Source organism: Arachis hypogaea, chromosome 14 (genome assembly GCF_003086295.3).
Source record: "Arachis hypogaea cultivar Tifrunner chromosome 14, arahy.Tifrunner.gnm2.J5K5, whole genome shotgun sequence".
NCBI classification, from domain to species: domain Eukaryota; kingdom Viridiplantae; phylum Streptophyta; class Magnoliopsida; order Fabales; family Fabaceae; genus Arachis; species Arachis hypogaea.
The window spans coordinates 30,806,272-30,878,360 of record NC_092049.1 but is presented as its reverse complement, the minus strand read 5'-3'; the positions used below and the strand labels follow the sequence as shown (position 1 = coordinate 30,878,360).

At 36.3% G+C, this 72,089-nt stretch overlaps 1 protein-coding gene and 3 non-coding genes across 4 annotated transcripts; 1 reads left to right on the top strand and 3 right to left on the bottom strand.

Annotated features, from left to right (window-relative positions):
* Nucleotides 1-23,746: 23,746 nt before the first annotated feature.
* LOC112746561 (small nucleolar RNA R71) lies at nucleotides 23,747-23,854 on the bottom strand. The gene has a single exon (XR_003174440.1). It is a non-coding gene; the product is annotated as a small nucleolar RNA R71 (small nucleolar RNA).
* Nucleotides 23,855-34,022: 10,168 nt separating this feature from the next.
* On the bottom strand, nucleotides 34,023-34,130 carry LOC112746566 (small nucleolar RNA R71). The gene has a single exon (XR_003174444.1). It is a non-coding gene; the product is annotated as a small nucleolar RNA R71 (small nucleolar RNA).
* An 8,863-nt stretch (nucleotides 34,131-42,993) lies between these two features.
* On the bottom strand, nucleotides 42,994-43,101 carry LOC112745402 (small nucleolar RNA R71). The gene has a single exon (XR_003173333.1). It is a non-coding gene; the product is annotated as a small nucleolar RNA R71 (small nucleolar RNA).
* Nucleotides 43,102-61,911: 18,810 nt separating this feature from the next.
* LOC112741916 (L-ascorbate oxidase homolog) lies at nucleotides 61,912-64,058 on the top strand. Its single transcript, XM_025791100.3, has 2 exons — nucleotides 61,912-63,429; nucleotides 63,527-64,058. Exons 1-2 carry the CDS (start codon nucleotides 62,075-62,077, stop codon nucleotides 63,825-63,827), a joined length of 1,656 nt encoding a protein of 551 aa, XP_025646885.1. The 5' UTR covers nucleotides 61,912-62,074; the 3' UTR covers nucleotides 63,828-64,058.
* The last annotated feature ends 8,031 nt before the right edge of the window (nucleotides 64,059-72,089 follow it).

Sequence of the window (72,089 nt, the reverse complement as noted above, 5' to 3'; positions counted from 1 at the left end):
ATTTCTCCATATATTATTCTCATCAATTTTCTGCTTGCTGTTTTAATTTTTGAATTACTATTTAATGCTTTTGAATACCAAAACACTCTTTTCTGTTTGCCCAACTAGGTGAATTAATCAACCAATGTTGCTTAGTCCATCAATCCTCGTGGGATCGACCCTCACTCACCTGAGGTATTACTTGGTACGACCCGGTGCACTTGCCGGTTAGTTTGTGGTTTTAAATTCTGCACCAGATGGCCACCAAGAGAGGGAAAGAGAAGGCTTCTGACAAGACACCAGCAAGGAAAGGCACTAAAAGAGCATCGGCTAAGGCGCAACCATCTACAAATGTCAAGCCGCCTACTAAGTGGGTGAAGAGGACCATAAAAGTTGATGAAACGGAGAAGGCATTTCCCGCACAGGACTCCGCACAGTTCACTAACCGTTACTGTCAACAGATGTTCCCTGTCTTGGCAGAAAGATACTACAATAATGAGCATCTACTCATCCTTCCAACACATTTCGTTGACTTTTTGGAGGCTTGCATTGAAAGGAGACAGTGGTGATTCTTAAGGAGGCAGCCGCAGGAGGCCAATCTATCTTGGGTAGTCAAATTCTACTCCATCTTCCACTCGCCTACCCTGCAGTCTGTCTATGTTCACCAAAAGCAAATTCCTGTCTCCGAAGGTGCCATTCAGACAGTCCTAGATCTTCCACCTAGCCCAGAGGGGTTGGATGCCTATCAAGAGGCCCAGCTTAAGCGCTAGACATATCAGTTTGACTGGGGCAATGTCCTTGGAGTTATAGCCCAACCAGGCAGCAACTGAATTTATGGACAACACCGGGCAAAACTCAAGAGCATCTCCGCCCAAGCACTTACCTTAGAGGCTCGTGTGTGGGCACAGATTATGTCTCACTACATCTTTTCGAGCACCCATGAGTCCACATTCACTGGTAACATGGCTGTTCTCATCTGGTGCATTCTTACAGAGCAACCTCTCAACTTACCCTGACTCATCCGGCAGGCTATAAGAAACGTGCAGATCGCGGGCAACCTACCTTTTCCCGCGTTGGTTACAGATTTAGTCTCTGCGGTGGGAGTCTCCTATTAGACTAGGGATACGAAGGCTATGATCCCTGGAAATGATCAGTATGTCCCGAATGGGAAGTATACCAGACCCCCAGTACCTTCTGCGAGCCGGTATGTAGGCCCGTCTTTAGACACTCCTTCTTCTTTCGCTCCACCATCATCTACACCTCAGGCACCACCACCATCCAACAATCAGTTGCTGCTTGAGATCCTTGAGAGGCTAGACTGGCAAGCTCGGCAGATTGAGCAAATAGAGCACCGTAACAAGGGCCGATACACTTATCTGAAGGAACTCATTGTCAGTACTCACCCACCTTCGGAAGAGAAAGATACTCCGGTCTCCACTTTACATCCCAGCATGGAGAGCCATGACGAGCCGGACAGTGGAAGTGATGCTCCCAACCTCACCTTGCTCCTTACTGATGGCACGGAGGATCGTGCCAAGCCTTAAGTGTGGGGAGGTCAGTACCTGACTTCCGGAGGTAACATCTCTCTCATCACTAATATTTTATTTTTCTTTCGTTAGATACAATAGATTTTATGGTAGTAGTTGCTTGCATGTATGTACCGCTTGGTTGAAGTAATGATTTTCTTTTCAGGACCCTATTTTATAGCATTTCACTGATTCGAATTAAAATTTGTGTTAAACTTGTTTGAAGATTTTAATTTGGAACATGGTTTTAAGAGCTAAGAACACACAATCTATGAGATTTTGAGCTTAATTATATGGTTACATTATTTAACCATGATTTTGATTCTTGTGTGTTTTTTTCTCTATGATTGCAATCTTTGGTTTGTTCCATTCTATATGTCCATTATTTCATGTATATTCATGCATATATGTGATTGAGGCCATCATTTGATATTAGCTCACTTATCCCAAATAACCTACCATTTTATTTGCCTTTGTTTGCCACGTTGACCCTTTTTAACCCCCATTTGTTCTTTATATTACCACATCACTAGCCTTAAGCAGAAAAATAATTAATTACCTTATTTGAATTTTTGGTTAGCTTAAGATAGTATGTGTCAACTAAGTGTGGGGAAATGTGGAAACTATGGTTTATGAGAATGTGTTTTATTTTTATTGACAAATATTGGAAATTTGGGTGCTTACTCGTGTAAAATTAGAGAAACCATTATGCATTAATATATTATGCTTTCAATTATATTAAAAAAAAAGAGAAGAAATAAATGATTAGGGGATAAAATCACCCCAATATTAAGTCCAATAAAAAGATCAATGCATATGTGATGGAATTAAACTTGATACATGAGTGTGTGAAAATATGCAAAAGTGAGATTTTGGGTGGCTAAGAATGATTTTAGAATTATATAGAGTGTGTGTGTGTGTTAGGTGAGAACTTAGGATAGTCAAAGATTCAAATTATAGCTCACTTGGCCATACATATATCCTCACCCTTACCTTAGCCCCATTACAACCTTGAAAAGCCCTCATGATGTTTGCATTTGTACACTAAATATTTGTTGATTGGTTAGATGAAGAACAAAGTTTTAGAAAGCATGAATAGAAGAGATTAGAGTGGATTAACCCTAGACACTTGAGCGATTAGAGTGCATATACACTTCCAGTGAGGGTTCAATGCTTAATTCTGTGTTCCCGGCTTTCATGAACTCTCTTCTCACAAGTTTACTTGTACCTTAGTGTGTGATTTAATTAGTGGAATATGATTTATGTTTGTCTTGGAGAACTTGTTTGCTTTTAACCAAATGGGTAGAAGCATTTGAGCATATAGTTGCATTCATATGCATAAGTTGCATTGCATAAGTCTTACTTTTCTCCCTTCATTCTTTTGGTTTCCTTGAGCTTAGCATGAAGACATGCTAATGTTTAAGTGTGGGGAGATTGATAAACCACTATTTTATGGTTTATCTTGTGCTAAATTGAGTGGATTTTATCAGTTCTTCGCACACTTATTCATACAAACTGCATGATTTTACAAATCCTTCCTAATTTTGTTCCATGATTGAAAACTAGCTTCTTAAACCTTTAAATTGTCAATTTTCAATCCCTCTTTATATCATTCAATGCCGTGATCTGTTTGTTAAGTGTTTTTAGGCTGTATAGGACATGAATGGCTTAGAGGATGGAAAGGAAGCATGCAAAAGTGGAAGGAACACAAGAAACTAAGGAGCTGAGCAGGGAGGATCGACACGCATGCATGCTTAACGCGTGCGCGTGAATTGGCGCATCGTACATCGACGCGTACGCGTGACTGACGCGTACGCGTGACAAGCACAGAAGTCCAGCAACGCGTACGCGTGGCTGACGCGTACGCGTGACGTGCATCACATGCTGCAATTACAGAAGACGCTGGGGGCAATTTTTAGGCTGTTTTGGACCCAGTTTTCACCCCAAAAACACAGACTAGAGCCAGGGGGCAAGCGGAGACTCAACACATTCAGTTTCACTTAGTTTACTTTTTTTAGTTTTGAATTTTTAGAGAGAAAAACACTACTTCCTCTAGTGTTCTTAGATTTCTTAGTTTTGTGCTTTGGATTGGATATTGAGAGAGCTACTACCTTCGATTGAAGTTTTCATCTTTATAGTTTGCCTTTCTATTACTCTACTCTTTTGTCTTCCATTTAATTGCTCGTGATCATATATGGATATTGTTAATTTTGAATTTTATTAATGCAATGAACCATTTTTACATTTAATCCCATTACTTGTTTGATTTCCTTCAATTAATTATCATCTCCAAATATGCTTTTATTAATTTATTTTTAATTAACATGTCTCCTATTTATTCTTATTTCATGTTGTTGAAAAATGGCATTCATGTTATGATTTAAAGCTTTCAACTTGGCTTGGGAGCTAATTAATTGGAACCTCTTGAATTGGAATACTCAAGTATTAATTTATAATTGGGGATTGCTGGCTAACTCACTTTTCACTAACTCTAATCCTTCCCTAGAAAGGGATTAGGATTTGTGAATCAGAGTTAGTATTACCCACTTAACCTTCCTTCGCAACTGCAAGAGGATAACTGAGTGGAAGCAACAACCTTTTACTATTATACTTGGGAGAGTCAACAAGGATAGAAACTCCAATTAATCTTCTCTTAGCCAAGGCCATTTTATTTCAAATACATAACACCTCTTGCTATCATTCACTGCTTTGATTTTTAGTTATTTATTTTTCCGTTCTCAAACTTTAAAAGTTTCTCAGAAAATTTCTGGCCAATAAATTGCACCTTGAGTCAACTCTTTAGGAAACAACCTGGGAATTCTACTCCCAGTTATTTAATTTTAATTGTGACACAAAACTAAATTGATAGTGAAAATTTCGTCGATTAAGACTGTACTGACAACGCTTCTTTTATTAATATTTCTTAACCGGCATTATTTCACCCGTCAACACTCAATTTAGTTTGTCTGACTAGTCTAATCATTCAATTATTGTTGCTCATTCCATTAATCCTCGTTGGATCGACACTTACTCACCATTGGTACGACCCAGTACACTTGTCGATAAGTTTGTGTTATTCGAAATCCGCACCAGTGTCCTACCACCTTTCCCACTCCAAACCAACAATCAAAAGAGTATGTGAGAGAATGCCCTACCACCTTCCTCACTTCCAACCAAAATCTCATTTCAATCAATAACAATCATTATCATCATAAAAAAATCATCATTAATATAATCGTAATAATCACTAATCAACCTCAATATTCCTCAATTTCAATCATTTTCACAATCAAACATTAATCAGGATCAATTAAGTTTCCTTTTCCTTTAACCAAGTTCATAAAACAATTTCAACTTTATTCTTGAATTCCGGATCTTTCCAAAGTCTCAAAAATCATTCCATTTCACCAATCAAATCTAAATACTCCAAATTCACTAAATCTTTTCAAAATATAACCTCTTTAATTAGCATTAATCAAACAAAACGCATTTCCAAATTTACTAAGTTCCCCAAAACTAATTTCACTTCATTTTCAAGCTTAAAACTTTTTCTCAAAGACTCGAAAAATTATTTATTCTTAAATACACACTTGCATTACTTTATTTTTCATTAAAATCCTCAAAATATTATTTTTTAATTCATATTAATTCAATAAAACTCATTTCAGTTAAATTAAATACCTAAATCATAATTCTTTTTATAATTAACCAAACCAAAGTAAGTTAAATCTTTAATTCACTTCTATTACTTTAGTTTTCTCTAATACTTCTAAAAAACACATTCCTTAAACCAAAATTAATCAAACAAAACTCATTTTCATTCAACCAAGTATCCAAAACTAATTTTAACTTCATTTCTTTAGTTCAATACTTCCCCCAAAAGAGACTAACAAATCATTTCATTTTACTAAATCAAATTCCAATGATTTAAATTCACTCAAATACTTATAAAAATTTTGGCAGCTTCTCCTCTAAAACTCGGACTTTACCACCTTTCAAGGGTTCCAACCAAACCAACTTCTCTCATCAACCGCCTCAATATCAAACAGTTTTTCAAACATACATATAAATAAGATCATCTAGAACACTTTAACAATTTTCAATACAAACCAATCAAACAAATTAAGAATCCAAACAATTAGAAAATCATGTCAATCACAAGCAACCTAATGTTTCATTTACTTTTTAATCCAAACTTAGTTAACCAGTTCCATTCATCCAAATAGCTCAAGGTAATCCATAAGATTCACATAATCATAAAAATATATTTTTCATATCAATATCGATTTATAACAATTCTTGGAAATAAAAAGGGTTTAAGAAAAAGTCTCTACCTCGAATAGTCGAAACTCCTAAGCCACAAAATGCATCAAGACCCTTATTCTTCCGACCTGCAATAGCGCCAGCTGCAACCACAACACCATACTACTTATGCAGCAACAGCAGCAACTTTAATCGTGACATGCAATAACCGAAACTTAACCCTACGTGACCAAAATCTCAGAATTTTTAACAAACTTATAACGAAACACTCTTATACTATTGGTGAAGGTTTCAAGGCAAGAATGACTTACTGTCGCTAAAGAGAAATAAGATAATAGAGCGGCAGTTGTTCTGGATATGTTTTTCGATGACCAAAACGGCAGCAAGGAGCCCTGACAGTGACAAAGCAACAACAACAACGGCATAACAACTCCTTTCACAGCTCTTTCACACATGCAGTAGTGACAACTTTCTCCGATGATGGCCCAAGCAGTGATGACGGCGACGGAAACAACAGCAACAATGGCAACTAGCGTGACGAGGAACAGCGACGACAACTTGGTGATGAGTGGATAATTTATACCCTTTTTGGCATTGGTTTTACATAGTTTTTAGTATGTTTTCCTTACTTTTTATTATATTTTTATTATTTTTTATGCAAAAATCATATTTCTGGACTTTACTATGAGTTTGTGTATTTTTCTATAATTTCAGGTATTTTCTGGCTGAAATTGAGGGACCTGAGCAAAAATCTGATTCAGAGGCTGAGAAAGGACTGCAGATGCTGTTGGATTCTTACCCTCCTACACGCGAAGTGGATTTTCTAGAGCTACAGAAGCCCAATTGGCGCTCTCTCAATTGCGTTGGAAGGTAGACATCTTGGGCTTTCAATCAATGTATAATAGTCCATACTTTACTCGAGATTTGATGGCCAAAACTGGCGTCTAAACGCCCACCAGAGACCCTTTCTGGAGTAAAATGCCAGAACTAGCACCAGAACTGGAGTTAAACGCCCAAACTGGCACCCAAGCTGGCGTTTAACTCCAAGAATGGCCAATGCACGTGTAAAGCTCAATGCTCAGCCCAAGCACACACCAAGTGGACCCCGGAAGTGGATTTCTGCACTATCTGCACTTAGTTACTCAATTTCTGTAAACCTATGTTACTAGTTTAGTATAAATAGCACTTTTTACTATTGTATTCGGACGACTTTATACTTTATCAGCTTATTCCATTTTTCACATTTGGAGAACGGCCATGCCTAGACCTTTTTCTCTTATGTATTTTCTACGGTGGAGTTTCTACACCTCATAGATTAAGGTACAGAGCTTTGCTGTTCTTCATGAATTAATGCAAGTACTATTGTTTCTCTTTCAATTCACACTTACGTCTTCTCCAAGATATACTCTCGTACTTAATTCAGTTAACTCAGAATGAAGGGGTGACCCGTGACAATCACCACTATCTTCGTTACTCGCTTAGCCAAGATCCGCGTGCCTGACAACCACAAGCGGTCTACATGATGTTCAACGTAGTCATTGGATGACAGCCGGAGTATATTCTCTTGGGTCTCTAAGCCATGATTCGCATCATCTCTCCTGACAACAGAGCATCCGAATCCGTGATTAGAACCTTTGTGGTATACGCTAGAACCAATTAGCAGCATTCCTGAGATCTGGAAAGTCTAAACCTTATCCCGGATATTCCGAGTAGGATCTGGGAAGGGATGACTGTGACGTGCTTCAAACTTGCGAATGTTGGGCGTAGTGACAGTGTGCAAAAGGATAGAGAGATATTTCTATTCCGACGCTAGTGAGAACCGACAGATGATTAGCCGTGCGGTAGCTGTACCTGGTATTTTTCATCCGAGACGAGAAATCCGACAGTTGATTAGCCGTGCAGAAACCGTACCTGGTATTTTTCATCCGAGAAGATCCTACAGCTTGCCATGGAAGGGAGCACGCATGATTGGAAGAAGGCAATAGGAAAGTAGAGGTTCAAAAGCAACAAAGCATCTCCAAACGCTTATCTGAAATTCCCACCAATGAATTACATAAGTATCATTATTTTATTTTATGTTTTATTTATCTTTTAATTATCAAAACCTCATAACCATTTGACTCGGCCTGACTAAGATTTACAGGATGATCATAGCTTGTTTCAAGCCGATAATCTCTGTGGGATCGACCCTTACTCACGTAAGGTATTACTTGGACGACCCAATGCACTTGCTGGTTAGTTGTGCGGAGTTGTGAAAAGTGTGATCACAATTTCGTGCACCAAGTTTTTAGCGCCGTTGCCAGGGATTGTTCGAGTTTGGACAACTGACGATTCATCTTGTTGCTTAGATTAGGTAATTTTATTTTATGTTTAAACTTTTTATTTTTATTTTCGAAAAAAAATATTCTTCAGAATATTTAAGAATGAATTCTAGAGCTTCTTGAGATATGTTGAAGCCTGGCTGGCTGTTAAGCTATGTCTAATCTTTTAGACCGAGGTTTTCACTTTCTATTGTAGAAAGGACATGTTTGTAATTGGTATGCTAAAGCTTGGCTTGCCATTTGGCCATTTCTAATTCCATTGGACCGAAGCTTTAGACTAACATTACACAAATCCTGGAATTCTTATTAAAAATTTTGAATCTCTTTATTTTCTTTTTCCAAAATAATTTTCGAAAAGTATACAAAAAAATTTAATAAAATCATAGAAACCAAAAATTTTTTTTTTCTTGTTTGAGTCTTGTGTCAAATTTTAAGTTTGGTGTCAATCGCATGTTTTTTATTTTTCTTGAATTTTCAAAAATTCATCTTGTGTTCTTCTTTTATCTTCAAGTTATTCTTGATGATTTTCCTTGTTTGATCTTTAACTTTTCTTGTTTTGTGTTTGTTGTTGTTTTTCATATGTTTTTTCGAATTCATAGTGTCTAAACATTAAAAATTTCTAAGTTTGGTGTCTTGCATGTGTTTTGTTTCTTAAAAATTTTCAAAAATATGTTCTTGATGTTCATCATGATCTTCAAAGTGTTCTTGGTGTTCATCTTGATATTCAAAGTGTTCTTGCATGCATTATTTGTTTTGATCTTAAATTTTTATGTCTTGTGTCATTTTGTTGTTTTTCTCTTTCTTCATTAATTCAAAAAAAAAATCAAAAATAATATCTTTCCCTTATTTTACGCATAAATTTCGAAATTTTAGGTTGACTTAGTAAAAAAATTTTAAATTTAGTTGTTTCTTGTTAGTCAAGTCAAAATTTCAATTTAAAAATTCTATCTTTTCAAATCTTTTTCAAAAATCAAATCTTTTTCATTTTTTTCTTAATATTTTCGAATTTCTTAAATAAAATTTCAAAATATTTTTCTTAATTTTATTTCATATTTTCAAAAATCCTTGCTAACAATTAATATTTTGATTCAAAAATTTCAAGTTTGTTACTTTCCTGTTAAGAAAGGTTCAATCTTGTTGCTTAGATTAGGTAATTTTATTTTATGTTTAAGCTTTTTATTTTTATTTTCGAAAAAAAATATTCTTCAGAATATTTAAGAATGAATTCTAGAGCTTCTTGAGATATGTTGAAGCCTAGCTGGCTGTTAAGCTATGTCTAATCTTTTAGACCGAGGTTTTCACTTTCTATTGTAGAAAGGACATGTCTGTAATTGGTATGCTAAAGCTTGGCTGGCCATTTGGCCATGTCTAATTCTTTTGGACCGAAGCTTTAGACTAACATTACACAAATCCTGGAATTCTTATTAAAAATTTTGAATCTCTTTATTTTCTTTTTCCAAAATAATTTTTGAAAAATATACAAAAAAATTTAATAAAATCATAAAAACCAAAATTTTTTTTTTATTTTTCTTGTTTGAGTCTTGTGTCAAATTTTAAGTTTGGTGTCAATCACATATTTTTAATTTTTCTTGAATTTTCAAAAATTTATCTTGTGTTCTTCTTTGATCTTCAAGTTATTCTTGATGATTTTCCTTGTTTGATCTTTAACTTTTCTTGTTTTGTGTTTGTTGTTGTTTTTCATATGCATTTTCGAATTCATAGTGTCTAAACATTAAAAATTTCTAAGTTTGGTGTCTTGCATGTGTTTCGTTTCTTAAAAATTTTCAAAAATATATTCTTGATGTTCATCATGATCTTCAAAGTGTTCTTGGTGTTCATCTTGACATTCAAAGTGTTCTTGCATGCATTATTTGTTTTGATCTTAAATTTTTATATCTTGTGTCATTTTGTTGTTTTTCTCTTTCTTCATTAATTCAAAAAAAATAAAAAATAATATCTTTCCCTTATTTTACTCATAAATTTTGAAATTTTGGGTTGACTTAGTCAAAAATTTTTAAATTTAGTTGTTTCTTGTTAGTCAAGTAAAAATTTCAATTTAAAAATTCTATCTTTTCAAATCTTTTTCAAAAATCAAATCTTTTTCATTTTTTTCTTAATATTTTCGAATTTCTTAAATAAATTTTCAAAATCTTTTTCTTAATTTTATTTCATATTTTCGAAAATCCTTGCTAACAATTAATGTTTTGATTCAAAAATTTCCAGTTTATCACTTTCCTGTTAAGAAAGGTTCAATCTTGTTGCTTAGATTAGGTAATTTTATTTTATGTTTAAGCTTTTTATTTTTATTTTTGAAAAAAAATATTCTTCAGAATTTTTAAGAATGAATTCTAGAGCTTCTTGGGATATGTTGAAGCCTGGCTAGCTGTTAAGCTGTGTCTAATCTTTTAGACTGAGGTTTTCACTTTCTATTGTAGAAAGGACATGTTTGTAATTGGTATGCTAAAGCTTGGCTAGCCATTTGGCCATGTCTAATTCCTTTGGACCGAAACTTTAGACTAACATTACACAAATCCTGGAATTCTTATTAAAAATTTTGAATCTCTTTATTTTCTTTTTCCAAAATAATTTTCGAAAAATATACAAAAAAAATTTAATAAAATCATAAAAACTAAATTTTTTTTTATTTTTCTTGTTTGAGTCTTGTGTCAAATTTTAAGTTTGGTGTCAATCGCATGTTTTTAATTTTTCTTGAATTTTCAAAAATTCATCTTGTGTTCTTCTTTGATCTTCAAGTTGTTCTTGATGATTTTCCTTGTTTGATCTTTAACTTTTCTTGTTTTGTGTTTGTTGTTATTTTTCATATGCATTTTCGAATTTATAGTGTCTAAACATTAAATATTTCTAAGTTTGGTGTCTTGCATATGTTTCGTTTCTTAAAAATTTTCAAAAATATGTTCTTGATGTTCATCATGATCTTCAAAGTGTTCTTGGTATTCATCTTGACATTCAAAGTGTTCTTGCATGTATTATTTGTTTTGATCTTAAATTTTTATGTCTTGTGTCATTTTGTTGTTTTTCTCTTTCTTCATTAATTCAAAAAAAATAAAAAATAATATCTTTCCCTTATTTTACTCATAAATTTCGAAATTTTGGGTTGACTTAGTCAAAAAATTTTAAATTTAGTTGTTTCTTGTTAGTCAAGTCAAAATTTCAATTTAAAAATTCTATCTTTTCAAATCTTTTTCAAAAATCAAATCTTTTTCTTTTTTTTCTTAATATTTTCGAATTTCTTAAATAAATTTTCAAAATCTTTTTCTTAATTTTATTTCATATTTTCGAAAATCCTTGCTAACAATTAATGTTTTGATTCAAAAATTTCAAGTTTCTTACTTTCCTGTTAAGAAAGGTTCAATCTTTAAATTCTAAAATCATATGTTTTAGTTTCTTGTTAGTCAAGTCATTAACTTTAATTTTAAGAATAAAATCTTTTTAAATTTCTTTTTCAAATCTTTTTCAAAATAAATTTCAATCATATCTTTTTGAAAATTTAATTTCAAAATCTTTTTCTAACTTCTTATCTTTTCAAAATTTATTTTCAAATCTTTTTCAATTAACCACTTGACTTGTTTGTTTTAATTTTAAAAAGGTTTACTATTTCTTATCTTTTTCAAAACCACCGAACTACTTTTCCACTTCTAATTTTCGAAAACAACTAACCACTTTTTCAAAATTCTTTTTAATTAACTAATTGTTTTAAATTTTAATTTTGTTTTATTTCTTTTCTTAAATTTCGAATTCTAACTTAATTAATTAAATAAAAATAAAAATATTTTTCTTCTCCCTCTTTTTAAAATTTGAATACTCTCTCGCTCTCATCTCTTTCTATTTATTTAATTATTTACTAACACTTCTCTTCTACTCAAAATAAGAACCCTCTCCATCTCTCTGTGTTCGAATTTCTTCTTCTTCCTTCTTCATTCTATTCTTCTTTTCCTCTGACACATAAAGGAATCTCTATACTGTGACATAGAGGATTCTTCTTCTTTTCTGTTCTCTTTTTTTTTCATATGAGTAGGAACAAGGATAAGGACATTCTTGTTGAAGCTGATCCTGAACCTGAAAGGACTCTGAAAAGGAAGCTAAGAGAAGCTAAAGCACAATACTCTGGAGATGACCTTACAGAAATTTTTGAAAAAGAAGAAGACATGGCAGCCGAACCCAATAACAATGGTGGAGATGCAAGGAAGGTGCTTGGTGACTTTACTGCACCAACTTCTGACTTCTATGGAAGAAGCATCTCAATTCCTGCAATTGGAGCAAACAACTTTGAGCTTAAGCCTCAATTAGTTTCTCTAATGCAGCAGAATTGCAAGTTTCATGGACTTCCATTGGAAGATCCTCATCAGTTCTTAGCTGAATTCTTACAGATCTGTGACACTGTTAAGAGCAATGAGGTTAATCCCGAGGTCTACAGACTTATGCTTTTCCCCTTTGTTGTAAGAGATAGAGCTAGGACATGGTTGGACTCACAACCTAAAGAAAGCCTGAACTCTTCGGAAAAGTTGGTCAATGCTTTCTTGGCCAAATTCTTTCCACCTCAAAAGTTGAGAAAGCTTAGAGTGGAAGTCCAAACCTTCAGACAAAAGGAAAGTGAATCCCTCTATGAAGCTTGGGAAAGATACAAGCAATTGATCAGAAGGTGTCCTTCTGACATGCTTTCAGAATGGAGCATCTTATGTATATTCTATGATGGTTTGTTTGAATTGTCCAAGATGTCATTGGACCACTCTGCTGGTGGATCTCTTTTCATCTGAAGAAAACGCCTGCAGAAGCCCAGGAACTCATTGAAATGGTTGCAAATAACCAGTTCATGTATACTTCTGAAAGAAATCCTGTGAATAATGGGATAACTCAGAAGAAAGGAGTTCTTGAGATTGATACTCTAAATGCAATATTGGCTCAGAACAAAATATTAACTCAGCAAGTCAATATGATTTCTCAGAATCTGATTGGAATGCAAGCTGCATCCGGTAGTACTAAAGAAGCTTCCTCTGAAGAAGAAGCTTATGACCCTGAGAATCCTGCAATGGAAGAGGTGAATTACATGGGAGAATCCTATGGAAACACCTATAATCCTTCATGGAGAAATCATCCAAATTTCTCATGGAAGGATCAACAGAAGCCTCAACAAGGCTTCAATAATAATAATGGTGGGAGAAATAGGTTTGGCAATAGCAAGCCTTTCCCATCATCTTCTGAGCAACAGACAGAGAATTCTAAGCAGAGCCTCTCTGACTTAGCAACCATAGTCTCTGATCTATCTAAGACCACTCTCAGTTTCATGACTGAAACAAGGTCCTCCATCAGAAATTTGGAGGCACAAGTGGGTCAGCTAAGTAAAAGAGTTACTAAAATCCCTCCTAGTACTCTCCCAAGCAATACAGAAGAGAATCCAAAGAGAGAGTGCAAGGCCATCAATATACCCAACATGGCCGAACCTATAGAGGAGGAAGAGGCAGTGATTTCTAGTGATGAAGACCTCAATGGACGTCCACTGACCACTAAGGAGTTCCCTATTGAGGAACCAAAGGAATCTAAGGCTCATATAGACACCATAGAGATTCCACTGAACTTACTGTTGCCATTCATGAGCTCTGATGAGTATTCTTCCTCTGAAGAAGATGAAGATATTATTGAAGAGCAAGTTGCTCAGTATCTAGTAGCAATCATGAAACTGAATGCCAAGTTATTTGGTAATGAGACTTGGGAGGATGAACCTCCATTGCTCATCAATGAACTGAATGCTTTAGTTCAACTGAAATTACCTCAGAAGAAACCGGATCCCGAAAAATTCTTAATACCTGTACCATAGGCACCATGACCTTTGAGAAGGCTCTGTGTGACCTGGGGTCAGGTATAAACCTCATGCCACTCTCTGTAATGGAGAAACTAGGGATCTTTGAGGTACAAGCTGCAAGAATCTCACTAGAGATGGCAGACAAATCAATGAAACAGGCTTATAGACTTGTAGAGGATGTCTTAGTGAAGGTTGAAAGCCTGTACATCCCTGGTGACTTCATAATCCTAGACACTGGGAAGGATGAGGATGAATCCATTATCCTTAGAAGACCATTCCTAGCCACAGCAAGAGATGTGATTGATGTGGACAGAGGAGAGTTAGTCCTTCAATTGAATGAAGACTACCTTGTGTTTAAGGCTCAAGGATCTTCTTCTGTAACCATGGAGAGGAAGCATGAAAAGCTTCTCTCAATATAGAGTCAAACAGAGCCCCCACACTCAACTTCTAAGTTTGGTGTTGGGAGGCCACCATTAAGCTCTGAGTCTCTGTGAAGCTCTCTAAGAGCGCACTGTCAAGCTATTGACATTAAAGAAGCGCTTATTGGGAGGCAACCCAATGTTATTTTATTATAGTTAATTCTATAGACATTTGTTTTACATTGTTATTTTATGTTTTCTTTAGGTTGATGATCATGTGAAGTCATTAAAACAGCTGCAGCATTAAAGCAAAATAAAAAATGCACACCCTGGAGGACAGGCTTACTGGCATTTAAACACTAGTAAAGTTAGCAGAATAGGCGTTTAACGCCCAGTTTGGCAGCATTCTGGGCGTTAAACGCCAGAATTGGCAGACAGACTGGCGTTTAACACCAGAAAAGGTAGCAGAGTTGGCGTTAAATGCCAGAAATGGCACACAGAGGGCGTTTAAACACCAGAAATGACACACAGAGGGCGTTTAAACACCAGAAAGGTGCAAGGAGTAGAATTCCTTGACACCTTAGGATCTGTGGACCCACAGGATCTCCACCTACCCCAACTCACTCTCTCTCCTCTTCACACCTCTCTATAACACTCTTCCCCAAATACCCTTGACCAATCACATCAATACCTCTTCCCCAAATACCATTCACCTATCATGTCCTACCCTCTTCCCCATAATCTCTTCACCACTCACATCCATCCATCATAAAACTCCACCTACCTCACCATTCAAATTCAAGATATTTCCCTCTCAAACCCAACCCCTTCATACACGAATTCCCCCTCTCTCTTCCCTATAAATACCCCTCCTTACCACCTTCCATTTCACACATCATAAACACTTCAACCCCCTTGGCCGAAACCAACACACCCCTCCATCTCCTCCGTTTCTTCTTCTTCTCCTCCTTTCTTTCATCTTTTGCTCGAGGACGAGCAAACCTTTTAAGTTTGGTATGGGAAAAAGCTCTGCTTTTTGTTTTTCCATAATTATTAATGGCACCTAAGGCCGGAGAAACCTCTAGAAAGAGGAAAGGGAAGGCAATTGCTTCCACCTCCGAGTCATAGGAGATGGAGAGATTCATCTCAAAGGTCCATCAAGACCACTTCTATGAAGTTGTGGCCAAGAAAAGAGTGATCCGGAGATCCGACGTGAGGTTCGAAGAAGAGGTTGGGAAGTTCTCACCAATCCCATCCAACAAGTCGGAATCTTAATGGTTCAAGAGTTCTATGCTAATGCATGGATCACTAAGAACCATGATCAAAGTGTGAACCCAAAACCAAAGAATTGGCTCACAATGGTTTGGGGAATTTACTTGGATTTCAGTCCGAAAAATGTGAGGTTGGCATTTAACTTGCCAATGATGCAAAGAGATCCTCACCCTTTCACTAGAAGGGTCAACTTTGATCAAAGGTTGGACCAAGTCTTCATGGACATCTGTGTGGAAGGAGCTCAATGGAAGAGAGACTCCAAAGGCAAGACGATTCAACTGGGAAGGCTTGACCTCAAACCCGTGGCTAGGGGATGGTTGGAGTTCATCCAACGCTCTATCATTCCTACTAGCAACCGGTCTGAAGTTACAATAGACCGGGCTATCATGATCCATAGTATCATGATTGGGGAGGAAGTAGAAGTTCATGAGATCATACCTCTAGAACTCTATAAGGTGGCGGACAAGTCCTCCACTTTGGCAAGGTTAGCCTTCCCTCATCTCATCTATAACCTGTGCAATTCAGCTGGAATTATCATAGAGAAAGACATCCTCATTGAAGAGGACAAGCCCATCACTAAGAAGATGATGGAGCAAACAAGAGAGCCCACTCATGGACCTCAACAAGAGCATGAGGAAGTCCCTCATCTAGAAATTCCTGAGATACCTCAAGGGATGCATTTTCCTCCACACAACTATTGGGAACAACTCAACACTTCTTTAGGAGAATTGAGTTCTAACATGGGGCAACTAAGGATGGAGCACCAAGAGCACTCCATTATCCTCAATGAAATCAGAGAGGACCAAAAGGCCACGAGGGAGGAGCAACAAAGGCAAGGAAAAGACATTGAGGAGCTAAAGCACTCCATAAGATCTTCAAGAGGAAGAACTAGCCGCCGTCACTAAGGTGGACCCGTTCTTTAATTTCCTTGTTCTTATTTTTCTATTTTTTGGTTTCTATGCTTTATGTTTTGTCTATGTTTATGTCTTTATTACATGATCATTAGTGTTTAGTGTCTATATCTTAAAGCTATGAATGATTCCATGAATCCTTCACCTTTCTTAAATAAAAAAATATTTTCTAAAAAAGAAAAAGAAGTACATGAATTTCGAATTCTATCTTGAAAATAGTTTAATTATTTTGATGTGGTGGCAATACTTTTTGTTTTCTAAATGAATGCTTGAACAGTGCATATTTTTTATAGTGAAGCTTATGAATGTTAAAATTGTTGGCTTTTGAAAGAATAATGAAAAAAGAGAAATGTTATTGATAATCTGAAAAATCATAAAATTGATTCTTGAAGCAAGAAAAAGCAGTGAAAAACATAAAGCTTGCGAAAAAAATGGTGAAAAATAAAAAAAAAGAAAGAAAAAGAAAAAACAAACAGAAAAAGCCAGTAGCCTTTTAAACTAAAAGGCAAGGGTAAAAAGGATCCAAGGCTTTGAGCATTAATGGATAGGAGGGCCCAAAGGAATAAAATCCTGACCTAAGCAGCTAAATCAAGCTGTCCCTAACCATGTGCCTGTGGCGTGAAGGTGTCAAGTGAAAAGCTTGAGACTGAGCGGTTAAAGTCGTGGTCCAAAGTAAAAAGAGTGTGCTTAAGAGCTCTGGACACCTCTAACTGGGGACTCTAGCAAAGCTGAGTCACAATCTGAAAAGGTTCACCCAGTTATGTGTCTGTGGCATTTATGTATCCGGTGGTAATACTGAAAAACAAAATGCTTATGGTCACAGCCAAGACTCATAAAGTAGCTGTGTTCAAGAATCAACATATTGAACTAGGAGAATTAATAACACTATCTGAATTCTGAGTTCCTATGGATGCCAATCATTCTGAACTTCAAAGGATAAAATGAGATGCCAAAACTGTTCAGAAGCAAAAAGCTACTAGCCCCGCTCATCTAATTAAAACTAATTTTCACTGATAATTTTGGAATTTATTGTATTTTCTCTTCTTTTTATCCTATTTTGTTTTTAGTTACTTGGGGACAAGTAACAATTTAAGTTTGGTGTTGTGATGAGCGGATAATTTATACCCTTTTTGGCATTGTTTTTACATAGTTTTTAGTATGTTTTAGTTACTTTTTATTATATTTTTATTAGTTTTTATGCAAAAATCATATTTCTAGAATTTACTATGAGTTTGTGTGTTTTTCTATAATTTCAGGTATTTTCTGGCTGAAATTGAGGGACCTGAGCAAAAATCTGATTCAGATGCTGAGAAAGGACTGCAGATGCTGTTGGATTCTGACCCTCCTGCACGCGAAGTGGATTTTCTGGAGCTACAGAAGCCCAATTGGCACGCTCTTAATTGCGTTGGAAGGTAGATATCTTGGGATTTCCATCAATATATAATAGTTCATACTTTGCCCGAGATTTCATGGCCCAAACTGGCGTCTAAACTCCCACCAGAGACCCTTTTCTGGAGTAAAACGCCGGAACTGGCACCAGAACTGGAGTTAAACGCCCAAACTGGCACCCAAGCTGGTGTTTAACTCTAAGAATGGCCAATGCACGTGTAAACCTCAATGCTCAGCCCAAGCACACACCAAGTGGGCCCTGGAAGTGGATTTCTGCACTATCTACACTTAGTTACTCAATTTCTATAAACCTAGGTTACTAGTTTAGTATAAATAGCACTTTTTACGATTGTATTCGGATGACTTTATACTTTATCAGCTTATGCCATTTTTCACATTTGGAGAGGCTGGCCATTCGGCCATGCCTAGAGCTTTTTCTCTTATGTATTTTCTACGGTGGAGTTTCTACACCTCATAGATTAAGGTGCGGAGCTCTGCTGTTCTTCATGAATTAATCCAAGTACTATTGTTTCTCTTTCAATTCATGCTTACTTCTTCTCCAAGATATACTCTCGTACTTAATTCAGTTAACTCAGAATGGAGGGGTGACCCGTGACAATCACCCACTATCTTTGTTACTCGCTTAGCCAAGATCTGCGTGCCTGACAACCACAAGCGGTCTACATGATGTTCAACGTAGTCATTGGACGACAGTCGGAGTATATTCTCTTGGGTCTCTAAGCCATAATTTGCATCATCTCTCCTGACAACAGAGCATCCGAATCCGTGATTAGAACCTTCGTGGTATAGGCTAGAACCAATTAGCAGCATTCCTGAGATCCGAAAAGTCTAAACCTTGTCTGTGGTATTCCGAGTAGGATCTGGGAAGGGATGACTGTGACGTGCTTCAAACTTGCAAAAGTTGGGCGCAGTGACAGTGTGCAAAAGGATAGAGAGATCCTATTCCGACGCTAGTGAGAACCGATAGATGATTAGCCGTGCGGTAGCTGTACCTGGTATTTTTCATCTGAGACGAGAAATCTGACAGTTGATTAGCCGTGCAGAAATCGTACCTGGTATTTTTCATCCAAGAGGATCCTATAGCTTGCCATGGAAGGGAGCACGCATGATTGGAAGAAGGCAATAGGAAAGCAGAGGTTTAGAAGCAACAAAGCATCTCCAAACGCTTATTTGAAATTCCCACCAATGAATTACATAAGTATCTTTATTTTATTTTATGTTTTATTTATCTTTTAATTATCAAAACCTCATAACCATTTGAATCTTCCTGACTAAGATTTACAGGATGACCATTGATGAGCGGATAATTTATACGCTTTTTGGCATTGTTTTTAGTATGTTTTTAGTATAATCTAGTTACTTTTAGGGATGTTTTCATTAGTTTTTATGTTAAATTCACATTTCTGGACTTTACTATGAGTTTGTGTGTTTTTCTGTGATTTCAGGTATTTTCTGGCTGAAATTGTGGGACTTGAGCAAAAATCAGATTTAGAGGTTGAAGAAGGATTACTGATGTTGTTGGATTCTGACCTCCCTGCACTCAAAGTGGATTTTCTGGAGCTACAGAACTCAAAATGGCACGCTTCCAATTGCGTTGGAAAGTAGACATCCAGAGCTTTCCAGCAATATATAATAGTCCATACTTTGGCCGAGTTTAGACGATGTAAAAGGGCGTTGAACGCTAGTTCTACGCTGCTGTCTGGAGTTAAACGCCAGAAACACGTCACAAGCCAGAGTTGAACGCCAGAAATACGTTACTGATGAGCGGATAATTTATACACTTTTTGACATTGTTTTTAGTATGTTTTTAGTAGGATCTAGTTACTTTTAGTGATGTTTTCATTAGTTTTTATGTTAAATTCACATTTCTGGACTTTACTATGAGTTTGTGTGTTTTTCTGTGATTTCAGGTATTTTCTGGCCGAAATTGAGGGACTTGAGCAGAAATCAGATTCAGAGGTTGAAAAAGGACTGCTGATGTTGTTGGATTCTGACCTCCCTGCACTCAAAGTGGATTTTCTGGAGCGTCAGAACTCGAAATGGCGCGCTTCCAATTGTGTTGGAAAGTAGACATCCAGGGCTTTCCAGCAATGTATAATAGTCCATACTTTGGCCAAGAATAAACGACGTAAACTGGCGTTCAACGCCAGCTTTCTACCCAAATCTGGCGTCCAGCGCCAGAAAAGGAGCCAAAACCAGAGTTGAACGCCCAAACTGGCACAAAAGCTGGCGTTCAACTCCAGGAATGACCTTTACACGTGTAACACTCAAGCTCAGCCCAAACACACACCAAGTGGGCCCCGGAAGTGGATTTATGCATCAATTACTTACTTCTGTAAACCCTAGTAGCTAGTTTATTATAAATAGGACTTTTACTAGTCTTTTTGACCATCTTTGATCAGTTGTATGCTATCTTAGATCACGTTTGAGGGCTGGCCATCTTGGCCATGCCTGGACTCTCACTTATGTATTTTTAACGGTAGAGTTTCTACACTCCATAGATTAAGGTGTGGAGCTCTGCTGTTCCTCAAAGATTAATGCAAAGTACTACTGTTTTCTATTCAATTCATCTTATTTCGCTTCTAAGATATCCATTCGCACCCAAGAACGTGATGAAGGTGATGATTATGTGTGACACTCATCACCATTCTCCCCTATGAACACGTGCCTGACAAACACTTCCGTTCTACATGAAATAAGCTAGAATGAATATCTCTTAGATCTCCTAATCAGAATCTTCGTGGCGTAAGCTAGAATGATGGCGGCATTCAAGAGAATCCGGAAAGTCTAAACCTTGTCTGTGGTATTCCGAGTATGATTCAATGATTGAATGACTGTGACGAGCTTCAAACTCGCGAGTGCTGGGCGTTAGTGACAGACGCAAAAGGAGGGTGAATCCTATTCCAGCATGATCGAGAACCGACAGATGATTAGCCGTGCTGTGACAGAGCATGTGAGCATATTTTTCACTGAGAGGAGGGGATGTAGCCACTGACAACGGTGATGCCCTTGCATAAAGCCAGCCATGGAAAGGAGTAAGACTGATTGGATGAAGATAGCAGGAAAGCAGAGGTTCAGAGGAACGAAGGCATCTCCATTCGCTTATCTGAAATTCTCACCAATGAATTACATAAGTATTTCTATCCCTATTTTATTATATTAAATTCGAAAACACCATTATCAATTTATATCTGCCTAACTGAGATTTGCAAGGTGACCATAGCTTGCTTCATACCAACAATCTCCGTGGGATTCGACCCTTACTCACGTAAGGTATTACTTGGACGACCCAGTGCACTTGCTGGTTAGTTGTATCGAAGTTGTGAACCATGGTATTGGCACCATGTTCTTGGCGCCATTGCCAGGGAAAGAAAGAGCCGTAAATTTTACATAATCAAAGTGTAATCACGATTGCGCGTACCAAGTTGCTCACGTTGCCAGGGATTGTTTGAGCCTGGACATCACAATTTCGTGCACCAAGTTTTTGGCGCCGTTGCCGGGGATTGTTTGAGTTTGGACAACTGACGGTTCATCTTGTTGCTCAGATTAGGTAATTTTCTTTTTATTTTATTTTCAAAAAAAATTTCAAAAATATTTCTAAAATTTTCTCTTCTGTTTTCGAAAATAATATAAAAATGTTTTCAAAAATTTTATTCAAAATTTTTAAGAATGAATTCTATTGTTTCATGAAGCATGTTGAAGCCTGGCTGGCTGTAAAGCCATGTCTAATTCCTTTGGGAATGAGTATGTCAGGCGTGTCATGTCTGAATTACATGCTGAAGCTTGGCTGGCCATTGGCCATGTCTAGTGTTTTGGACCGGAGCTTTCATTGAAAGCTTGGCTGGCTAGTGAGCCATGTCTAATTCCTGGACTGAAGCTTTAAATTAAGAATGCAAGATTCCTAGAATTCATATTAAAAATTTTGGAATCTTTATTTTCCTTTTTCAATTAATTTTCGAAAAATACCAAAAAAAAATTAGAAAATCATAAAAATCAAAAATATTTTTCTGTTTCTTGTTTGAGTCTTGAGTCATGTTATAAGTTTGGTGTCACTTGCATATGCATCTTGCACTTTTCGAAAATTTCATGCATTCATAGTGTTCTTCATGATCTTCAAGTTGTTCTTGGTAAGTCTTCTTGTTTGATCTTGATGATTTTTTGTTTTGTGTCTTTTATTGTTTTTCATATGCATTCTTGAATTCTTAGTGTCTAAGCATTAAAGAATTCTAAGTTTGGTGTATTGCATGTTTTCTTTGCGTTAAAAATTTTTCAAAATTGTGTCTATGATGTTCATCTTGACATTCATAGTGTTCTTGGTGTTCATCTTGACATTCATAGCATTCTTGCATGCATCACATGTTTTGAATTTCATGCATTGCATCTTTTTAGTGTTTTTCTCTCTCATCATAAAAATTCAAAAATCAAAAAAATATCTTTCCCATTTTCTCTCATCAAATTCGAAAATTTGGATTGACTTTTTCAAAAATTTTTAAAATCAAGTTGTTTCTTATGAGTCAAATCAAATTTTCAATTTGAAAATCTTATCTTTTTCAAAATCTTTTTCAAAAATCAAATCTTTTTCAAAATTCTTGGTTATTTTCGAAAATTTCAAAAATATTTTTCAAAAATCTTTTTCTTATTTTTATATCAAATTTTCGAAAATAACATAATCAATTAATGTTTTGATTCAAAAATTTGAAGTTTGTTACTTGCTTGTTAAGAAAGATTCAAACTTTAAGTTCTAGAATCATATCTTGTGATTTCTTATGAATCAAGTCATTAATTGAGATTTTAAAAAAATCAAATCTTTTTCAAAACTAATTTCTAAAATATCTTCTTATCTTACCTTTTTCAAAAAGTTGGTTTCAAAATATCTTTTCTAACCTCCTAACTTCTTATCTTTTCAAAATTTGTTTCAACTAACTAACTAACTTTTTGTTTGTTTCTTAACTTTTTCAAAACTACCTAACTAACTCTCTCTCTCTAATTTTCGAAAATATCTTCCCTCTTTTTCAAAAATTTCTTTTTAATTAACTAATTATTCTTATTTTTTATTTTTGATTTTAAAAATTTTCGAAAAATACTAACACTTTTCAAAAACCATTTTTGAAAATCACTAATTCTTTTTCAAAAATATTTTTCGAAATTTCTCCCTCTCCCATCTTATTCTATTTATTTAGTCATCTACTAACATCTCATCTCACATCTCTGCCATCCTCACAGTTGTGTTTCTTTCTTTACATCACACTCTTTGTCTCCCTCTTTTCTTCCACTCACAAAGGGATCCCTATACTGTGGTATAAAGGATCCATATTATTATTATTTTTTTTTTCTGTGCCCTCTTCTTTGTCATATGAGCAGGAGCAAGGACAAGAATATTCTTGTTAAAGCAGATCCAGAACCTGAAAGGACTCTGAAGAGAAAATTAAGAGAAGCTAAATTACAACAATCCAGAGATAACCTTTCAGAAATTTTCGAACAGGAAGAGGAGATGGCAGCCGAAAATAATAATAATGTAAGGAAGATGCTTGGTGACTTTACTGCACCTAATTCCAATTTACATGGAAGAAGCATCTCCATTCCTGCCATTGGAGCAAACAATTTTGAGCTGAAACCTCAATTAGTTTCTCTGATGCAGCAGAACTGCAAGTTTCATGGACTTCCATCTGAAGATCCTTTTCAGTTCTTAACTGAATTCTTGCAGATATGTGATACTGTTAAGACTAATGGAGTAGATCCTGAAGTCTACAGGCTCATGCTTTTTCATTTTGCTGTAAGAGACAGAGCTAGATTATGGTTGGATTCTCAACCCAAAGACAGCCTGAACTCTTGGGATAAGCTGGTCACGGCTTTCTTAGCCAATTACTTTCCTCCTCAAAAGCTGAGCAAGCTTAGAGATGATGTTCAAACCTTCAGACAGAAAGAAGGTGAATCCCTCTATGAAGCTTGGGAAAGATACAAACAGTTGACCAAAAAGTGTCCTTCTGACATGCTTTCAGAATGGACCATCCTGGATATATTCTATGATAGTTTATCTGAGCTATCAAAGATGTCACTGGACACTTCTGCAGGTGGATTCATTCACCTAAAGAAAACGCCTGCAGAAGCTCAAGAACTCATTGACATGGTTGCTAATAACCAGTTCATGTACACTTCTGAGAGGAATCCTGTGAGTAATGGGACGCCTATGAAGAAGGGAGTTCTTGAGGTTGATACTCTGAATGCCATATTGGCTCAGAATAAAATATTGACTCAGCAAGTCAATATGATCTCTCAGAGTCTGCATGGAATGCAAGCTGCATCCAACAGTACTCAAGAGGCTTCTTATGAAGAAGAAGCTTATGATCCTGAGAACCCTGCAATAGCAGAGGTGAATTACTTAGGTGAACCTTATGGAAACACCTATAACTCATCATGGAGAAATCATCCAAATTTCTCATGGAAGGATCAAAAGCCTCAACAAGGCTTTAATAATGGTGGAAGAAACAGGTTTAACAATAATAAACCTTTTCCATCATCCACTCAGCAACAGACAAAGAACTCTGAACAAAATGCTTCTAATTTAGCAAATCTAGTCTCTGATCTATCCAAGGCCACTGTGAGTTTCATGAATGAAACAAGGTCTTCCATTAAAAATTTGGAAGCACAAGTGGGCCAGCTGAGTAAAAGGATCACTGAACTCCCTCCCAGTACTCTCCCAAGCAATACAGAAGAGAACCCAAAAGGAGAGTGCAAGGTCATTGACATAAGCACCATGGCCGAACCTACAAGGGGAGTGGAGGACGTGAATCCCAAGGAGGAAGACCTCCTGGGACGTCCAGTGACCAATAAGGAGCTTCCCTCTGAGGAACCAAAGGAATCTAAGGCTCATCAAGAGACCATAGAGATTCCATTGAACCTCCTTATGCCCTTCATGAGCTCTGATGAGTATTCCTCTTCTGAAGAGAATGAGGATGTTACTGAAGAGCAAACTGCCAAGTTTCTTGGTGCAATCATGAAGCTGAATGCCAAATTATTTGGCATTGATACTTGGGAAGTTGAACCTCCCTTGTTTATCAATGAACTAAGTGATCTGGATCAACTGACATTGCCTCAGAAGAGATAGGATCCTGGAAAGTTCATAATACCCTGTACCATAGGCACCATGATCTTTAAGGCCCTGTGTGACCGTGGTTCAGGAATAAACCTCATGCCCCTCTCTGTAATAGAGAAACTGGGAATCTATGGGGTGCAAGCTGCTAAAATCTCATTAGAGATGGCAGACAGTTCAAGAAAACAGGCTTATGGACAAGTAGAGGACGTGTTAGTAAAGGTTGAAGGCCTTTACATCCCTGCTGATTTCATAGTCCTGGATACTGGAAAGGAAGAGGATGAATCCATCATCCTAGGAAGACCTTTCCTGGCCACAGCAAGAGCTGTGATTGATGTTGACAGAGGTAAAATAGTCCTTCAATGGAATGAGGACTCCCTTGTGTTTAAAACTCAAGGATCTCCCTCTGCAACCATGGAGAGGAAGCAGAAAAAGCTTTTCTCAAAGCAGAGTCAACTAGAGCCCCCACAGTCAAACTCTAAGTTTGGTGTTGGAGAGTTTCAACAATGATCTGAACATCTGTGAGGCTCCATGAGAGCCCACTGTCAAGCTATTGACATTAAAGAAGCGCTTGTTGGGAGGCAACCCAATTTTTATTTATCTAACTATATTTCTCTTAGTTATATGTCTTTGTAGGTTCATGATCATGGGGAGTCACAAAATAAATATAAAAATTGAAAACGGAATCAAAAACAGCAGAAGAAAAATTACACCCTGGAGGAGCATCTGTCTGGCGTTCAGCGCCAGAACAGAGCATGGTTCTGGCGCTGAACGCCCAAAATAGGCAGCTTCTAGGCGCTGAACGCCAGAACAGGCTTGGTTCTGGCGTTCAACGCCAGAAATGGCACACAAATGGGCGTTGAACGCCCAAAATGGCCACCAACCTGGCGCTGAACGCCCAGAGTTGTGTGCAAAGGCATTTTTATATGCCTAATGGGTGCAGGGATGTAAATCCCTGAACACCTCAGGATCTGTGGACCCCACAGGATCCACTCAGGATCTGTGGACCCCACAGGATCTCCACCTACCTCCACTCACTTCTTCTCACCACTCTCTTTCACACAACCCCATAAACACTCTTCCCCAAAAACCCTTCACCAATCACCTCAAACTCTCTTCCCCATCACCTCTTCACCACTCACATCCATCCACTCTTCCCCATAAACCTACCTCATAAACTCCACCTACCTTCAAAATTCAAAACCAATTTCCCACCCAAACCCACCCATATGGCCGAAACCTTTCCCCCCTCCCTTCCCTATATAAAGCCCTCCATTCTTCATCAAATTCACACAACACACCCCTCTACACCCTTCTTGGCCGAACCACATCACCGTCTCCCTCTCCTCCATTTCTTCTTCTTCTTCATCTATTCTTTCTTTTATTGCTCGAGGGCGAGCAAAATTCTAAGTTTGGTGTGGTAAAATCATAAGCTTTTTGTCTTTCCATTACCATTGATGGCACCTAAGACCGGAGAATCCTCTAGAAAGGGGAAAGGGAAGACAAAAGCTTCCACATCCGAGTCATGGGAGATGGAAAGGTTCATCTCCAAAGCCCATCAAGACCACTTCTATGATGTTGTGGCCAAGAAGAAGGTGATCCCCGAGGTCCCTTTCAAACTCAAAAGAAATGAGTATCCGGAGATCCGACATGAAATTCAAAGAAGAGGGTGGGAAGTTCTAACAAATCCCATCCAACAAGTCGGCATCCTAATTGTTCAAGAGTTCTATGCCAATGCATGGATCACCAAGAACCATGATCAAAGTAAGAACCCGGATCCAAAGAACTATGTTACAATGGTTCGGGGGAAATACTTAGATTTTAGTCCGGAAAATGTGAGGTTGGCGTTCAACTTGCCAAACATGGAAGAGAATGCACGTCCCTACACAAGGAGAGTCAACTTTGATCAAAGGTTGGACCAAGTCCTTATGGACATATGTGTAGAAGGAGCTCAATGGAAGGTTGACTCCAAAGGCAAGCCGGTTCAACTAAGAAGATTGGACCTCAAGCCTGTAGCTAGAGGATGGTTGGAGTTCATTCAATGCTCAATCATTCCCACTAGTAACCGGTCTGAAGTTACTATAGACCGGGCCATCATGATCCATAGTATCATGATTGGAGAAGAGGTGGAAGTTCATGAGATTATACCTCAAGAACTCTACAAGGTGGCTGACAAGTCCTCCACTATGGCAAGGTTAGCCTTTCCTCACCTCATTTGCCACCTATGCAATTCGGCTGGGATTGACATAGAGGGAGATATCCTCATTAAAGAGGACAAGCCCATCACTAAGAAAAAGATGGAGCAAGCAAGAGAGCCCAATCATGGAGCTCAAGAGGCGCATGAAGCTCATTTACATGAGATCCCGGAGATGCCTCAAATGCACTTTCCTCCACAAAATTATTGGGAGCAAATCAACACCTCCCTAGGAGAATTGAGTTCCAATATGGGACAACTAAGGGTGGAACATCAAGAGCACTCCATCATGCTTCATGAAATAAGAGAAGATCAAAAAGCAATGAGGGAGGAGCAACAAAGGCAAGGAAGAGACATAGAAAAGCTCAAGGACATCATTGGTTCCTCAAGAAGGAAACGCCACCATCACTAAGGTGGATTCATTCCTTGTTCTTATTTCTTCTGTTTTTCGTTTTCTATGTTGTGTGCTTATCCATGTTTGTGTCTTCATTATATGATCATTAGTAGTTAGTAACTTTGTCTTAAAGTTATGAATGTCCTATGAATCCATCACCTCTCTTAAATGAAAAATGTTTTAATTCAAAAGAACAACAAGTACATGAGTTTCGAATTTATCCTTGAACTTAGCTTAATTATATTGATGTGGTGACAATGCTTCTTGTTTTCTGAATGTATGCTTGAACAGTGCATATGTCTTTTGAAGTTGTTGTTTAAGAATGTTAAATATGTTGGTTCTTGAAAGAATGATGACTAGGAGACATGTTATTTGATAATCTGAAAAATCATAAAAATGATTCTTGAAGCAAGAAAAAGCAGCAAAGAACAAAGCTTGCAGAAAAAAAAAGGGGGCAAAAAAAATAGAAAAAAAATAGAAAGAAAAAGAAAAAGCAAGCAGAAAAAGCCAATAACCCTTAAAACCAAAAGGCAAGGGAAAATAAAAAGGATCCCAAGGCTTTGAGCATCAGTGGATAGGAGGGCCTAAAGGAATAAAATCCTGGTCTAAGCGGCTAAACCAAGCTGTCCCTAACCATGTGCTTGTGGCGTGTAGGTGTCAAGTGAAAACTTGAGACTGAGCGGTTAAAGTCAAGGTCCAAAGCAAAAAAAAAATGAGTGTGCTTAAAAATCCTGGACACCTCTAATTGGGGACTTTAGCAAAGCTGAGTCACAATCTGAAAAGGTTCACTCAATTATGTGTCTGTGGCATTTATGTATCCGGTGGTAATATTGGAAAACAAAGTGCTTAAGGCCACGGCCAAGACTCATAAAGAAGCTGTGTTCAAGAATCATCATACTGAACTAGGAGAAACAATAACACTATCTGAACTCTGAGTTCCTATAAATGCCAATCATTCTGAACCTCAATGGATAAAGTGAGATGCCAAAACTATTCAAGAGGCAAAAAGCTATAAGTCCCGCTCATCTGATTGGAGCTATGTTTCATTGATAGTTTGGAATTTATAGTATATTCTCTTCTTTTTATCCTATTTGATTTTCAGTTGCTTGGGGACAAGCAACAATTTAAGTTTGGTGTTGTGATGAGCGGATAATTTATACGCTTTTTGACATTGTTTTTAGTATGTTTTTAGTAGGATCTAGTTACTTTTAGGGATGTTTTCATTAGTTTTTATGTTAAATTCACATTTCTGGACTTTACTATGAGTTTGTGTGTTTTTCTGTGATTTCAGGTATTTTCTGGCCGAAATTGAGGGACTTGAGCAGAAATCAGATTCAGAGGTTGAAAAAGGACTGCTGATGCTGTTGGATTCTGACCTCCCTGCACTCAAAGTGGATTTTCTAGAGCTACAGAACTCGAAATGGTGCGCTTCCAATTGCGTTGGAAAGTAGACATCCAGGGCTTTCCAGCAATGTATAATATTCCATACTTTGGCCAAGAATAGTAGACGTAAACTGGCGTTAAACGCCAGCTTTCTACCCAAATCTGGCGTCCAGCGCCAGAAAAGGAGCCAAAACCAGAGTTGAACGCCCAAACTGGCACAAAAGCTGGCGTTCATCTCCAGGAATGACCTCTACACGTGTAACACTCAAGCTCAGCCCAAGCACACACCAAGTGGGCCCCGGAAGTGGATTTATGCATCAATTACTTACTTCTGTAAACCCTAGTAGCTAGTTTATTATAAATAGGACCTTTTACTAGTCTTTTTGACCATCTTTGATCAGTTGTATGCTATCTTAGATCACGTTTGAGAGCTGGCCATCTCGGCCATGCCTGGACTCTCACTTATGTATTTTTAACGGTAGAGTTTCTACACTCCATAGATTAAGGTGTGGAGCTCTGCTGTTCCTCAAAAATTAATGCAAAGTACTACTATTTTCTATTCAATTCATCTTATTTCGCTTCTAAGATATCCATTCGCACCCAAGAACGTGATGAAGGTGATGATTATGTGTGACACTCATCACCATTCTCCCCTATGAACACGTGCCTGACAAACACTTCCGTTCTACATGAAATAAGCTAGAATGAATATCTCTTAGATCTCCTAACCAGAATGTTCGTGGCGTAAGCTAGAATGATGGCGGCATTCAAGAGAATCCGGAAAGTCTAAACCTTGTCTGTGGTATTCCGAGTAGGATTCAATGATTGAATGGCTGTGACGAGCTTCAAACTCGCGAGTGCTGGGCGTTAGTGACAGACGCAAAAGGAGGGTGAATCCTATTCCAGCATGATCGAGAACCGACAGATGATTAGCCGTGCTGTGACAGAGCATGTGAGCATATTTTTCACTGAGAGGAGGGGATGTAGCCACTGACAACGGTGATGCCCTTGCATAAAGCCAGCCATGGAAAGGAGTAAGACTGATTGGATGAAGATAGCAGGAAAGCAGAGGTTCAGAGGAACGAAGGCATCTCCATTCGCTTATCTGAAATTCTCACCAATGAATTACATAAGTATTTCTATCCCTATTTTATTATATTAAATTTGAAAACACCATTATCAATTTATATCTGCCTAACTGAGATTTGCAAGGTGACCATAGCTTGCTTTATACCAACAATCTCCGTGGGATTCGACCCTTACTCACGTAAGGTATTACTTGGACGACCCAGTGCACTTGCTGGTTAGTTGTATCGAAGTTGTGAACCATGGTATTAGCACCATGTTCTTGGCGCCATTGCCAGGGAAAGAAAGAGCCATAAATTTTACATAATCAAAGTGTAATCACGATTGCGCGTACCAAGTTGCTCACGTTGCCAGGGATTGTTTGAGCCTGGACATCACAATTTCGTGCACCAGTTACAAACTGGCGTTCAACTCCAAGATTGACCTCTACACATGTAACATTCAATCTCAGCCCAAGCACACACCAAGTGGGCCCCGGAAGTGAATTTATACATCAATTACTTACATCTGTAAACCCTAGTAACTAGTTTAGTATAAATAGGACCTTTTACTAGTGTATTTGACATCCTGGATTGTATTTTTGATCTTGTGATCACGTTTTGGGGGCTGGCCATTCGGCCATGCCTGGACCTTTCACTTATGTATTTTCAAACGGTAGAGTTTCTACACTCCATAGATTAAGGTGTGGAGCTCTGCTGTTCCTCAAAGATTAATGCAAAGTACTACTGTTTTTCTATTCAATTCAACTTATTCTGCTTCTAAGATATTCATTCGCACTTCAATCTGAATGTGATGAACGTGACAATCATCATCATTCCCTATGAACGCGTGCCTGACAACCACTTCCGTTCTACCTTAGATTGAATGAGTATCTCTTGGATCTCTTAATCAGAATCTTCGTGGTATAAGCTAGATTGATGGCGGCATTCATGAGAGTCCGGAAAGTCTAAACCTTGTCTGTGGTATTCCGAGTAGGACTCTGGGATTGAATGACTGTGACGAACTTCAAACTCGCGAGTGCTGGGCGTAGTGACAGACGCAAAAGGAGGGTGAATCCTATTCCAGTATGATCGAGAACCTCAGATGATTAGTTGTGCTGTGACAGAGCATTTGGACCATTTTCACAAGAGGATAGGATGCAGCCATTGACAAGGGTGATGCCTCCAGACGATTAGCCATGCAGTGACAGCGCATCGGACCATTTTCCAGAGAGGATTAAAAGTAGCCATTGACAACGGTGATATCCTTACATAAAGCCAGTCATGGAAAGGTGTAAGATTGATTGGATGAAGACAGCAGGAAAGCAGAGGTTCAGAGGAACGAATGCATCTCTATACGCTTATCTGAAATTCTAACCAATGAATTACATAAGTATTTTTATCCTTAGTTTATGTTTACTTATTATTTAATTTCGAAAACTCCATAACCTTTTGATATCCGCCTGACTGAGATTCACAAGGTGACCATAGCTTGCTTCATACCAACAATCTCCGTGAGATCGACCCTTACTCACGTAAGGTTTATTACTTGGACGACCCAGTGCACTTGCTGGTTAGTTGTATCGGAGTTGTGAATGAAAAACGATTTATTAAGACATGCGTACAGAGTTTCTGGCGCCGTTGCCTGAGATCACAATTTCGTGCACCAAGTTTTTGGTGCCGTTGCCGGGGATTGTTCGAGTTTGGACAACTGACGGTTCATCTTGTTGCTCAGATTAGGTAATTTTCTTTTTGTTTTATTTTCAAAAATTTTTAAAAAATCTTTCAAAAATTTCTCCTTTGTTTTCGAAAAAATTTTTAAAATAAAAATGTTTTCAAAAATATATTTTTCTTCAGAATTTTTAAGAATGAATTCTAGTGTTTCATGAAGCATGTTAAAGCCTGGCTGGTTGTAAAGCCATGTCTAATTCTTCTGAATAGGGAATGTCAGGCGTGTCATGTCTGAGTTACATACTAAAGCTTGGCTGGCTATTAAGCCATGCCTGACCCTGTAATTGGAGCTTTAGTTTAAAGAGCATAAGATTCCTGGAATTCATATTAAAAATTTTGGAATCCTTATTTTTCAAAATGATTTTCGAAAAAAAATTTTTATTAAAAGAAAATACAAAAAAATTCATAAAATCAAAAAAATCAAAAAAATATTTTGTATTTCTTGTTTGAGTCTTGAGTCAGATTTAAAGTTTGGTGTCAATTGCATGTTCATCTTGCATTTTTTCAAAAAATTCATGCATTCATGGTGTTCTTCATGATCTTCAAGTTGTTCTTGGTAAGTCTTCTTGTTTGATCTTGATGTTTTCTTGTTTTGCATCTTTTCTTGTTTTTCATGTGCATTTTTGCATTCATAGTGTCTAAACATGAAAGATTTCTAAGTTTGGTGTCTTGCATGTTTTCTTTGCATATAAAAATTTTCAAAAATAAGTCTTGATGTTCATCATGACATTCAAAGTGTTCTTGGTGTTCATCTTGACATTCATAGTGTTCTTGCATTCATCACATACTTTGATCCATAACTTTCATGCATTGCATCATTTTTCATGTTTTTCTCTCTCATCATTAAAAATTCAAAAATAAAAAAAAATATCTTTCCCTCTTTTCTCTCATAAATTCGAAAATTTGAGTTGACTTTTTTAAAACTTTTTAAAATCTAGTTGTTTTTATGAGTCAAATCAAATTTTCAATTTAAAAATCTTATCTTTTTCAAAATCTTTTTCAAAAATCAAATCTTTTTCATTTTTTTTATTTATTTTCGAAAATTTTAAAAATATTTTTCAAAAATCTTTTTTCTTATCTTTATCTCCTAATTTTCTAAAATAACATCATCAATTAATGTTTTGATTCAAAAATTTCAAGTTTGTTACTTGCTTGTAAAGAAAGATTCAAACTTTGAGTTCTAGAATCATATCTTGTGATTTCTTGTGAATCAAGTCATTAATTGTGATTTTAAAAATCAAATCTTTTTCAAAACTAATTTCAATCATATCTTTTCAAAAATATCTTTCTATTTTATCTTTTTCAAAATCATATCTTTTTCAAAAATTTGATTTTAAAATATCTTTTCTAACTTCTTATCCTCTTATCTCTTCAAAATTGATTTTCAAAATTTGTTTCAACTAACTAACTGACTTTTTGTTTGTTTCTTATCTTTTTCAAAACTACCTAACTAACTCCCTCTCTCTCTAATTTTCGAAAATATCTTCCCTCTTTTTCAAAATTTCTTTTTAATTAACTAATTATTTTAACTTTTGATTTTAAAATTTCAAAAAATTACTAACCTTTTTCAAAAACTATTTTCGAAAACCACTAACTCTTTTTCAAAAATTATTTTCGAAAATTCACTTCCTCACTCACCAAAAATCCGAACCCCCTCTCTCTCTTTGAGTTCAGATTTTCTCTTCTTCTTTTCTTCTATTCACACAGGGACCTCTATACTGTGGTAAAAAGGATCCCTATTATTATTATTATTTTTCTGTCCCTCTTTTTCATATGAGCAGGAGCAAAGACAAGAATATTCTTGTTGAAGCAGATCCAGAACCTGAAAGGACTCTGAAGAGGAAACTAAGAGAAGCTAAATTACAACAATCCAGCAAGCACCTTTCAGAAATTTTCGAACAGGAAGAGGAGATGACAGCCGAAAATAATAATAATGCAAGGAGGATGCTTGGTGACTTTACTGCACCTAATTCCAATTTACATGGAAGAAGCATCTCCATTCCTGCCATTGGAGCAAACAATTTTGAGCTTAAACCTCAATTAGTTTCTCTGATGCAGCAGAACTGCAAGTTTCATGGACTTCCATCTGAAGATCCTTTTCAGTTCTTAACTGAATTCTTGCAGATATGTGATACTGTTAAGACTAATGGAGTAGATCCTGAAGTCTACAGGCTCATGCTTTTCCCTTTTGCTGTAAGAGACAGAGCTAGAGTATGGTTGGACTCTCAACCTAAGGATAGCCTGAACTCTTGGGATAAGCTGGTCAAGGCTTTCTTAGCCAAGTTCTTTCCTCCACAAAAGCTGAGTAAGCTTAGAGTGGATGTTCAGACCTTCAGACAGAAAGAAGGTGAATCCCTCTATGAAGCTTGGGAGAGATACAAAGGACTGACCAAAAAGTGTCCTTCTGACATGCTTTCAGAATGGACCATCCTGGATATATTCTATGATGGTCTGTCTGAATTAGCTAAGATGTCATTGGATACTTCTACAGGTGGATCCATTCACCTAAAGAAAATGCCTGCAGAAGCTCAAGAACTCATTGACATGGTTGCTAATAACCAGTTCATGTACACTTCTGAAAGGAATCCTGTGAATAATGGGACGCCTATGAAGAAGGGAGTTCTTGAAATTGATACTCTGAATGCTATATTGGCTCAGAATAAAATATTGACTCAGTAAGTCAATATGATTTCTCAGAGTCTGAATGGAATGCAAGCTGCATCCAACAGTACTCAAGAGGCATCTTCTGAAGAAGAAGCTTATGATCCTGAAAACCCTATAATAGCAGAGGTAAATTACTTAGGTGAACCTTATGGAAACGCCTATAACTCATCATGGAGAAATCACCCAAATCTCTCATGGAAGGATCAACAAAAGCCTTAACAAGGCTTTAATAATGGTGGAAGATACAGGTTTAGCAATAGCAAGCCTTTTCCATCATCCACTCAGCAACAGACAGAGAACTCTGGAGAAAATACCTCTAATTTAGCAAACTTAGTCTCTGATCTGTCCAACGCCACTGTAAGTTTCATGAATGAAACAAGGTCCTCCATTAGAAATTTGGAGGCACAAGTGGGCCAGCTGAGTAAAAGGATCACTGAAATCCCTCCTAGTACTCTCCCAAGCAATACAGAAGAAAATCCAAAAGGAGAGTGCAAGGACATTAAATTGATCACCATGGCCGAACCTGTAAGGGAAGGAGAGGACGTGAATCCCAAGGAGGAAGACCTCCTGGGACGTCCAGTGATCAATAAGGAGTTTCCCTCTGAGGAACCAACAGAATCTGAGACTCATCTAGAGACCATAGAGATTCCATTGAACCTCCTTATGCCATTCATGAGCTCTGATGAGTATTCATCTTCTGAAGAGAATGAGGATGTTACTGAAGAGTAAGTTACCAAGTACCTTGGTGCAATCATGAAGCTGAATGCCAAATTATTTGGTATTGAGACTTGGGAAGATGAACCTCCCTTGTTTACCAATGAACTAAGTGATCTGGATCAACTGAGATTGCCTCAGAAGAAACAGGATCCTGGAAAGTTCGTAATACCTTGTACCATAGGCAACATGATCTTTGAAAAGGCTCTGTGTGACCTTGGTTCAGGGATAAACCTCATGCCCCTCTCTGTAATAGAGAAACTGGGAATCTATGGGGTACAAGCTGCTAAAATCTCATTAGAGATGGCAGACAATTCAAGAAAACAGGCTTATGGACAAGTAGAGGACGTGTTAGTAAAGGTTGAAGGCCTTTACATCCCTGCTGATTTCATAATCTTGGATACTGGGAAGAATGAGGATGAATTCATCATCCTTGGAAGACCCTTCCTAGCCACAGCAAGAGCTGTGATTGATGTTGACAGAGGTGAATTAGTCCTTCAATTGAATGGGGACTCCCTTGTGTTTACAACTCAAGGTTATCCTTCTGTAAACATGGAAAAGAGGCATAGTAAGCTTCTCTCAAAACAGAGTCAACCAGAGCCCCCACAGTCAAACTCTAAGTTTGGTGTTGAACTCCCATATCCAAACTCTAAGTTTGGTGTTGGGGAGTCTCAACAATGCTCTGAACATCTGTGAGGCTCCATGAGAGCCCACTGTCAAGCTATTGACATTAAAGAAGCGCTTGTTGGGAGGCAACCCAATTTTTATTTATCTAATTCTATTTTTCTTGTTCTTTCATGTTTTATTAGGTCCATGATCATGTGGAGTCACAAAATAAATATAAAAATTGAAAACAGAATCAAAAATAACAGAAGAAAAATCACACCCTGGAGGAAGACCTTACTGGCGTTTAAACGCCAGTAAGAAGCATCTAGCTGGCGTTCAACGCCAGAACAGAGCATGGTTCTGGCGCTGAACGCCCAAAATGGGCAGCATCTGGGCGTTTGAACGCCAGAATTGCACCCTGGAGAAGAGCTGGCGCTGAACGCCCAGAACAAGCATGGTTCTGGCGTTCAACGCCAGAAATGGGCAACAAATGGGCGTTCAACACCCAGAACAAGCACCAATCTGGCGCTGAATGCCCAGAGTTGTGTGCAAGGGCATTTTGCATGCCTAATTTGGTGCAAGGTTGTAAATCCTTGAACACCTCAGGATCTGTGGACCCCACAGGATCACCTCAGGATCTGTGGACCCCACAGGATCCCCACCTACCTCCACTCACTTCTTCTCACCCCTCTTTCACACAATCCCATAAACACTCTTCCCCAAAACTCTTCACCAATCACCTCAATCTCTCTTCCCTATCACCACTTCACCACTCAGATCCATCCACTCTTCCCCATAAACCTACCTCATAAACACCACCTACCTTCAAAATTCAAAATCAATTTCCCACCCAAACCCACCCTATATGGCCGAAACCTTACCCCCCCTCCCTTCCCTATATATAGCCCTCCATTCTTCTTCATTTTCACACAACACAACCCTCTCTTCCCCTTCTTGGCCGAATACAACCCTCCCCTCTCTCTTCCATTTCTTCTTCTTCTTCATCTCTTCTTTCTTCTCTTGCTCGAGGGCGAGCAGTATTTTAAGTTTGGTGTGGTAAAAGCATAAGCTTTTTGTTTTTCCATTACCATTGATGGCACCTAAGACCGAAGAATCCTCTAGAAAAGGGAAAGGGAAGACAAAAGCTTCCACCTCCGAGTCATGGGAGATGGAAAGATTCATCTCCAAAGCTCATCAAGACCACTTCTATGATGTTGTGGCCAAGAAGAAGGTGATCCCTGAGGTCCCTTTCAAGCTCAAGAAGAATGAGTATCCGGAGATCCGACATGAAATCCAAAGAAGAGGTTGGGAAGTTCTAACAAACCCCATCCAACAAGTCGGCATCCTAATGGTTCAAGAGTTCTATGCCAATGCATGGATCACTAGGAACCATGATGTAAGAACCCAAACCCAAAGAATTATATTACAATGGTTTGGGGGAAATACTTAGATTTTAGTCCGAAAAATGTGAGGTTGGCGTTTAACTTGCCTATGATGCAAGGAGATGCACGCCCCTACACTAGAAGGGTCAACTTTAATCAAAAGTTGGACCAAGTCCTCATAGACATATGTGTGGAAGGAGCTCAATGGAAGATTGACTCCAAAGGCAATCCAGTTCAATTAAGAAGACTGGACCTCGAGCCCGTGGCTAGAGGATGGTTGGAGTTCATCCAACGCTCCATCATCCCCACTAGCAACCGATCTGAAGTTACTGTGGATCGGGCCATCATGATTCATAGCATCATGATTGGAGAGAAAGTAGAAGTTCATGAAGTCATCTCCCTTGAACTCTACAAAATAGCCGAAAAGCCCTCTCCTGGGGCAAGGCTAGCTTTTCCTCATCTTATTTGCCATCTATGTTACTCAGCTGGAGCTTTCATAGAAGGAGACATTCCCATTGAGGAAGAGAAGCCCATCACTAAGAAAAGGATGGAGCAAGCAAGAGAGCCCATTCATGGATCTCAAGAGACACATGAAGCTCATCACCATGAGATCCCGGAGATGCCTCAAATGCATTTTCCTCCACAAAACTATTGGGAGCAAATCAACACCTCCCTAGGAGAATTAAGTTCCAACATGGGACCATTAAGGGTGGAACATCAAGAGCACTCCATCATCCTTCATGAAATAAGAAAAGATCAAAAAGCAATGAGGGAGGAGCAACAAAGACAAGGAAGAGACATAGAAGAGCTCAAGGACATCATTGGTTCCTCAAGAAGGAAATGCCACCATTACTAAGGTGGACTCATTCCTTGTTCTTATTTTCTGTTTTTCGTTTCCTTAATGTTAAGTGCTTATCCATGTTTGTGTCTTATTACATGATCATTAGTAGTTAGTAACTATGTCTTAAAGTTATGAATATCCTATGAATCCATCACCTCTCTTAAATGAAAAATGTTTTAATTCAAAAGAACAAGAAGTACATGAGTTTCGAATTTATCCTTGAACTTAGTTTAATTATATTGATGTGGTGACAACACTTTTTGTTTTCTGAATGAATGCTTAAATAGTGCATATGTCTTTTGAAGTTGTTGTTTAAGAATGTTAAATATGTTGGCTCTTGAAAGAATGATGACAAGGAGACATGTTATTTGATAATCTGAAAAAATCATAAAAATGATTCTTGAAGCAAGAAAAAGCAACAAAGAACAAAGCTTGCAGAAAAAAAAAAAAGAAAAAAAATATAGCGAAAAAAAATAGAAAGAAAAAGAAAAAGCGGTCTACATGATGTTCAACGTAGTCATTGGACGACATTCGGAGTATATTCTCTTGGGTCTCTAAGCCATGATTTGCATCGTCTCTCCTGACAACAGAGCATCCGAATCCGTGATTAGAACCTTCGTGGTATAGGCTAGAACCAATTAGCAGCATTCCTGAGATCCGGAAAGTCTAAACCTTGTCTGTGGTATTCCGAGTAGGATCTGGGAAGGGATGACTGTGACGTGCTTCAAACTTGCGAATGTTGGGCACAGTGACAGTGTGCAAAAGGATAGAGAGATCCTATTCCGACGCTAGTGAGAACCGATAGATGATTAGCCGTGCGGTAGCTGTACCTGGTATTTTTCATCCGAGACGAGAAATCTGACAGTTGATTAGCCGTGCAGAAATCGTACCTGGTATTTTTCATCCAAGAGGATCCTATAGCTTGCCATGGAAGGGAGCACGCATGATGAGCGGATAATTTATACGCTTTTTGGCATTGTTTTTAGTATGTTTTTAGTAGTATCTAGTTACTTTTAGGGATGTTTTCATTAGTTTTTATGTTAAATTCACATTTCTGGACTTTACTATGAGTTTGTGTATTTTTCTGTGATTTCAGGTATTTTCTGGCTGAAATTGAGGGACTTGAGCAGAAATCAGATTCAGAGGTTGAAGAAGGACTGCTGATGCGGTTGGATTCTGACCTCCCTGCACTCAAAGTGGATTTTCTGGAGCTACAGAACTCGAAATGACGCGCTTCCAATTGCATTGGAAAGTAGACATCCAGGGCTTTCCAGAAATATATAATAGTCCATACTTTGGCCAAGAATAGATGATGCAAACTGGCGTTCAACGCCAGCTCTCTGCCCAATTCGGGCGTCCAGCGCCAAAAAAGGATCCAAAACCAGAGTTGAACGCCAGAAATGGATCAAAACCTGGCGTTCAACTCCACAAATGGCCTCTGCACGTGGAAAGTTAAAGCTCAGCCCAAGCACACACCAAGTGGGCCCCGGAAGTGGATTTATGCATCAATTACTTACTTATGTAAACCCTAGTAGCTAGTTTATTATAAATAGGACCTTTTACTATTGTATTAGACATCTTTGGACGCCTGGTTCTTAGATCAGAGAGGCTGGCCATTCGGCCATGCCTGGACCTTTCACTTATGTAATTTTAACGGTAGAGTTTCTACACTCCATAGATTAAGGTGTGGAGCTCTGCTGTTCCTCAAAGATTAATGCAAAGTACTACTGTTTTCTATTCAATTCATCTTGTTTCGCTTCTAAGATATTCATTTGTACTTCAATCTGAATGTGATGAACGTGACAATCATCATCATTCCCTATGAACGCGTGCCTGACAACCACTTCCGTTCTATCTTAGACTGAATGAGTATCTCTTAGATCCCTAACCAGAATCTTCGTGGTGTAAGCTAGAATGATGGCGGCATTCAAGAGAATCCGGAAGGTCTAAACCTTGTCTGTGGTATTCCGAGTAGGATTCGATGAATGAATGACTGTGATGAGCTCCAAACTCGCGATTGCAAGGCGTTAGTGGCAGACGCAAAAGGATAGTAAATCCTATTCCAGCATGATCGAGAACCGACAGATGAATAGCCGTGCCGTGACAGGGTGCGTTGATCATTTTCACTGAGAGGATAAGATGAAGCCATTGACAAGGGTGATGCCTCCAGACGATTAGCCGTGCCGTGACAGGGCATTGGATCATTTTCCCGAGAGATGACCGAAAGTAGCCGTTGACAATGGTGATGTATCACATAAAGCTAGCCATGGAAAGGAGTAAGACTGATTGGATGAAGATAGCAGGAAAGCAGAGGTTCAGAGGAACGAAAAGCATCTCCATTCGCTTATCTGAAATTCCTACCAATGATTTACATAAGTACCTCTATCCCTATTCTATTATTTATTATTCGAAAACACCATTATCAATTTATATCTGCCTAACTGAGATTTGCAAGGTGACCATAGCTTGCTTCATACCAACAATCTTCGTGGGATTCGACCCTTACTCACGTAAGGTATTACTTGGACGACCCAGTGCACTTGCTGGTTAGTTACACGGAGTTGTGAACCATGGTCTTGGCATCATGTTTTTGGCGCCATTACCAGGGAAAGAAACAGCAATAAATTTTACATACTTAAAGTGTAATCACGATTCCGCGTACCAAGTTTTTGGCGCCGTTGCCGGGATTGTTCGAGTTTGGACAACTAACGGTTCATCTTGTTGCTCAGATTAGGTAATTTTCTTTTATTTTATTTTCAAAAATATTTCTAAAATTTTCTCATCTGTTTTCAAAAAAAATAAAAATGTTTTCAAAAATTTTTATTCAAAATTTTTAAGAATGAATTCTAGTGTTTCATGAAGTATGTTGAAGCCTGGCTGGCTGTAAAGCCATGTCTAATTCCTTTGGGAATGATTATGTCAGGCGTGTCATGTCTGAATTACATGCTGAAGTTTGGCTGGCCATTGGCCATGTCTAGTGTTTTGCACCGGAGCTTTCATTGAAAGCTTGGCTGGCTAGTGAGCCATGTCTAATTCCTGGACTGAAGCTTTAGACTAACATGGCAAGATTCCTGAAATTCATATTAAAAATTTTGGAATCCTTATTTTTTCTTTTACAAATAATTTTCGAAAAAAATCCAAAAAAAAATTTTAGAAAATCATAAAAATCAAAAACATTTTTTCTGTTTCTTGTTTGAGTCTTGAGTCATATCATAAGTTTGGTGTCAATTGCATGTGCATCTTGCATTTTTCGAAAATTTTTATGCATTCATAGTGTTCTTCATGATCTTCAAGTTGTTCTTGGTAAGTCTTCTTGTATGATCTTGATGATTTTTTGTTTTGTGTCTTTTCATGTTTCTCATATGCATTCTTGAATTCTTAGTGTCTAAGCATTAAAGAATTCTAAGTTTGGTGTCTTGCATGTTTTCCCTGCATTAAAAATTTTTCAAAAATATGTTCTTGATGTTCATCATGACATTCAAAGTGTTCTTGGTGTTCATCTTGACATTCATAGCATTCTTGCATGCATAACATGTTTTGATCTAAAAATTTCATGCATTGCATCTTTTTAGTGTTTTTCTCTCTCATCATAAAAATTCAAAAAATCAAAAAAATATATCTTTCCCTTTTTCTCTCATCAAATTCAAAAATTTGAGTTGACTTTTTCAAAAATTTTTAAAATCAAGTTGTTTCGTATGAGTCAAATCAAATTTTCAATTTGAAAATCTTATCTTTTTCAAAATCTTTTTCAAAAATCAAATCTTTTTCAAAATTCTTAGTTATTTTCGAAAAATTCCAAAAATATTTTTCAAAAATATTTTTCTTATTTTTATATCAAATTTTCGAAAATAACATAATCAATTAATGTTTTGATTCAAAAATTTGAAGTTTGTTACTTGCTTGTTAAGAAAGATTCAAACTTTAAGTTCTAGAATCATATCTTGTGATTTCTTATGAATCAAGTCATTAATTGAGATTTTAAAAATCAAATCTTTTTCAAAACTAATTTCTAAAATATCTTCTTATCTTACCTTTTTCAAAAAGTTGGTTTCAAAATATTTTTTCTAACCTCCTAACTTCTTATCTTTTCAAAATTTGTTTCAACTAACTAACTAACTTTTTGTTTGTTTCTTAACTTTTTCAAAACTACCTAACTAACTCTCTCTCTCTAATTTTCGAAAATATCTTCCCTCTTTTTCAAAAAATTTCTTTTTAATTAACTAATTATTCTTATTTTTATTTTTGATTTTAAAAATTTTCGAAAAATACTAACATTTTTCAAAAACCATTTTCGAAAATCACTAACTCTTTTTCAAAAATATTTTTCGAAAATTCTCCCTCTCCCATCTTATTCTATTTATTTATTCATTTACTAACATCTCATCTCACATCTCAACCCTCCTCACAGTTGTGTATCTTTCTTTACATCACACTTTTTGTCTCCCTCTTTTCTTCCACTCACAAAGGGACCCCTATACTGTGGTATAAAGGATCCATATTATTATTATTATTTTTTCTGTGCCCTCTTCTTTGTCATATGAGCAGGAGCAAGAACAAGAATATTCTTGTTGAAGCAGATCCAGAACCTGAAAGAACTCTGAAGAGAAAATTAAGAGAAGCTAAATTACAACAATCCAAAAATAACCTTTCAGAAATTTTCGAATAGGAAAAGGAGATGGCAGCCGAAAATAATAATAATGTAAGGAAGATGCTTGGTGACTTTACTGCACCTAATTCCAATTTACATGGAAGAAGCATCTCCATTCCTGCCATTGGAGCAAACAACTTTGAGCTGAAACCTCAATTAGTTTCTCTGATGCAGCAGAACTGCAAGTTTCATGGACTTCCATCTGAAGATCCTTTTCAGTTCTTAACTGAATTCTTGCAGATATGTGATACTGTTAAGACTAATGGAGTAGATCCTGAAGTCTACAGGCTCATGCTTTTCCCTTTTGCTGTAAGAGACAGAGCTAGATTATGGTTGGATTCTCAACCCAAAGACAGCCTGAACTCTTGGGATAAGCTGGTCACGGATTTCTTGGCCAAGTACTTTCCTCCTCAAAACCTGAGCAAGCTTAGAGCTGATGTTCAAACCTTCAGACAGAAAGAAGGTGAATCCCTCTATGAAGCTTGGGAAAGATACAAACAGTTGACCAAAAAGTGTCCTTCTGACATGCTTTCAGAATGGACCATCCTGGATATATTCTATGATGGTTTATCTGAGCTATCAAAGATGTCACTGGACACTTCTGCAGGTGGATCCATTCACCTAAAGAAAACGCCTGCAGAAGCTCAAGAACTCATTGACATGGTTGCTAATAACCAGTTCATGTACACTTCTGAAAGGAATCCTGTGAGTAATGGGACGCCTATGAAGAAGGGAGTTCTTGAAGTTGATACTCTGAATGCCATATTGGCTCAGAATAAAATATTGACTCAGCAAGTCAATATGATCTCTCAGAGTCTGAATGGAATGCAAGCTGCATCCAACAGTACTCAAGAGGCATCTTCTGAAGAAGAAGCTTATGATCCTGAGAACCCTGCAATAGCAGAGGTAAATTATTTAGGTGAACCTTATGGAAACACCTATAACTCATCATGGAGAAATCATCCAAATTTCTCATGGAAGGATTAAAAGCCTCAACAAGGCTTTAATAATGGTGGAAGAAACAGGTTTAGCAATAATAAACCTTTTCCATCATCCACTCAGCAACAGACAGAGAACTCTGAACAAAATACTTCTAATTTGGCAAACTTAGTCTCTGATCTGTCTAAGACTACGGTAAGTTTCATGAATGAAACAAGATCTTCCATTAGAAATTTGGAAGCACAAGTGGGCCAGCTGAGTAAAATGATCACTGAAATCCCTCCCAGTACTCTCCCAAGCAATACAGAAGAGAACCCAAAAGGAGAGTGCAAGGCCATTGACATAAGCACCATGGCCGAACCTACAAGGGGAGTGGAGGTCGTGAATCCCAAGGAGGAAGACCTCCTGGGACATCCAGTGATCAATAAGGAGCTTCCCTTTGAGGAACAAAAGGACTCTGAGGCTCTTCTAGAGACCATAGAGATTCCATTGAACCTCCTTATGCCCTTCATGAGCTCTGATGAGTATTCCTCTTCTGAAGAGAATGAGGATGTTACTGAAGAGCAAACTGCCAAGTTTCTTGGTGCAATCATGAAGCTGAATGCCAAATTATTTGGCATTGATACTTGGGAAGTTGAGACTCCCTTGTTCATCAATGAACTGAGTGATCTGGATCAACTGACATTGCCTCAGAAGAAACAGGATCCTGGAAAGTTCATAATACCCTGTACCATAGGCACCATGATCTTTAAGGCTTTGTGTGACCTTGGTTCAGGAATAAACTTCATGCCCCTCTCTGTAATAGAGAAACTGGGAATCTATGGGGTGCAAGCTGCTAAAATCTCATTAGAGATGGCAGACAGTTCAAGAAAATAGGCTTATGGACAAGTAGAGGACGTGTTAGTAAAGGTTGAAGGCCTTTACATCCCTGCTGATTTCATAGTCCTGGATACTGGAAAGGAAGAGGATGAATCCATCATCCTAGGAAGACCTTTCCTGGCCACAGCAAGAGCTGTGATTGATGTTGACAGAGGTGAAATAGTCCTTCAATGGAATGAGAACTCCCTTGTGTTTAAAACTCAAGGATCTCCCTCTGCAACCATGGAGAGGAAGCAGAAAAAGCTTCTCTCAAAGCAGAGTCAACCAGAGCCCCCACAATCAAACTCTAAGTTTGGTGTTGGGAGGCCACAACCAAACTCTAAGTTTGGTGTTGAACTCCCATATCCAAACTCTAAGTTTGGTGTTGAAGAGTCTCAACAAAGCTCTGCACATCTGTGAGGCTCCATGAGAGTCCACTGTCAAGCTATTGACATTAAAGAAGCGCTTGTTGGGAGGCAACCCAATTTTTATTTATCTAACTATATTTTTCTTAGTTATATGTCTTTGTAGGTTCATGATCATGTGGAGTCACAAAATAAATATAAAAATTGAAAACGGAATCAAAAATAGCAGAAGAAAAATCACACCCTGGAGGAGCATCTGTCTAGCGTTCAGCGCCAGAACAGAGCATGGTGCTGGCGCTGAACGCCCAAAATGGGCAGCTTCTGGGCGCTGAACGCCAGAACAGGCATGGTTCTGGCGTTCAACGCCAGAAATGGCACACAAATGGGCGTTGAACGCCCAAAATGGCCACCAACCTGGCGCTAAACGCCCAGAGTTGTGTGCAAAGGCATTTTTACATGCCTAATGGGTGCAGGGATGTAAATCCTTGAACACCTCAGCATCTGTGGACCCCACAGGATCCCCACCTACCTCCATTCACTTCTTCTCACCACTCTCTTTCACACAACCCCATAAACTCTCTTCCCCATCACCTCTTTACCACTCACATCCATCCACTCTTCCCCATAAACCTACCTCATAAACTCCACCTACCTTCAAAATTCACACAACACACCCCTCTACACCCTTCTTGGCCGAAACACTTCCCACTCTCCCTCTCCTTCATTTCTTCTTTTTCTTCATCTATTCTTTCTTTTATTGCTCGAGGGCGAGCAAAATTTTAAGTTTGGTGTGGTAAAAGCATAGCTTTTTTGTTTTTCCATTACCATTGATGGCACCTAAGACCGGAGAATCCTCTAGAAAGGGGAAAGGGAAGATAAAAGCTTCCACATCCGAGTCATGGGAGATGAAAAGGTTCATCTCCAAAGCCCATCAAGACCACTTCTATGATGTTGTGGCTAAGAAGAAGGTGATCCCTGAGGTCCCTTTCAAACTCAAAAGAAATGAGTATCCGGAGATCCGACATGAAATTCAAAGAAGAGGTGGAAGTTCATGAGATTATACCTCAAGAACTCTACAAGGTGGCTGACAAGTCCTCCACTATGGCAAGGTTAGCCTTTCCTCACCTCATCTGCCACCTATGCAATTCAGCTGGGATTGACATAGAGGGAGATATCCTCATTAAAGAGGACAAGCCCATCACTAAGAAGAAGATGGAGCAAGCAAGAGAGCCCATTCATGGAGCTCAAGAGGCGTATGAAGCTCATCACCATGAGATCCCGGAGATGCCTCAAATGCACTTTCCTCCATAAAACTATTGGGAGCAAATCAACACCTCCCTAGGAGAATTGAGTTCCAATATGGGACAACTAAGGGTGGAACATCAAGAGCACTCCATCATGCTTCATGAAATAAGAGAAGATCAAAAAGCAATGAGGGAGGAGCAACAAAGACAAGGAAGAGACATAGAAGAGCTCAAGGACATCATTGGTTCCTCAAGAAGGAAACGCCACCATCACTAAGGTGGATTCATTCCTTGTTCTTATTTCTTCTGTTTTTCGTTTTCTATGTTATGTGCTTATCTATATTTGTGTCTTCATTACATGATAATTAGTAGTAGTAACTATGTCTTAAAGTTATGAATGTCCTATGAATCCATCACCTCTCTTAAATAAAAACGGTTTTAATTCAAAAGAACAAGAAGTACATGAGTTTCGAATTTATCCTTGAACATTGTTTAATTATATTGATGTGGTGACAATGCTTCTTGTTTTCTGAATGTATGCTTAAACAGTGCATATGTCTTTTGAAGTTGTTGTTTAAGAATGTTAAATATGTTGGCTCTTGAAAGAATGATGACTAGGAGACATGTTATTTGATAATCTAAAAAATCATAAAAATGATTCTTGAAGCAAGAAAAAGCAACAAAGAACAAAGCTTGCAGAAAAAAAATATATATATATATAGGCGAAAAAAAATAGAAAGAAAAAGAAAAAGCAAGCAGAAAAAGCCAAAAGCTCTTAAAACCAAGAGGCAAGAGAAAAAAGCCAATAACCCTTAAAACCAAAAGGCAAGGGCAAATAAAAAGGATCCCAAGGCTTTGAGCATCAGTGGATAGGAGGGCCTAAAGGAATAAAATCCTGGTCTAAGCGGCTAAACCAAGCTGTCCCTAACCATGTGCTTGTGGCGTGTAGGTGTCAAGTGAAAACTTAAGACTGAGCGGTTAAAGTCAAGGTCCAAAGCAAAAAAAGAGCGTGCTTAAGAACCTTGGACACCTCTAATTGGGGACTTTAGCAAAGCTGAGTCACAATCTGAAAAGGTTCACCCAATTATGTGTTTGTGGCATTTATGTATCCGGTAGTAATACTGGAAAACAAAGTGCTTAGGGCCACGGCCAAGACTCATAAAGAAGCTGTGTTCAAGAAACATCATACTGAACTAGGAGAGTCAATAACACTATCTGAACTCTGAGTTCCTATAGATGCCAATCATTCTGAACCTCAATGAATAAAGTGAGATGCCAAAACTATTCAAGAGGCAAAAAGCTATAAGTCCCGCTCATTTGATTGAAGCTATATTTCATTGATAGTTTGGAATTTATAGTATATTCTCTTCTTTTTATCCTATTTGATTTTCAGTTGCTTGGGGACAAGCAACAATTTAAGTTTGGTGTTGTGATGAAAGGATAATTTATACGCTTTTTGACATTGTTTTTAGTATGTTTTTAGTAGTATCTAGTTACTTTTAGGGATGTTTTCATTAGTTTTTATGTTAAATTCATATTTTTGGACTTTACTATGAGTTTGTGTGTTTTTCTGTGATTTCAGGTATTTTCTGGCTAAAATTGAGGGACTTGAGCAGAAATCAGATTCAGAGGTTGAAGAAGGACTGCTGATGCTGTTGGATTCTGACCTCCGCACTCAAAGTGGATTTTCTGGAGCTACAGAACTCGAAATGATGCGCTTCCAATTGCATTGGAAAGTAGACATCCAGGGCTTTCCAGCAATATACAATAGTCCATACTTTGGCCAAGAATAGACGATGCAAACTGGCGTTCAACGCCAGCTCTCTGCCCAATTCGGGCGTCCAGCGCCAAAAAAGGATCCAAAACCAGAGTTGAACGCCAGAAATGGATCAAAACCTGGCGTTCAACTCCACAAATGGCCTCTGCACGTGGAAAGTTAAAGCTCAGCCCAAGCACACACCAAGTGGGCCCCGGAAGTGGATTTATGCATCAATTACTTACTTATGTAAACCCTAGTAGCTAGTTTATTATAAATAGGACCTTTTACTATTGTATTAGACATCTTTGGACGCCTGGTTCTTAGATCAGAGAGGCTGGCCATTCGGCCATGCCTGGACCTTTCACTTATGTAATTTTAACGGTAGAGTTTCTACACTCCATAGATTAAGGTGTGGAGCTCTGCTGTTCCTCAAAGATTAATGCAAAGTACTACTGTTTTCTATTCAATTCATCTTGTTTCGCTTCTAAGATATTCATTTGTACTTCAATCTGAATGTGATGAACGTGACAATCATCATCATTCCCTATGAACGCGTGCCTGACAACCACTTCCGTTCTACCTTAGACTGAATGAGTATCTCTTAGATCCCCTAACCAGAATCTTCGTGGTGTAAGCTAGAATGATGGCGGCATTCAAGAGAATCCGGAAGGTCTAAACCTTGTCTGTGGTATTCCGAGTAGGATTCGATGAATGAATGACTGTGATGAGCTCCAAACTCGCGATTGCAGGGCGTTAGTGGCAGACGCAAAAGGATAGTAAATCCTATTCCAGCATGATCGAGAACCGACAGATGAATAGCCGTGCCGTGACAGGGTGCGTTGATCATTTTCACTGAGAGGATAAGATGAAGCCATTGACAAGGGTGATGCCTCCAGACGATTAGCCGTGCCGTGACAGGGCATTGGATCATTTTCCCGAGAGATGACCGAAAGTAGCCGTTGACAATGGTGATGTATCACATAAAGCTAGCCATGGAAAGGAGTAAGACTGATTGGATGAAGATAGCAGGAAAGCAGAGGTTCAGAGGAACAAAAAGCATCTCCATTCGCTTATCTGAAATTCCTACCAATGATTTACATAAGTACCTCTATCCCTATTCTATTATTTATTATTCGAAAACACCATTATCAATTTATATCTGCCTAACTGAGATTTGCAAGGTGACCATAGCTTGCTTCATACCAACAATCTCCGTGGGATTCGACCCTTACTCACGTAAGGTATTACTTGGACGACCCAGTGCACTTGCTGGTTAGTTACACGGAGTTGTGAACCATGGTCTTGGTATCATGTTTTTGGCGCCATTACCAGGGAAAGAAACAGCAATAAATTTTACATACTTAAAGTGTAATCACGATTCCGCGTACCAACGCATGATTGGAAGAAGGCAATAGGAAAGCAGAGGTTTAGAAGCAACAAAGCATCTCCAAAGGCTTATTTGAAATTCCCACCAATGAATTACATAAGTATCTTTATTTTATTTTATGTTTTATTTATCTTTTAATTATCAAAACCTCATAACCATTTGAATCCGCCTGACTAAGATTTACAGGATGACCATTAATGAGTGGATAATTTATACACTTTTTGGCATTGTTTTTAGTATGTTTTTAGTAGAATCTAGTTACTTTTAGGGATGTTTTCATTAGTTTTTATGTTAAATTCACATTTCTGGACTTTAATATGATTTTGTGTGTTTTTCTGTGATTTCAGGTATTTTCTGGCTGAAATTGAGGGACTTGAGCAAAAATCAGATTCAGAGGTTGAAGAAGGATTGCTGTTGTTGTTGGATTCTGACCTCCCTGCACTCAAAGTGGATTTTCTAGAGCTACAGAACGCAAAATGGCGCGCTTCCAATTGTGTTGGAAAGTATACATCCAGCGCTTTCCAGCAATATATAATAGTCCATACTTTGGCTGAGTTTAGACGACTTAAAAGGGCGTTGAACGCTAGTTCTACGCTGTTGTCTGGAGTTAAACGCCAGAAACACGTCACAAGCCAGAGTTGAACGCCAAAAATACGTTACAAACTGGCGATCAACTTCAAGATTGACCTCTACACATGTAACATTCAAGCTCAGCCCAAGCACACACCAAGTGGGCCCCAGAAGTGGATTTATACATCAATTACTTACATCTGTAAACCCTACTAACTAGTTTAGTATAAATAGGACCTTTTACTAGTGTATTTGACATCCTGGATTGTATTTTTGATCCTGTGATCACGTTTTGGGGGCTGGCCATTCGGCCATGCCTGGACCTTTCACTTATGTATTTTCAAACGGTAGAGTTTCTACACTCCATAGATTAAGGTGTGGAGCTCTGCTGTTCCTCAAAGATTAATGCAAAGTACTACTGTTTTTCTATTCAATTCAACTTATTCCGCTTCTAAGATATTCATTCGCACTTCAACCTGAATGTGATGAATGTGACAATCATCATCATTCCCTATAAACGCGTGCCTGACAACCACTTCCGTTCTACCTTAGATTGAATGAGTATCTCTTGGATCTCTTAATCAGAATCTTCGTGGTATAAGCTAGATTGATGGCGGCATTCATGAGAGTCCGGAAAGTCTAAACCTTGTCTGTGGTATTCCGAGTAGGACTCTGGGATTGAATGACTGTGACGAACTTTAAACTCGCGAGTGCTGGGAGTAGTGACAGACGCAAAAGGAGGGTGAATCCTATTCCAGTATGATCGAGAACCTCAGATGATTAGCCGTGCTGTGACAGAGCATTTGGACCATTTTCACAAGAGGATAGGATGCAGCCATTGACAAGGGTGATGCCTCCAGACAATTAGCCATGCAGTGACAGCGCATCGGACCATTTTCCAGAGAGGATTAAAAGTAGCCATTGACAACGGTGATATCCTTACATAAAGCCAGCCATGGAAAGGAGTAAGATTGATTGGATGAAGACAGCAGGAAAGCAGAGGTTCAGAGGAACGAATGCATCTCTATATGCTTATCTGAAATTCTAACCAATGAATTACATAAGTATTTCTATCCTTAGTTTATGTTTACTTATTATTTAATTTCGAAAACTCCATAACCTTTTGATATCCGCCTGACTGAGATTTACAAGGTGACCATAACTTGCTTCATACTAACAATCTCCGTGGGATCGACCCTTACTCACGTAAGGTTTATTACTTGGACGACCCAGTGCACTTGCTAGTTAGTTGTATCGGAGTTGTGAATGAAAAACGATTTATTAAGACGTGCGTACAGAGTTTCTGGCGCCGTTGCCTGAGATCACAATTTCGTGCACCAACCATAGCTTGCTTCAAGCCGATAATCTCCGTGGGATCGACCCTTACTCACGTAAGGTATTACTTGGATGACCCAGTGCACTTGCTGGTTAGTTGTGCGGAGTTGTGAAAAGTGTGATCACAATTTTGTGCACCACTTGGCAGCGGCCATGACAGCAGTAGTGGAGCTTCATCATGTTTCTCTCTCTTTGCAAGTTCTCCGATGTCCCTCTTAGCGACGGCGACAAACCTCAGACGGTGACAGACGTGAACGAAGGCGACTAGCTTTCTCTCAATGACAACGATGAGCATGACGGCGACACAAGCTCGCAGCAGAGACATTCTAGCTCCCTATCTCTCTCCTCAACATTGCACTCTCTCTCTCTCCCTCCTCGATTAACATCGACGGCGATGGCGGCACCCAACTCCGCTGGTGCCATCCTTCTCCTCTCCTCCCCCTTTCTTCCCTCGTGGTCTTCCTCTTCTCTCTTTTCCTCTCTTTTCTTCTTTCCTTCTTTCTTTTCTTTTTCTTTCCGTGGGTATGGGGGTGACGACAGTAAGTTAAGGAGTGTGTTGTGTAAATTAGAATTTTATTTTGGGAATTTTAGGATTTATTAAAGTAGGAATTTTAATGAAATAATAATTTAAAACCAAATTTAACCCAATATAATTAGCTTTGAAAATACTACTTATTCTTCAACTTATTACAAATTATCTTCTTTATTCATAAAATAAGGTTCAAAAATCTAAATATTCAAATTAAAGAATACAAAATTCTCATTATTTTTCAATTACTAAAATTTTAAATTTGGAATACAAAAATTGTCCAATTAGTATAAAATTCTCTAAAAATATAATCTTGATTAAATATAATAAATTGCAAATAACTTATTATTTAATTTCTAAAAAATCAAAGTCTTACCCATAAGATGGTTATTATAATGTATAATATGTATGAAATAAAGTGACATTATATCATGATAGGCAATGCTAACATCTATATTAAAAATATTTAAGATATGACATATAAAAAAGAAGTATAAAATCCCTACCTCCAGTGAAGTTTCTATATATATATTCCAATGCAAACAGGCACAATTCGTTAGCGCAGAAAGACGTGTTCCATAGCTAGACTTTGTGTATGTTTTGATGTAGGTATGAATTTTTGACTGAATAGAAAAAAAATCTCCATATTCCGTAGTTTGCATAGTTCAAAGAGGATATCTTTCTGAACAATATATGAGTTAAATTTGTGAATAGTTTGGCAAGGGGTTTAGAGTGAGAGTAAGAGATAATGGTTTTTCTTATAATGAAGTGGGAAAAGTATATATATGAAAGACAATTTATAAAGATAATAGAAGATAGAGAAGCTAGATTACCTAAAATATTTTGTATAAAAAAAAGAGAATAGAATGATAAAGAAAGGACTCAAATAGCTCTTAGTTATGTACAGACTATGTTAGAAGAATCTAACTCGCGTTTAGGTGAAATCTCCAGTATGAATGGTCACTTTGCAAGCCTTATAGAGTTTTCTATATTTTGAATTTGGAAATAGCTATTAGACACAAATTTATATATAATTGAGTTATCTTTAAAACAAATTTTGAACAAAGTCAACTGGATGACTACATCTTGAGATATTCATGAAATACTGTTAGTATATCAGGCTGGTTGGTTAGAGCACGATTTTCTACTATGAACTTGTAACAGATTTATCTACCTAATCTAATTTAAATTTGATTTTACAATAAACTTAAAGAATAAAGCTAGTTTTAATATCTTTTCATGTAAATATAGAATTACTTATGACTATATCTTAAAAGGTTATTTATTGTCGGTTAGAAATTCACTAAAACTAGCATTTTTATATTTTTTAGATAGGTTGGTTTTGTAAGTGCATTATCTTCTAGTATTTTATTATAAAGTTAAAATTCAAATTATTATAAATTTAATTAATTAAATAGTAACCATAACTAAAAAACTGAGATGTTACATTATTGATAAAATAGTCCCTAAATGATTTTAAAATACCACAAAAAGAACTAATAAACATTATATTTTTTATAGGTAACAAAATTTTATTTATATTTATCAGAATAAAAATTAAGAAGGTGCACAAAAAAAATTAGAAAAAAACTTGATCTTTAATTTTTTTTTATTTTTTAATAAAAATGGTGATTCGCAATAACAAATTTCTAAAAACATTTACTTGACAAAAATGATCAAATATTTAGGATGAAGATATTTTATTTTTCTAATAATGGCTGCAAAAATTTGTATCAAACTTCGATCTCTAAAGTCTTTTCTTAGAATATATATTTAATATCTAGTTTGTCGTGTTTTTAAATCTTTTGAGACTTATTTATCATTAACATCTTTTAGAGTTCATTTTATCAGTGATACGAACTTTTGAATACTATTTTAATAGTTTACTCTAATTTATTATGTATAATAGTATTATGTAAAATTGTTTATGGTTTTAATATATATTAGTACATGTATAGCTATTATATTATTAGTATATATTTAGTTGCACATGGATCAATTTGTTATACTTTGGTTGTATTATGGTTGAGAAATGACAAATGTTCTATTATTTGGTTTGATAAAATTATTGGTTATGTAATAATTGAAAAATAAGTGATGAATTACTTGTTTTTGATAAAAAAGTAGAACGGTGGAAATATCTAAGTATAATTAGGAGATATTTTATATGTCAAAATATTTTAACAATTTTGAATAAAGGTGGGTACATCTTGTAAAATTGTAATTAATGTTATATGTTGCTTTTAATTCTTATAGGGATGCCAAAATGATAACAACATGCTAACAACAAGACTTAAGAACATTTTCATATAGAGAAAGTATGAAGAATCAAGGAATTTAGTGTACAATGTGTACAATAGAAGTAAAATTAAAATAAACATCAAATAATAATTAAGTTAATTAATTTCAAAATTCAAATTTTTAAAAAATAAAAGAAAACCATCGTATAAAAGAAATCTGTTCTCCTTGTTTAGTACCCGATCCCTCTCCCTCAAACCCTAATCCCTCTCTGTCAAACCCCAACGCCGTGCCGCCCTATTCCTAACAACCCGACCGCCACAGCCACCGCCATTGACGCAATAGGGGCCCCAAGGACAGCAACATGCCGTCAGCCGCCACGCCATCGTTTGGCGACCACTCGCCCTTCCGCCGTGATGGAATCAGCCGCAGCCACTGCCATTCACGAATGCTCGCGTCCTCCCAGTCGCAATTTGCGGAGCCGCCACCACTACGTCTTCCTTCCACTCGCAATTCACAGTTCACCGCTGCAGCCCCCTCTCCTCGCAGTTTGCAGATCACCGCCGCAGCCGTCCTCCCCTCCCGGTTATATCTTCGTCAATCACTGCCGCATTCAAAAAGATCGTCGTTTCTCCCTTTTTTTCTTCAAAATTTTATGAAATTTTATGAAGCACTAAGTTGGATGTTCATTCTCTATTTTTTAAGAAGATTTAAAAAAAATTGCCACTTAGCAACTATTAATGAATTTTTTCCTTAAAAGAGTCTAGATGTTGTCTATCCTGATTCCAAGCATTGTTGCTGTTTTACAAAAAGTTATTATAGGTATGTGAAGGAAACTGAATCCCTTTTTGCAGTTTAATAGGTATTGATGAAGTAACAACTTCAACTCCCCTGGAACTAGTTGATGCCAATGACAGATCCTGTATTACACTTGCATATAGAGAATATTGGTGGCACCTATAGGGAATAGCTGAAAATCACCAGGTACTGATGAGAGCCAATATCTTAGTGACCATTTTCGACATTTGGAAGCACTTACAGTTTGTATGAGGATTCTTCTAATGCTTTCACGATCGAATGGATGATCTAGCTTAGACATGGATGCTAACCTCAAAAGGTGATCAAGGTGTTGATGCTTTTTATTTACCTTAATATACCTCTAGTTTTAAGTTTGATGCTTTTTATTTTGATTGCCTTATATTAGTCATTCTTGATTTACCTTAATAAAAACTAATTTCTTAGGGCTTTTTACAAGGGATAAAGTCTGTGTCATATATTTATATGTATTTTAAACGAAAGGCATACTAAGAGTGATGCAGTTATGTAATTGTTATAAATTCTGGGTAGATAACTACATTATTAATTCACTGCTCTTAAATCAGAACTGTATTAGCTTTCATTAAGGTGAATGTAAGTGCAAATACCAGGGGAGCAACCTTGGATTTAAGTCAACGACTAGGAGGGACGTTGCATTGGTGAACAAGAGCTGTGACTTTGTGAAGACGAACACTCAGTGCCGCCGGTGTGGTGGCAGGACATGAACAAGGGCCTGGTCAGGGGTTCGGATGGTCTCTGGAGACGGCCGGAGCACCCAAGGCACGTCGACCACCCAGAAGATATTGATCACCATCTTAACCAACTAGGCCTCGTTCAATCCCAATCTTGAGTCAAGCTCTTCGCTCCTTCTTTTTATGTCGGTTGAGACAATGACATAAACAACAGCGTTATGTGACATTTAGGTTTGTAAAACAAATACTAAATTGTATTTTCCTTTAGCCATTTAAACTAAGTCGGATGTTCATTTTACTATAATTGTGGATGGTTTTTTCTATTCTAAAGTAGATGGTTATTTTGGGTATACCATTTATCTTTTACTTGATTTCCTGCATTTTGTTTGCACATGCCCCGCAAGTTTTTTTTATTATGTGGTTTGAATTAGATTTAGTTTAATTTGATTGAATTCAAGTTGGGTTTTAGTTACACCATTTAAACATGATGCACGAATGGTATTTTTGGTCAATTGCTTAGTTGTTTCTTATCAACTAATGTGGATGTTCATTTTACTGTACATGCGAATTGTTCTTTTCTTTCTAAAGTGGATGTTTATTTTGGGTATATCGTTTGTCTTTTACTTAATTTTCTGGTTTTTGCATACCCATGCTCCGCATGTTTTTTTTGTTTTATGGTTTAGGAATTAGAGATTAAAATACGATTCTTGTAAACATTAATATTAACTTGAAAAACAAATAAAGTCCTAATTTGAAATTAAAAGAAAAAAATTTTTATTACATAACATTTACACCAGATATATAATTTATAGTTTAGAGAAATGTTAGAAAGCCAACAGTTAGTCATCAATATTTAAAAGTGTGTGTTAAAATAAGAAGAATCTTTAAGAAATGCTGCATTATGATAACAGTATTAATCTCTTCAAGACTAAGCTAAGGAAGCTTGTTAGGAGCTCTCTACTTGTAATCTTTTTCTAACATTTTGGCTGCTAGAGATTGTACCTATGATCCTTCTTTCTCTTCTTATCTCTTCAATTTTGTAACCTATGTGATAGTCGATGTGTACTCGAAAACAGGAACACAGGTCAATTTTCAGGCATATCAATTATTAGTTGTAACAAGAACTCATTAACCCAAAGCTTTAGAAGATAATCAACAATCTATGGAGAAAAATTTTAACCTAAAAAAAGAATAACTAAATGATTGCTTTCACTATAACTAATAACATATAGTAAAACTTAATTCCAACACATAATAAAATGAACATCTGCATACATAGTAAAATGAACATCCGCTTTAGTTGATAATAAACATCAAACAAATTAACCTAAATTTCATCCGTGCACCATGTTTAAATAGCCTAACTCAAACCCAACTTCAATTCAAGAAAACATAAACTAAGTCTAATCGAATTTTTCTCCATTATTCTGAAACCACTTAACAAAAGAAACTAGTAGAGCATGTACATGCAGAATTTAGCATTTAGAAAATATTTTATAATTACCAAATAAGTCAGACCATCACACTTGTGAAGTTTGCCACTTAGCAAAATTCAAAAGACTTCCTTTCGAATCACATAATAACATGTTCTCTAATGCTTTTGACCTTATTTATTGTGATGTTTGGGGACCTTATCACATCCCAACTTATAATGGAAAACATTTCTTCTTGACAATTGTTGATGATGCAACTCGTTTTTGCAAGATTTATATGCTAACTCACAAGTCTGAGGCCACAGAATGCTTAAAGAATTCTTTTGTCTTGATTGACACTCAATTTGGCCAAAGAATTAAGTGTTTCAGGTCGGATAATGTCAAAGAACTTGTTCTCGATACATTCCTGCAGCAACGGGAGTCTTGCACCAATTCTCCCGTCCTTATCGTCCACAACAGAATGCCGTCGTGGAATGCAAGTATCAACACCTCTTGAATGTTGCAAGAGCATTGCTTTTCTAATCCAAAGTGGCTATTTCTTTTTGGGGTGAATGCATCCTCACTGTTGCCTTCCTTATCAACCAAACTCCCAGCAAGCTTCTAAATTTCAAGTCACCATTTGAAATTCTTTTTGGCAAGGCACCCAACTATGATTCTTTGAGAAGCTTTGATTGCCTTACATATGCAGCAACTACTCCCAATTCTAGGACTAAATTTTTCCCAAGAGCTAACCCTTCTATCTTTGTTGGATATTCTATTGGCTATAAAAGATATAAACTTTACAACCTTCGCACCAAACAGTTCTTCATATCCAGAGACATTGTATTTCATGAAAACATCGTGCCCTTTAGCCAATCCCCATATCTTCAATCCAACACAAATCTATTTTATGACTTTGCACTACCTAAACCTGTTCTAGACCTTACTCCATCACATTTACCACATTCACCTCACTCCAATTCCACACCTGCACCCCATTCTCCAAGCCTTTCTTCCATCATCTTCCACACTCAGCATCAGCCACCACTAATAAACTTCATTTGTAGGGTTTATCTTGTGTTGAATTTAGAGCATTTTGATAACCTTTCCTCACATTTATTCAATGAAATAGCATGGTTTTGTAAATTCTCCTTTAATTGTGCTTAAGAGTGAAAACATACTTTTTAGGTCTTAAAATAACTAAATTTAATTCACCTTGATTCCATTAGATACCTTGATATGTTTTTTAATTAATTTCAGATTTAGGAGGCAAAGATTAGATTGAGGGAATGAAGAAAAAACATGTAGAAATGGAGAACTCATGAAAAAATGAAGGAATTGCAAAAGCTGTCAAGCCGACCTCTTCGTACTTAATCGATCATAACTTGAGCTACATAGGTCCAAATGAGGCGGTTCTAGTTGCGTTGGAAAGCTAACATCTGGGGCTTCGAAATGATATAAGATATGCCATAGTTGCATTGCGTTTAGGGACACACATGTGCACTGTATGCATACACGCCGATGGTTGCACATGGTTCACTTAATGCAACTCGTGGCCGGCGATTTTAGAAGCCTTGTGGGCCCAATCCAACTCATTTCTGATGCTATTTAACCCAAGGATTGAAGAGGGATGAGACATCTAGTTAGTTAGTGAGTTTTATTTTAGTTTTATCATGTTTTAGTTAGTTTCTAGAGAGAGAAGCTCTCTCTTCTCTCTAGAATTAGGAGTAAGTTAGATCTAGATTAGGAATTCTTAGATCTAGGTTAATTTCATGCTTTGATTTACTTTTTCTTTTGTATTCTTCTTCTTCTACCTTTCCTCTCTCTAGTTTAGCATTTAATTCTTGTAATTCTCTACTTTCATGTTGATGCACTTTTGTTCTTCCATTTTCCTTTGATGCAATTTATGATTCATGTTCCCTTATTGTTGCTTTGATTTGTTGTTGTTTAATTCCTTGCAATTGAGTAGTGTAGATTTACTTTCTTTGCAATTTTACTATGCTTTCCTTTTGTGCCTTCCAAGTGTTTGATAAAATGCTTGGAAGAATTTTAGAGTAGAATTTTATGCTCTTGGCTTGGGAAGGTAACTTAGGAACTCTTGAGTTACTAATGTCCAAGTGATTGACGATTGGTGCCATTAACTCTAGATCTCACTAATTGAATTGGTGGAGAACTAGAATTTATGGACTTGAATTGACATAGCTCACTTGACTTTCCTTTACTATTAGTTAGAGGATGACTTAGTGGGATTGATCCTTGCCAATTCTCATGTTGTGGTTAGTGATAGGGATAGAGATCCTTGACCACCAAACCTTGCCAAGACATTTTTAGCTATTAGTTTACTTCCTTGTCATTTATCTTTCATGTCTCTTATCAAAAACCTCAAACATAACTCATAACCAATAACAAGAACACTTTATTGCAATTCCTAGGGAGAACGACCCGAGGTTTAAATACTTCGGTTTATAGATTTTAGGGGTTTGTTACTTGTGACAAACAAATTTTTGTATGAAAGGATTATTGATTGGTTTAGAAACTATACTTGCAACAAGAATTCATTTGTGAATTCTAAACCGTCAAAAACCCGTTCATCAACCACCATTAAGACAATTTACTCGCCACACTCAGCCACCACCATATCTAAATGAATATGTGTACCGTACCTCAACACCATATCCTCTCACTAACCACCTTAGTACTCACAGACTCAGCTCTAAATATCATCATTGCATCACTCGGTTGGACATCATTCCTTAGCCTCAGTTCTATCACCAAGCTGTTAAGTTCAAAGAGTGGCGACAGACCATGTAAGAAGAGCTAGATGCTCTCGATCGAAGCCAATAACACTCGAGTTTTGGTTGACTTACCCAAAGACAAACGTACAATCAAGTGCCGGTGGGTGTACAAAGCCAAGTTAAAGGCTGATGGTACACTGGAGCGCTATAAGGCGCGCCTTGTCGCCAAAAGCTACACTCAACAAGTTGGGATTGACTTTAGGGATACCTTTAGCCCGGTCGCAAAAATCACCACAATGAGAACTCTCCTCACCATTGCTGCTATCAAGAATTGGAGTCTTCTCCAATTAGATATCAACAGTGCATTTCTAAACTGCAAATTAGATAAAGAAATTTACATGGAGTTACCTTTGGTCCATCCTCAACGGAAGGGGGGGATTAGTTTGCAAGATCACAAGGTCATTGTATGGTCTAAGGCAAGCTTCACGGCAATGGTTTACCAAGTTCTATAACACTCTCCTCAGTCACGGATTCACTCAATGCAAACAGGATTACTCTTTGTTTGTTCTGGGAGAAGGTGATGCAACTACTTTTCTCATTGTTTTACGTAGATGATATCATCATTGCTACCCCCAAGTAAGAGATGGTTGACAATGTTAAGCTGAAACACCAATCAATTTTTAAGCTCAAAATCTTGGGTGATCTCAAGTTTTTTCTGGGTTTAAAGCTCGCACGCTCTAAAGATGGCATCTCCCTTACTTAGAGAAAGTATGCGATATCGTCATTGGAAGAGACAGGTTATTTAAGATGTAAGCCTGCCACCACGCCTATGGATGTGACTCTGAAATTTCAAGCTGGTGAAGGTAATCCCGTACATAACCCATTCCACTATAGAAGATTGATTGGCCGCCTCATGTATTATTTGACTATTTCCAGGCCAGACATTACCTTTGTCGTAGTGAAATTGGCCCAGTTTATGTCTAATCCGCACCTTCCCTATTTGAATACAACTCACGTGTCCTTGGTTACTTGAAAGCTGAACCGGGACAAGAGCCCCTTTTCTTGTCTCAGTCCAAATTCAATCTCACTATGTACACTAATGCGAACTGGGGCAACTATTTAGACACGAGAAGATCCACCACTAGTTATTGCATCTTTTTGGGTGATTTTCTGATATCGTGGAAGAGCAAGAAACATGATGTGATTTTCAGAAGCTCGACAGAGGCTGAATATTGGGCGTTGACAAATGCTCTTTGTGAGGTTCTTTCGCTCATTACTTTGCTAAAATTCATGCACGTTGAAGTCCACTTAGCCATAGTTTTTTTGCAATAACATATCAGGTATTCAGATGTCTACCAATCCAACCTTGCATGAGAAGTCCAAACACATTAAAATTGACTGCTACTTTATTTGAAAAAAAGTCGCTTCTGGAATTATCACGTTGGTACACGTTCCAAGCAAACATCAACTTGTGGACATTCTCATCAAAGCACTTCATGCACTCCAATTTTAATTTTTCATGATCAAGTTAAGAACATATAATATATATACTCCAATTTGAAAAAAATATCAGTAGATATACACTTGTATTTGTACTGATTAATAGTATAAATTAACTATGTACCATTATTTAGTTAATTAGAATGAGAGCTCAATTAGTTATAGGCTCGGTCAATTTTATTATAGTACATGTATATAAACCTAGCTTCACTTGAGAAATTTAATAACATATTCTATTTTCACATCTGAATCATATTTTCCATTCACCTTTCTTCTATTCAACAAGATCTTCAATAACTCTTTGAACTTACGTGTCGCATGTTAAAAAATTTCCGTAAAAAAAATATGGAATTGCTATATGGTGTAAGAAAAATAGAATTTGCACACAATTTCCGTATACAAAAAACATATTAAGTGAAAGTGATAAGGTTCACGAATTACACAACTTGTAGTTTACATGATATAAAATTTTAGAAATTTCTAGCAAGCATATTATATTATAAATTTTAGAAACGTTTCTTATTTTTTTAAAGAAAAATCTATATGTGATGTTAATGAAGATTTTAAACATAATTTAATTATAAATATAATTCACCATCTTAATTAGTTTTGTTAATATGAACAGCAAAAAATAATAATAATTTATATTTAACATGAATCTTGAACTGAAACTAAATATTTTATATTTGACATGGGAACAATCATAACATTTGCATTTCAAATTTTCAATCTTAAGAAAAGAAATCAATTTATAACAATTTATATGCTTAACAACTCATACGGATCGGAAAACTAATAATAAGCAAACATAAAACCGTAATGACTATATATATTATGGTGGAGCGAAGTGCAAGGAGAACCAAGCACACGCAATGGAGGAAACACAACCTGGGAAGAAACCAATGGCAAGTATTCACCCCAAAAGGTGTATAAAAGGGAAGGGGCAAGGCACTAACCAAATCAGAAGAAGAAAAACATTCATCTATCTCTTAGCTTCTTCCCACTATCAATAAGGCAAGGAGGGAGATACTCACAAAAGAGTTGATCTTTCCTTGCCTGTAAGAGAATAATATATAATAAAAGAGGGGAAAAATCACCAAAAGAGAGAAATATATATCTATAGAAATGGCTCGTGCAGCTATTTCCGTGGTGATGCTTTGCCTCTTTGCTGCAACTGTGATTGCTGAAGATCCATATGTCTACTACACATGGAATGTCTCTTATGGCACCATTTCTCCATTCGGTGCTCCAAAACAAGCTATCCTCATCAACGACCAGTTCCCTGGCCCTGAAATCAACTGCTCCAGCAACAACAACATTGTTGTCAATGTCTTCAACAACCTCGACGAGCCACTCCTCTTCACCTGGCACGGAATCCAACACAGGAAGAACTCATGGCAAGATGGTACCCCAGGTACCATGTGCCCCATCCTTCCTGGCACCAACTTCACCTACAAGTTCCAGGTCAAGGACCAAATTGGTACCTACTTCTACTACCCAAGCCTTGGCCTCCACAGAACCGCTGGTGGTGTTGGTGGTCTCAGAATCTTCAGCAGGTTGTTGATCCCAGTTCCGTACCCAGATCCCGAGGCTGAGCACTGGTTCCTCATTGGTGACTACTATGCCAAGAGCCACACGGCCTTGAAGCAGATCCTTGACAATGGCGGCTCCCTTGGAATGCCTAATGGTGTCCTTATCAACGGTGAAAGTGTCAAGCATTTGCATAGAGACAACAAACCACAATTCACAATGAAGCCTGGAAAGACCTACAAATTGAGAATCTGCAACGTTGGTAGCAAAGACTCATTGAACTTCAGAATCCAAGGTCATCCCATGACACTTGTTGAGACTGAAGGCTCACACACCGTCCAGAACGCCTACGAGTCTCTCGACGTCCACGTTGGACAGTGCTTCACCGTTCTCATCACCGCCAACCAGGAGCCAAGGGAATACGCCGTTATTGCCTCAACTCGCTTCACTCCTTACATCCTTGAGGGAAAAGCCATTATTAGCTACGAAGGAGCCAAGAAACACGCTTCATTGTTCCTTCCACTTTCTCCCATCACCTGGTTCTGGTCCCTCAACCAGTTCAGGACATTCAGGTGGAACCTTACCGCTAGCGCTGCCAGGCCTAACCCTCAGGGATCTTACCACTACGGTCAGATCAACATCACTCGCACTATCAAGATCGTTAACTCTGTTGCCAGGGATGATAGTGGCAAGCTCAGGTATGCCATCAATGGCGTTTCCCATGTTGATCCCGAGACTCCACTCAAGCTCGCTCAGTACTACGGTGTTGGTGACAAGGTCTTCCAGTACAACCTCATCAGCGACAGCCCCGCTGAATACATCAACAAGATCACCGTCGCCCCTAATGTCCTCAACGCCACCTTCAGGGATTTCGTTGAGATCGTCTTCGAGAACCCCACCGTGTCCGTCCAGTCCTACAACCTTGACGGTTACTCTTTCTTCCTTGTCGGGTAAGTATCACTCAATCGGTTAATAATACATGTATTTTATATACAAATACATCAAATTCAGATTTCCTGACGAATAAATTACATATTTCTTGTGTAGCATGGAGGAAGGAAGGTGGAGCCCAGACAAGAGGGAGAACTACAACCTTCTTGATGCTGTGAGCAGGCACACCGTGCAAGTGTTCCCTAACTCATGGTCCGCCATTTTGTTGACATTCGACAACGCCGGAATGTGGAACTTGAGGTCTGAGAATGCCGAAAACCGCTACTTGGGACAACAGATGTACGTTAGCGTTTTGTCACCTGAAAAGTCCTTGAGGGATGAGTACAACCTTCCCCTCACCCAACAAGTCTGCGGTATCGTAAAGGATATGCCAGTTCCAGCTCCAGTTTATCACTAAGCTATTATTTCTTACCATTATATTATACTAGGTGTACACTAAAATCTTACTAAAATCAGTTATTAGTATAAAATACATGTTAAAATTTAAAATAAAAATTGAATTGAACAATACATGTATTTATACATAAATACATCTTAGCTGATTTTAGTGTACAAATAAAAATTTTTGTATTTCTTTGTTGTGTCAAAGAAAAACTCAATTTGAATGAAATTTTAGTTGAAAATTCAACGAGCTATTGTGAATTTTTTAATAATGCACTTTAACGATAAAAATGTTTAGACAATATATACATTTAAACATTTTTTTTTAAAGAGCTTTAGTAATTTTTAGAGTTATCTACTAATTCGATATCTAAAAAATTTTGTCTTACGCAAAAAAAATTCCTAAAAGATGTTATCTATGACATCCTAATATTTCTAAATCAGCTTTAACCCTTATTTAGATTATATTAATGGTTGATATTCAAGCTTAATGAGATTTTTTTAAAAAATTTATATATATAATAGTGGATAACTAGTTTTTATTAGATTCGTTGCATATTAGTTAAAAAATTTATAAAATTAATTTGTAGTTAAATTTGTGGAACTAACTTTGATATTTTTTTATTTTAAAATAATATTCATTAAAATATAAAATGTCTAAATTATTTATATTATTATATATTATAAAATATTGATTTAGTCAATAAATTAATTAATATATTAATTAATTAAAAATAAATAAAATTTGGCAAATTTTATATATAATCCGTATCAAAAAAATTTTGTTGCAAAATAAACGTTATTTTTATAACTAAAAGAATAAAAAATATTATAAAATTACGTTATATTTTGTAATAAATTTTATGACATAATAAATTATATTATTACAAAAAATATTTTACAAGTAAAAAGTTATTATAAATTTTGTAATAAATTTTAATTTTTATATTAATAAATATTATTATAAAATATTATTTTGTATCGTAAGAATTATATTTTTTTTATTATAATCACTTTTTGTATTGTCATATACCATAATTACTCCGTAATAATCTTAATTTTGTTATAAAATTGTCTTGGAGTGTATTAGAGTTACAAAATGTTACTTTAGAAGCGTGATATCATTCCTTTTGGTCTAAGCCCTTCTTCAGCTGTGAAAAATTTTTATTGCTTCATAGAAATTGACAAAAGAAGTATGCATGGAGAGTTGGAGACATCAGAACCTATAACAGTTATTATAATAAAATAACCATTAAACTGACATCAAATGCTTAGCTAAAATATCTTCAATAATCAATATCATTGTCTACATAAATTTTCATCAATCTTGCCAATATCTTCCCAGCGTTCATACGATATTGACCTATATTTCTTGCGTCAAAATTACATCTTCATCCATATAATTACTAACATCATTTATATTTTAGTCCATTGATTGTATGTCTTTGATCTCACTTAGATATAGCTTTTGCTTATAGAGTGTGAAATTAAAATGAGGATTAAAATTTAATATTGTGTTTGGTGGTGAAGTAATATATTTAGTAGTTAAAGAATTTTAATTTTATAATACAAAATTTTAGTTTTTTGAGTACTTTTAGAAAATACAAAAATAGAGAATTGAAATCTTTTGAAACATAAACTAAAACTTTAATAATACAAAAAATCAGTATTATATTTAGTGATAAGAAATTAGAACTAAAAATTCAGTCTTGTAATACAAAATTTTAGTTATTTTAATATCTTTAGAAAGTACAAATATAGAGGATTGAAATTTTTTAAAACGGAAACTAAAACTTTAATAATATCAGTGTACGTTTCAGTGTACTGCATGAGATAATGCATAAAAATCAGGGGTGGGCGAGTCACAACCAGAAAATTGCTTATTACAGACGAATTTACAGACAGATTTGATCTTATTTACTGATAGATTTTTGGTTACCGACGAAATTATTGATGGATTTTATCCCTCCGTAAAAGTCTCATCAGAAATTATTTACCGACGAATTTTTTTCTGTCGATAATTTACCGACAGATTTTTCTTTGTTACAGACAGAATTTTATTCGGTAATGGTCCCCCTTTTGCCAAAAAATCGTCAGTTTTTCCAATAAATTTTTTTCCATTACCAAGATTTTTTCTCGGTAATCGTCACTTCATTTTTGCTTTGACTGTCCGATTTTTCGACAGATTTTTTATCGGTAACTAGCATCGGATTTTTCGACACATTTTCCATCGGTAATTGGAGTCTGAAAAAGCATTTTCAACTCTAAATACAGACATTTTTTCATTACAAAATAAATCTGATTTCATACAAAATAAATATAAATTTAAACAAATTCATCGTATTATCAAATTAAAAGAAAAGTACTATAAACAAGCAAGTCAATATAATTTAAAATATAAACAAAATGTATTGATACATCAACTATAATTCAAAACTTGATGAATTCAGTGTATTGTTCAACCATACTAAATTTATCAAGCTATAGTCCTAATGTCATCTTTATTCCCATCATCATCATAGTCCTCATTCGATACGGTCAACTTGCCAAGCTTGTCAGTGTTACTTGATTATGTTCTTTCTTTGATTGGTGCATAATGCCTCAGCCATTCCCCAACATAAACTTGGACATGAAATAGATTAAGGTGACATTAGGAGAATACTAGGGACAATCCAAAATCATTCACAACAGATATCACTGTTAGTACTAGTGGTAATAAGAGATGATAGAAAACGTAGAAGAAACTAATTCATAATACTAATGGGATATTAACAACTAGGCCAATTTGATTCTTACCCTCAACCATGGCTCTGCTATATTTTAAATATCTCAATGTCTAAGAAAATCATAATTAAAAAAATGAGTTAAAGAAAGTAAACAAGCTGTTGAAGCCTCATAATCTTCGTATCAGGATCATCCAAAGACTCTTGCCAATGCGCCAAGTAACCAGCCATTTGAGGGATAGCAAATAAAATAGTGAAGTACTCAGGTGAAAACTCCATGGCCCTGATCACATAAAGGCATTAGCTAAAACCTAGTAACATATATTAGGAGGGATAACCTTATCTTATGCTCCCTAGAAAGAAAAATCCGGCGTAATAATAGCTTTACTTATAAATTAGTCTAGAGTAAAAGTCAACATTTGGATATAGTTTTTTTCTGATGAAAAATTCATCAGATAGTGCAACCTTCTCCAAGGCAACTACAACCTGCACAATTAAAAAATTGTATATTGTATTAATAACTTGATTTTAGATTGAAACCTTTTGAAGTGTTTTAAATTTGAATAACATTTAGATATAGATACAAACAGCTAGAATAGTTTGGAGCAAAATCTTCAAAATGTAGAATTTGATATTGTATTAATATCCCCTGATCAAACCATCTCCTGCTCAAACAATCGTAGCATTTTTTGTTCATTTAATTACAGACAGATTTTCCGTCGGCAATTATTTTTCATGAAAAAAATTATTTTTTTGACAGAATTATCGACGGATTCTCTTTTCTGTCTGTAATTTATGCTAATTCATTTTTGAAAAATCCCTCGCAAAATCTATCTGTATTTCCATGGGATAAAATTTGTTGAAAATATCCATCTGTAACAACTAGTTTTCTAGTAGTGGCGAGTGGCAAACAGACTAGCCTACCCTGCCCCGTCCCGCTCTGCCAAAAGCTCATCCCACCTAGTGAGGCGATCCCAAATTTCTACTCCACCCCGCCTAATGGCGGATCGGCGGGACAAGCCAACCAATTTTTTTAAAACCATTAAATATTAAAAAGATATATAATTTTATAAAATTACAATAAACTTATAATTTCTAAGTTCACAAATATTAAAACCTTTATAATTCTAAATATTTAATAAATATAATCATTAACCAATTTTTTTGAAGCAAAATAATAGAATGGAGGGCCCGCCAGGTAAATTCGTCCCGCCCCGATGAAACCCGCCAAAATTTGTGGGTTAGGCGGTAGGAGTTAAGCGCACTTTTTTATTATGGCGGTCTCAAATTTTTAGCCCAACCTGCCTTTGGCTAGTTATGTGGGCCAGCCTGGAGGATTTTGGCCAGTTTGCCACCTCTAATAAAAATATATGAAGTTTTTTTTTAAAGGAAATCAAACACAAAATATATAATAATTATCACTATAAATATTTTACAAAGTTATAATTAAAATCAAAATTTAACGATTTTTAATGTTGAAAATATAAAAAAGAATTAGTATTTATCTTAACAAATTTGAGTTGGTTGAGTGATCATTTCACTCGTCTGTTTTAGTAAGTATTAAGGATTCAAATTTCACATTGTGTATATAGCAACTCATTAGCTAGCGACAGACCCTTAATAAATAGAGTTTCAATTTGTGGTGGATTAATTCTCAACCTGCAAAGTAGAATAATTTCTCATTGATAATAGTACTTGTGGAGATTTGTCTTTGTTGAAATTTACTTGTGATAGTTTTGTTTTACTATCATATTCATTATTGAAGTCAAAACAATATGGTCAACGTTGTTACCAGTTAAAATTTCATATTTTATGACATGATTTTTAGGTTTTCAAACTTATAGACTTATGCCATTGCAAAAGCTATTAAATTGATTAATATGTTTTGGTAATATTACCGAAACACTATCATTGAGCATTAGTTTGTGTCAAAAGAAACCAGAATAACTTTTATTATTCAATATATAATTTATTCTATTGAAAAATGAATTATTATCCCTAATTAGTAAATATATTTTTCTCAATTTCTTACACCATTTTATATGGCAATAATTATCATTAAAAAATAACTACATTATCCTATAATATGATATATAAAGTAATTTTTTATTTTAAAATTAATTCTGGTTAGTGAGATAAAATTAAAAATATTTTTTTATTTTTTACACATTTAAATTTGAATCCAGAATTAATTAACAATTCATCTTTTTTTAATTTCAATAACAAAAACAAAATTAGTTAGGTGCAAAATAATCGACATTTAATAATTTAATTATTTAAATTTTAATTACCATAAATTAAGTTAAAAATTAATTATAACTTAATAATCAATAATATATATATATATATATATATATATATATATATATGTAAATAATAATTTTAATGTATAATTTATTTATTTTTTGACAAGGCTAATATATAATTTGTTGAGAAAGATTTATTGTCCAATTTTTTTTATAAACTTTATATTATGTGAAAATAATAATCTTATTTTTATTATTATTTAAGAAGTTATTCATAATAATTTTATTATGTAATTAACTTAATAACTTCATTATTGCTTCTCTACCAAAATAATCAGTTTATACTATTTATATATTTTTTAATACTAATAAATTAGTAGATATTTATACTTTTATATGTATTATTTTAGATGATGTTTTAAATTGTTTATTTCGTATATTAAATAATATAAATTATATTTTGTATATCAAATTCATTAATTTACCCATATTAAGAGAAAAAGTTATGCAATAAATTATACATTATAAATAAAAATTAGTTGATTTAATTTACACATAAATTATCTTTACAAAAAATAAAAAAAATATATTTTTCATATATAATAATCCTTGATATATGTAATGTCATGTATATATTAAGATGATTTATGTTAATTATGTGAATTATTATAGTTATTAATTTTTTATTGCATTAGTAAATAATATTTAAAACTAAAAGAGAGAAAAATTAAAAAAATTTAATTTAAATTAAAAAATATCTTGTAAGTATATCCAACTTTTATATATATTAAATATAATAAAATTCAATAATATAGTATTTGTTATAGCAATAACTCAAAAGATTAATCCAAGATATACTTGTACCCAATAAGACGCTCAAGCGAGTAAGTTCAACCTAGGCCTATTGTTTGAGTCCTAAATACGACTTAAGTTCATTATCTTAAGGCCCAATGCAGATGAAGTCTACATGTCCTATCTCAAATCGGCCTAGACTGAATTTGTGTTGCTAGTTAGAAATGGTAATAAATACTAATCGTGAGGGTGCGGCGGCCTCCTTTCCTGTCCCTCACTCCTGTTTTAAAAAAATCTCCCGTCCTATCTTCATCTTCGTCTCAAGTTCCTATCGTATGTAATTATCCCATCAGAGAACACATATATCCACAGGTATCTATGGATATTCTTTGAAAATTTTTGAAAAAAAATTAATGAAAAATGCTATAATATAATTAATAATCACAAAATAATCAATTTAATATAATTCAACACAATTCATAACATATTTATTATGAAAAATAAAATTAAAAAAATAAAAATATCTTCCAACATAATACATAAAATATTTTGCGGTGAGACTCAACGACGTAATAACAAACTTGAGAAACAGAAAAAGTTAGTTAAAGAGAAATGCGAAAATGAGGTTGAGAATAAGTTTGGAATAAAAAAAAGGATTCGAATGGGAAGCACGAATTAGAATTACTAATGAATATATATATATATATATATATATATATATATATATATATATATATATATATATAATTAGTAATTTTATATTCATGTAAATTTAACGGGTTTTATGGGTAGAAAAGATAATGTGTCTCAATGGGGCGGGGATCCCTCCCCAATCCCCGCTCCCATCTCTATTTAGTAGAATACCCTTCGTCTTTGTCTCATCTCCGTTTATTTTTCCGATCCCTACGGAGGTGGTGGGTATCCAAGGATATTATTAAGTTTTAATTTTTTTTTAAATTGACACAATCGTAACAAAATCTTATACAATTCAACCAAATATATCAAATCAAACACATTTCATACATAAATTTAACATAATAACATACATATAAAATTTTTAACATATAAATTAAAATAAAATAAATTAGAGTTACACACACTAAATTTTCTTTCGTGGGGATCAGGTGGGTACCTCAATCCCCACCTCCGTTCCCATTTATTTGCGGGGCGGGTGATGAACGGATTTTTGACGGTTTAGAATTTCTCAATGAATTCTCGTTGCAAGTATAGTTTCTAAACCAACAAATAATCCTTTCATGCAAAAAATTGTTTGTCACAAGTAAAAAACTCCTAAAAATAATAACCGAAGTATTCAAATCTCGGGTCATCTCTCAAGAAATTGCAAGGAAGTGTTCTTGTTATTGGTTATGGATTGTATATCTTTGGAGTTTTGGATAAGAAACAAGAAAAGTAAATTGTAAGAATAAAACTAATAGCTAATAAAGCTCTTGGTAAGGTATGAGAATTAGAAGTCCTATCCTCATTATCTTTCTCAATTGTGACATCAATTGTCCATTGCTCCCACTTAGTCAACCTCTAGCTATGAAGGTAAGTCAACTGGATAAATCAACTTGATTCCTCAAGTCCTAGTCAACTCCCAAGGAAAGACTAGAGTTAGTGGAATTCAAATCAACTAGCAACTTTCAATTATCAATCAACAAAAGAGTTTGACAATGTAAAATCTAAAACCAACAATTGCAAGCATCAATGATAACAAATAAAGGAAAAAGCAATAAACATGAAATACCTCAAATTACATTAAAAGGGAAATCAAATCTAACATGAGAATTCATAAACTAAAATAGCAACATAAAGAGATCAACAAGAGGAATAGATAAACTAAAGTACTAAAACAAAATAAAAGTTGAAAAAAACTAAATTGCAATAAGATAAAATTCAGAATTTGAGAAGAACTAAACCTAAAAATTCTAAAACCTAGAGAGAGGAGAGAGCCTCTCTCTTTAGAAAACTACATCTAAACCCTAAAATTATGTGAATGAAAGTTGTCTCCCTTCCAACTCCACTCTGCAGTCTCTAATTAGTGTGCTCGGGCTTGAAACTGGGCCAAAAACAGCCCAGAAATCGCCCCCAGTATTTTTTGATACGTCCAGCACGTGGCTCTGTCACGCGTACACGTCACTCACGCATACGCGTCGCTGAACTTTCGCAAGGTCACATGTATGCATGATGCACGCATGCGCGTCACTTAACTGCATGGCAACTATGGCAAATTACATATCATTTTGAAGCCCTGGATGTTAGCTTTCCAACGCAACTGAAACCGCCTCATTCGGACCTCGGGTAGCTCAAGTTATGATCGATTTAGTACAAAGAGGTCAGGCTTGACAGCTTAGCAATTTCTTCAATTTCTTGTATTCCTTCCACTTTTGCATGCTTTGTTTCCATCCTCTAAGCCATTCCTGCCCTATAAACCCTGAAAACACTTAACAAATATATCATGGCATCGAATAGTAATAAAAGAGGATTAAAATTAGCAAATTTAAGGCCAAAGAAGCA

What these genes read in the sequence shown, in the direction of transcription:
- LOC112741916 (XM_025791100.3), top strand. Translation starts at nt 62,075, where the DNA reads ATGGCTCGTGCAGCTATTTCCGTGGTGATGCTTTGCCTCTTTGCTGCA. An exon ending in TACTCTTTCTTCCTTGTCGG is followed by an intron (nt 63,430 to 63,526) that starts GTAAGTATCACT and finishes TTTCTTGTGTAG; the next exon opens with CATGGAGGAAGGAAGGTGGA.